The sequence below is a fragment of the Fringilla coelebs genome (genome assembly GCF_963513975.1).
Source record: "Fringilla coelebs genome assembly, chromosome: 2".
In the NCBI taxonomy this organism is placed as follows: domain Eukaryota; kingdom Metazoa; phylum Chordata; class Aves; order Passeriformes; family Fringillidae; genus Fringilla; species Fringilla coelebs.
The window spans coordinates 74,311,502-74,383,590 of record NC_140029.1 but is presented as its reverse complement, the minus strand read 5'-3'; the positions used below and the strand labels follow the sequence as shown (position 1 = coordinate 74,383,590).

Genomic DNA, 72,089 nt, shown 5'->3' with positions numbered 1-72,089 from the left:
GATCTCATCACCAACATTTTCTCCCTCTTTTGTTTTGCCCCAAATGACTTCTATTATGTTTGCTTTTGAACCTCATCTAATTTTCTGTGGAAGACCCTGGGGTTATGTCTGTGTGAGGAAATGAAACATGCCTGGAACGTGTCCCAGCAGGGAGTGGTCCATGTCCATGGCATTAAATGTCACCCATCCAGCACAGGACGGCCAGTTGCTGACTGTACTTCTTAGCCATGCTATTTCCTGGAACAGGGAATATTTGGGAAGTTTTAGATGACCTGGAGCAAAGTTGTCTCAAGGAGCACTCTAACGAATTAACAGTCCAAGTGATTCAGTTCCACTGGTTGGGAACATTTCCTGGCACTACTTAAATAGGGGTGACTGATTGCCAACAATTAGGGCAAGGCTTGCAGAAGAACTAATGATTTTGAGTTTAAGAATAAGGTGAAAAAATGATGATAATTCTGATTATTGGCTTGGAGACATGGGAGGAGAACTTAGGCACAAATAGTCAGCCTCAGTAAGAGAAGTCTGATCCAGAGCAAGAACTGTGGTCCTTGGGCATTTGGTCTGGGCGATGACAAAAGAGGTGGGAGAGGATTATTTCAGGTTAGTGATTCATCTGTGATAGCTCACAGTTTGTTTGGCTGCACCCTGTGGGGTCCAGCAAGGAATGCTGGATCACCATAAGTTCAGAAAGGCTGGGGAGTCACTGGAGCAGGAGGATCCGGGTGATTTAGAAGAACAATTTCTGAAAAAGCAGTGAGGTGGAACCAGAATGTGTCTCTGCAGCATATGGATAGTGCTCTTTCTGAGGGCTTAAGTCTGGTAAGTCCAATACCAATGCTGTCTGATCAGGACTGGATTTGACTCTAGGACTGAAAGTTCAGGAGCAACATGACAAATATAAAACATCAGAGGTCAGGAGAGATGCCATTTCAATTTATTTCAGGCATCCGTCAGGAGTTTTGTTGGTGTTGTTGTTATTCTTTCACAAAGCCTACCTGGGATTTTGTGCTCCAATCAGCTCCATTCAGGTTTAGAAGGGCAAGGCTGAGGGAACTGTGGCTGTTGAGGGAATGAGGGAAGATGATATAAAAGTGGTCATTTGGATGTGCAGGTGTTTGGCAAAAGAGAGGTTTAAGGATTAAATTCTGCTGGGAAATAAGCCAGCAGCCAGCACAACTCAATGCCTCGTGCTCCTGATAGAGGTCTGGGCCTCCAGCAGCAGATTCCCAGTAGCTTCACACACAGCCAATAGTTATATGGTAATAATTCCAAAGTTTCTTTAAAAAGAGAACTTTTCTTCTTGCCTAAGGGCAAGAACTGACTTGTCTTGGGGGTTTCGTTAGTAACTATTATATTTTGGTTCTCGTGTAACATAAAGTAAATCCCAAAAATTTAGGTTGAAGTCTGACTTTAATTAGTCCAGATGTTATAAAAAACACTGAGACCAAACAGCTTTCTCTTCCCTAGGCTTGTGGAAGGCTGGGCTGTGTTCTGTTTTAGGTAACACAGGATGTCTCTCAAGATTTCTTTAATGTTATGCTTACTTCACAAAAAATGTGATACTGTCTTGGGATCTTGCATATGGCCTTACTGATCTTTCCTGAACACCTCTGCACCCTGCATTTCAAATACATATCTGGGTCACATTCCCTAAAACCACTTCAGATTCCTAAATTGGAAAAAAGAGAGTTTAGCTGAGCATCTCTTGCTGATTAAAGGTCAGAGGGAAAATGTTATTAGGAGGAGCTCAGAAGGGTCATTTATCTTCTGTATTTTGCAGCAGGATAAAAAATACTTGCAAACCTCTGAACACAGCTTTAGGAGTTCCAGAGCATTTTGGCAGCTGGGATTATCACAATCATATGTGGAACTGATGGCAGATAAGGGAAAGTCTTGACTGGGAATTGAAGGGCCCCCACTAGTCAGGGCTCTTTTTTTGTGCCATATCTGGACCAGCCTCTGGGAGTCAATTTGGCAGCTGGTTTGTGAGTAAGGAGAGTCAAATGCAGCATTAGCTTTTTTACTCACTGGAATTGACATGTAGTTCAGTGTGATCTGGGGTTTGTTTGTTCATGGGTGGTTTTGGTTTGGCTTTTGTTTGTTTTGTATTGTAGCAGGGATTACAGACTTTTTTATTGTAGTGTCGTGAAAATGTTTGGGAAATGATTTCTTTTTCCTTTTCTTTTTTGCCTCCTTGGTTGGATCCACTAGTAAAAAAAAAAATTATGATTGAATTCCTGAGTAAAGAGAAATTCTTTATATTCAAGTGTGTTCAATAGTGTTTTAGGCCTGGAGTTCCTCATTCACCTCTGCATTTATTTCAGGCTGTGCAGATCATCAGAAGGTGCACAAGTGTTTTGCAAAGATATGGAGACAGTAGTCACACACATCCAATTCCTGAATTACAAGCTGGGGTTTTATAGCAGCCCAAACACAGTTTAAAAAGATCCAAAGGGAAAACCTTATTAGGCAGAATTCCCGTATTCCTTTTGGACTCTGAGCAGTGCAACTACCACAGAATGATACAGCATATTTAAGAAAGAGGAGACTTTAATTAGAACCTGTTTTTATCCCTCCTTTTGGAAAGAGGCGCAGCTCACGCCATGATGTTACAACTACTGTACTTTTTAAAGAAACTGGGTTTTAATTGCAGGTCTCACCCCAAATGCATCTACTGCTGCTTAGTTTATCACATGCTGCAAGTATATAGCCTGTGGGAGTGGAACAGCAGGACTTGCATTGATTTGAAAGCTTCTCTGTAATGGAGTTATAAACTTTGTAGGGTACTTTGGGTAGTTGCCTATCAAAAATCACATTTGACATTTAGTCCCTCTGCAGCACAACCAGAAGTCAAGGGATGGAGCTTAGCAGATCACTCTGTGCCAGGTTACTGCCTGCTTGGTCGTTTAGATGCTCTTCTTTTTTTGATGCAGAACATTTTATAATAGAATGAGAAATTAGGTAAATATCACATGGTATTTCAGATGTGTATGTGGAGATCTGTATTCAAACTGTAGAAATGGTAGGTCAGGGACTGCTGTTTACAGCAGCGCTTGATTAGAGGGAAAGATATTTTTCAGAAATCATCCAACAAAATGTAGCTCTGTGGTACTGTCATCGCTTGAAGCGAGGAATCAGCCCTAATCCTTTCAGACCAAACTGACAGCAATTTACAAAATGCAGCCTTGTTAGTGTGATGCTTGAAAGTTTTCTTCATCTATTCAGTAAGTTTTATATTTTCATTTTTCTGTGACTTGCATTTGATTCTGGGACTTCAGCTTACATCAGTCACAGACTTTCAAACTGTGTCTTTAGTCCCCTTTTGAAGACTTCTACTGCAGGCCAACAGCCTGGATCAGCCAGGGTGTGCCAGGTGGCCCAGGTGGGCAGTGGCATCCTGGCCTGGATCAGGCAGGGTGTGGCCAGCAGGAGCAGGGCAGTGACCGTCCCCCTGTGCCCAGCACTGCTGAGGCCACAGCTCCAAAGCTGTGCTCAGCTCTGGGCCCCTCACTGCAAGAGAGACATTGAGGGGCTGGAGCGTGTCCAGGGAAGGGCAACGGAGCTGGGCAAGGGGCTGGAGCACAAGGGCTGGGAGGGGCAGCTGAGGGAGCTGGGGGTGTTCAGCCTGGAGAGAAGGAGGATCAGGGGGACCTCATCACTCTCTGCAACTGCCTGAGAGGAGGGTTGTATGGGGGGTTGGTAGTGGTCTCTTCTTCTGGGCAACAAGATGAGAAGAAATTACTTGAAGTTGTGCCAGTAGATGTTTAAATTGGACATCAGGAAAAATTTCTCCATGGAAAACGTTGTCAAGAACAGGACTATGCTGCCCAAGGGAGCAGTGAAGTCACATTCCTGGAGGTATTTAAAAGATGTGTAGATGTTGCACCAGGCAGTATCAGACTTATGGTTGGACTCAATGCTCTTAGAGGTATTTTCCAAGCTAAATCATTCTATGATTCTATGATCACTTGAAAATGGGATGGGAACCATTTTTCCTTTTCTCAGCTGGGTGAGATTTATGAGGCAGCATTAATTAGCCATGGTCCATATTCTGCAGCACTCTGTGCGTGCTGTCTTTTCTATACACACAGAAGTGGCAGAATACAGCCCTGCCTTGAGGGCAATTTTTGAAGCCCAGTATGGAGATTTAACCACACAGCTGCAGTTCAAGCCAGTTACGGTTGCACCTCCAAGCATTCAAACCCTGCCCATTGCTCTGAAAAAAAACCATCCAGACACATCTGACTCTGAAGTGAATAACAACAGAAATGTTTGGCACTTCTGAAGCAGTTAACATCTGCTCATATATTAGTTAATTAACAGAGCAATATTAAGCTTTGAAGAAGCCTTGTCTTTCATCAGATGTAAAAAATAAAAGGAGATAGCACTCCTTTACTCCTTTATTCCGTGACACAAGACTTGCTTAGGCTGCACACCAATGCTCACTAAACTGCATTTTAAATCCTCCCATGGACTTACTCCACCTGGCTAAGGGCCCAAGTGTGACTTGTCTGCATTAGTCACACTGTCTGGTTTCAGATAAGATTCAGCTTCTCTTAACCCCTTCTAAATGACATCGAGGAAGTAGCATTCCTGCTGTTCCACCTCACACCAAAACTTGCATATATTGGCTTTGCATATGTGTATTTGATGAAGTGCTCACCCTCAATTGTTCAGAATTAGTTAGAAATGATGGGGCTTCAGCTAATAGTCATTGTAAGGTAAATGTCATGAGCTTCTTTAGCAGTGATACAGCTCTTCCAATGCGAAACATTTTTCTCTAACAACACTTCTGTCAGAAAGGGACAATGTATTGTCACCATCTCAGTGACACAGCTGAGCACACGAGTTGAATTTCAGCTCCAGATTCGAACATATACACTCAGATATTGCTGACTCAGTGCCAGGAGGGTATCTAGACTCCTGTTACTGTTGCTGGAGATCTGGTTCTTCAACCCCATAGAGCCTGGAGATGAGTTATCTTCATGCTAAAGTAGGTAATTATTGGCTACTCAATGAATCACAGAATGTTTGGGGTTGAATGGACCTCCAAAGGTCATCTAGTCACACCCCCCTGTTCTAGCAGGGACACCTAAAGCTGGTTGCCCAAGATCATGTCATCTAGCTTTTGTGTATCCTCAAGGATGGAGACTCCACCACCTCCCTGGACAGCCAGTGCTGGTACTTGGTCACTGTCACAACAAAAATGTGTTTCCTTGCTCTTGAATAAGGACCTGTGTGAGAATGGGAATCACTCAGAGAAAGCGTGCCAGGACACTTCAGCCACACCTTCAGCTGCTCAGCACAGCGTGCAGCAACAGAGGTCTGACAGTAGAGGACATTTGTTATTCTGGGCCAGCTCTGGAGGTTTGCTTTAGGAATTAGCTTGATCAAGGACCAGTGAATCAAGGACCTCTGCATCATATGCTCTTGGGCAGGACAGATTAAGCCACAGAATTGCTTTGGCAGTGCCAATAATTAACTCACTTCTCCAAAAGACCACTTTTCTTACTGCTGTAGTCAGTCAGAACTATTCCTCTCTTTATTCATCTAGAAATGAAATGCAAAAGAGAGGCAAAAATGTCTGTACATGCTCATTCTGTAATCCCAAAGTTATGTCACTTGGTGGGGGACAGAGAATAAAACATTCATAAGGCATAGAGGCCTAACTTGTGCAATTGGTATCAAATTGTTCAATAAAACACACACAGATAGAGAAGACTGCAAATATCACTGTATTGACATAACATGCCCACTGGGCCCTGTGATTGAAATGGCAACCGAGCTATAGAGAGCATACCTAACCAGAGTTCAGAGAGAGAAACGAACGGGGAGACAACTGTGAGCAGCTAATACTCAATAAAGACAAATGTTAGGGAGGCTATTTAGATAACAGAAAAGGAAAAAGTGTCTCCTTTCCTGAAAGAGAGATGTCTTTATTACATTAGATCTGGAAGGGCACTTTGCGATCCTTAAGAAGTCTCTTGTTTTCAGATAAGCAAGGAAACACAGAAATAAGAAATAGATCTCTGAATCTTCCTGCAAGAATTACCAGAGGTCTTACAGAGATTAGGTAGTTTTAAAGAAAATAAATCCAATTAGCCCAGAATTCTGAAATTAGACTGGATATAGAAATACTTGAGAAAAATAAAAGAACATACATTTGCCTCAGTGGTTTTCAGTTCTGCATCTAGGCACCAACATAATTTAGAAATATAGAGTTGTAAATGTTGGAAAACACCTTTAAGATTATCAAGTCCAGTCATCAACTGAGCACCACCACCATATTCACTATTAAACCATGGCCTCACACCATGGCTGTATCCACATATTTTTTTAACACCTCCAGGGATGGAGACTCCACCAATTCCCTGGGAAGTTTGTCACAATCCTTCACAACCCTTTCATGAAAAAAAAAATCTGATACCTAATCTAAATTTACCCTGGCATACCTTGAGGCCATTTCATCTTGTCCTGTCAAATCTGATGTGCTAAAATAGAGAGGAAAAACAGTAAAATTATCTCTGTCTCAACTGGACTCAGATAAATTTTTCAACAACAGGTGTTGCTGAAAAACTAGTAGATAAATCTGCCCTCTGTTTTGTATCTTCTTTTTGAGAGGGCACAGTAAGGAACCTGGCCATATATCTAAAAAAAAAAAAATTAAGGTTCACCTATTTTCTTACTGTTGCTTGATACACTTGGACCTAACTAGTGCTGCTACCTAAATCCAGCTAGGAAGCTGGAATTTATGTGCTAGGGTCCAGTCATAAGCAAGTCAGGTACTGTAAAGATGATTCTGTGCAGTGTTTTGGAGGATTTGCAAATAGATGGGTTTTTTCCTTTTTTCTTCTGTGCTGGGGCAATACAAGTGAGTGACCTCAGGAAAACCATGATCAGTTATTTTTATGCTTACTCTGTGATATTTCTCTGGAGCAGCAATTTACAGGGGTAACGAGCTGTGGCTCTTGCACTGGTATTTTGGCCGTTCATTTACTGATGATAATGTTTAGCTAGTTTTGCTTTCTGCAGTACTGGATCCTATAGCTGCAAGGATGCACAGAATGATTTGTACACAACCCATGGCTCTTCTTCTGGGTCATGCTACTTTATGCATGCTGCTCTTTGAACAGCCCAGCCAGTAGTGAAAATGCTACAGAAGATCTTCTGCTTATATGGAGCCATCTCTGTTTTTTCAGTACAGCTGGACTGCTGAAGTTAACGCCAAGCTTAAGTGACTCCAGATGCTTTAGGCCATCAAAAGGCCCAATTGGTTTCATTTATTAGGAAGCTGAGTAAACCTCTGGCCCATAACAGTAATATCTGTCTAGCAAAGGGCAATGGCATGACATTGCACTGCGTCTGATGGTCATGCACGACACACCTATTCCAGATCTCTCCTTTCAGGCCTCAGAACCAGGCAATTCTCCCTCAACTCATCCCAGAGCTGCAGTCATATGTGTATCAACACCTGGTTACCTCACTAGGTCAAACTTACATTCAAATGTGCAATTCTTTTTCATCACAGGCAACAGTAGTAGTTATGTGACCAAATAACATCCTTAAAGCATTGTATTTGTTGTTTAGACAAATGTATTTTCAGAAGAGAGTCTCTTCAGGAAGATAAAGGGCTCTGAATGCATATCCCTTCCCTTCCTGATCACTCCTGTTCCTTATACTGTGGGATGTCCTCAATTGCTCAGTCCTGGATGCCTGTCCAATTTCCCAAGACCTCTGTGAGCTTTTGAACTTCTGTTCTCTTTTGATGTTCAGTTCCTGCCTTGACCAGAAGGAAGGATGGAGATCTATGGGAAATGACAGAAATGTTTGGTCTGGCCAAGTCTCACAACTGTTTTAAAGCAAAGATATGAAACGATTTTTGTATGGTGTTTAAACAGAATGTATTACTGTTTTAACAGAATATTTTAATTACCATGTAAAAAGTTATTTCTCTGACACCAAAGTTGTTTCTCTTACCATGACAAGTTATTTCTCTCCATCTCCTCCCCTCTTTTGCCCTAGCCAGACTTTCAGACCCCAAGCATGTGCTGCCTCAGCTGCTGTCTCCACTTCTCTTGCCCCAGCAGGGCTGGGGAGATGCCACTGGAGTGGATACTTCTCTTGCCATCTTGGTGTGGCAGTGGGGAGGTGCCACATGTAGCACAAGAAATGGGGTGCCTCTGGTGCTGAAATGAGCTGCACTGAGAAGGCCCTTAGGTGGCCCTTGTGAAGGACATCTCTGAGTGATGGACCCTTGCAGAATACATCAGGGTGCCTGAATGCTTCCAATTTTGCCTGAAATGAAGACTTCAACCATATGTTCTGCAACACTTCACTGGCTGTTGATTAAGTTTGTTTGCCATTAGGTTTCTAATTATTTTTTCTTCCCTTTTTTGCTTTTGTCATTTGCAGCAGGTACTTGGTTTTTTATGACACTATTGCACATGTGCTTGAGTGTTCTGGCTTGTGCAGAGGCTTTTTCTGCACTTGCTTATTCTGTGATTTTTCTTTACAGAGCTGCAAGTTCACATTAACATCAATGAGCATCCTGACATATTTGCATTTTGTGATTTAAACCTGAATGAACAGATCCTTTTACTGATGTGCTCAGAGACATCAGTGAGGGGTGTGGTGTAGCAATCTGGGTGATGAAGATTTGTTATGACATTCCTCCTAAATTATTGAATCTGTCTTGCTCTATGCTAATTAGATGTCTCTGTTTGGTGATAAAACCAGACCTGGCAGAAAATGGGAATTTAATTGCTTTCATGAAGCATTTAGACAATAATAGACCTATGAACAAGTAGTTACCTGGGTTTACAACGCAGAAGTCTTTATTTTTAAAGAAGTTGTAAAATTAGTTAATGAATCAGCAACAATTGCAGCGTATTTGGATTTGAATAATTTTATGCAGTATGTTCTGGATTTTTGTAGTTAAAAAATAGTTTGGATTAACTTTACTATGAAGATAATAGCATAATATGAAAATAAAAATGTGTGCTCTAATGAATCAAAATGGATTAAATTATTGAGAAGCTTCTATGGGATTTTATTTGATCCAATTTCATTGAATATTTTCCTTAATGATCTTAAAGAGAGAGGAAGCTGTATGATAATGAAAGTAGCACTGTTATTGAGATCAGAGAATAAATGGAGATAAATGCTACAAAGGGATCTAGACCCACTAGAAATTTGAGCAGAGAATAATGAACTGAAATAAAACATTAGGCATGGAGTAGTCAATACAAAGCCCGGGGATCTGCAAGAGCAGGAACTCTGTATAAATTGAAGATAATTCAGAAAATAAGGAGAAAATATATTTGATTGCTGTAGAGATGAGTGCACAGAAAAGATTAAAAGGGCAATTCACCTGCCCTGCTTTTGGATGGGAAGGTCTGGGGCCAAGGCTGTTGTGTTCTTATGTGTTGGTTCATGTGAAATCTGTGTCACAGTTCAGAAGTCAGGGTAACGTGGGAGCTGTGAATCTTGCCTGCTGACACATTTCTGCAAACAGGTTCTGCTCAAATGCTCCAGAGGCACTAACTTTGGTACAAGCTTTGCATGCAAGGTGTCTTGGGAGGGAGAGCAGGCATTTGGCTGTGAAGGTTTGAAAGGTATAAGCTGAAAGGATCAAATGCACCACTAGCAAGACCAAATTCCAGCCTGTCAGATTCAGCTCAGTAGTTTCAAGAGCATTGTAAGGAGCAAATGAAGAAGAGGTCCAAACTAAAATGTCAAATCAAAACAGATGCTCCACATCTGTTTGAATTCATGTATAAACCATGTGTTCCCTTTCTCTGTAAGGAAAGAAGATACACACTGGATGTAAACACCTCCCAAGTAGCGGCCAAGACCTCTTGATTTTTCCCCCATCTTATAGTCCCAGGATCTCTTTAACTGAATAGTGTTGGGTTTTAGCTTCTTTTTCCTGCACTGACTTCACAAGTTCCATTCTCTTCCACCCCTGCAGCTGGCCAAGGTCATCTCAGGAGAGAGGCAAGCCTACTCCTCAGAGGAGTATGGGTGAGCACACTGGCAATGTGCCACTGCAGGGTGTTAGGTCTGGGTCCAACCTGGACCACAAAGGAGCATTAACAGAGGAGAAGCTCTTTTTCTACCCTGTATCAACAAGAATGTCATTGCGTGGTTTTTGACTTGGATTTCCAAACCAATTAAGAAGGATGTTTCTGACGTGGCTTCAATCAAGATATGGCAATAAACTGGTACTGTTTGTTTGCATCTCCTTTTACCCATCACTTTGCAGACATGGTACCACATCTGCTTAGTCTCCACGGGCTGAATTTCAGCTCCAGAAGGTACCAGGTGGGGACAGCCTCAGAGCTGTTCCAAGCTCCCACCAGTGCACTGGGGATGTCTGTTTGCTTTGCACAAAAATGCAAGGATTTAGATTAAACCCTAAAACCTTTTCTTTAAACAGAAGTTAAATTCACAATTCACAATAGCCACCTCATTCTTGTGTGAGGAAAAAGGAGTGGACATGAGGAATAGTTGTCAGATTTTCAGTGCCTGGCCTGGTGCTCAAGTGTGGCAGGCAAGGTTTGACCCCGTGTGAGACTTTTCAGTACCTGGTGCGGGCTCGAAGTACAACACCAGAGAGGAGGGAGTGCTTCAGCCTGCTGTGCAGCAAGGGCTGCCTTTAGCAGCTGCTGGCCACCTGTGGTCCAAGCATGGGCAGCAAATGTCCCCAGTGTCCCCAGGCACAGCCAGGCCTGGCTGTGCTGGCTGATGCACAGATGCAACTGCTCATCACTCTTTTGGACCCGATGCCAGTGTCTATTTTAGGTGCTATAATGATTGGGTCAAATCTTTATTTCAGACAAATCAAGGTGATACTCTTCCTTGCTTCCAAGGTAGAGGGTTGTCCTCAGCTGCTTTCCAGAGTGAAGCCCTGTACTTATTAGGAAGAGTGTATAAAATAGTAATAAAAAGTGTAATAAAGAAACTTGCCGCATGCCCTACATAAAAGACCTTTTTACATTATTTTATTTCGTCTTGGGAGAGCAGTGTCTCCCAGAAAGCAGCTCAGAGATTGACTGTGCCCTCATGCCCTGCTGTCATTGCACGTAAATCTAATTAAATCAAAGGTTCAGATTAACCAACACAAAGGTCTCGTCTGTAGGGCTCAGTCCCGCTCTTCCTGCTGTATCTCATTGCATTAATTTATTCAGTGTCATGTCTCATTACTCTGCATCACTCACTACAGCCTGAACAATGAGATGCAAGTGTTTCCTGCAGTGCCCTGGCAGTGCCACAGCCAACAGCCCTCGAGGCCGTCAGCAGCTCGCTGCCAGGGCTGTACCAGCACCTCCACAAAGAATCCACATCAGGGCTGTTTGCTGGGATTACACGACAGAATTTGCTAATACACTTCCCTAGGAAGACATTTATTACAGAACAGAACTGGAAGTGTGAGAGCATTGCCTAATGGGTTTTTTTTTTGTCTATAATAAGCTGACTGAGCTTTTTTTTACTACCCTGGAAAATGCGCTGTGCATTCACTTTTTTTTTTTTTTACCTTGTCTGAAAATTGCCATTTTAGGGAATGGACATTGGCTATGCATCCTTTTTCACTTAAAATAATTACTGGCTATTTCCATATAGCAATTTCTGCTATTTTTGAGCTGGACTGAGAGGATAATAAAAGCAGGATGGTTCCTGCTCTTTCACCAGCTTACATGATTTCACTGTCATATTATCTGTAATTTTTTTGTTCTATTTTTTACTCACTGGTGTATTGTGCTGCCAGTTCTAGGCCAGAGTGAATCTTCCATTCCCTAAGCAGACTTCCAGTACTTTCCGTGAACAGCGTTTCAGTAGCTCTTGTACATGAGGTTTGTGCATGCAGATTTCTGCAACTCACTAACCTAAATATTTCAGTTCTTCTGATTGCCTGTGCTTTAAGAGTTCCTTTAATGATGTCAGCTGAGGTATCTCTGATAAGAAAGTTTTATAATATCACTTCATGCATTGAGGGAGGGAGGCTGGGCTGTATATTCTTAGGTGTATACATCTGGATTTCTATTCAAAAACAGATTGGAATGATCCTGTGGAAAAGCAAGCTGTGAAGAGTGCAGGTAAGCTGCATTCCTGCAATCAATCAATCAATCAATCAATCTTAATTTAAACCTAAAGGAGTGGGAAAATATTGTGTTGTTGAAACGACAAGAGAACAGCTCACATCAAACAATGACATACAAACACAGTGCCATAGGCCATATGAAGAAAAACTTTGCTCAGCTCCATGGAAATGTCTGTGTCCTGTTTCAGGTACCATTCTACAAGTTCAGAGTGGAGCAGCTGCAAAGAAGGCAAGGAAAAGTAATAAAATGCCTGAAATCTAAACCCATGAATTCTGAGGGAAGGTTTGAAAAACTGTGTTGGACAAAAGGAATTAGAGAAGTCACTGAAGTGAGGCCAAATAATCTTCAAATATGTAAGTCAGAACTGCACTAATGGCAGTCAAATGTAATCCATATCCATTACAAGGATGAAATAATTACCTAAAATTCTAACAAGGGACATTTAACTGAAAGTCAGACTGCATTTGCCACCCGTGGGGCTTGCTGCACTCTGGAGAACGCTGCTGTGGGGCCTGGGATTCTTCATCACTGGAGGCTTTCAAGAGGCAGAGATAGAGCCAATCCTGCTTGGTGCATCGTGATGAGCTGGGTGACCTCTAAACCCCTTCTGGTCTGGTTTATTTCAGTCCCAAGGAAAATTCTGAAAATATCCACAGCTAATGTTCACACTGTCTAATAAGGACAGCAGCAAAAACCATTACTCAGTGATTTGCCCAGGATGCTTTTACTGCAAAAGTTAGCAACTTTTACTTGTACTTTCAGGTTTTGTACTTTTATGGGAGAGAAAGAAAGTGGTAGAGATAGAGGATGGACTGCAGTTTACTCAGTAGTGAAGCCTCTGAGTTACCTTGTCTAGCTAACACTGTAAAAATATCAATTCAGGTTTCAACTCTGTCATTTCTCTCAATCAGAAATTAAACCTGCTTCTGCCATCTGCATCCCTTCCTTTGACTGATAAAATGCCACTGAGCTGTTCATCATTTTTGTTTGCTGGCCAGCCCAGAGACGAAGCTCGTTAAAATTCTCTCTGGTGGTTATTTTGTGAAAAATGCTATAGAATTGCAAATCATTTTTGCTGGTTAATCAAATACCTTTCAGCAAGCAACAATATCTTTTGGCTACCAAATATCTCTTTGGTTGCGTCATCTTATTTCCAGTTAAAAAAAAAAAAAAGAAAAAAGATTAAAAAAGAGTTTTTTACAGTTTTTTTCCCTTTTGCTGACTTTTAGTACTCTCTTCTGTTGTTTGCCAGATGCTGAAGCTGAATAAATTATTTACTGGGAATATAAAATCTGACGAATGTGCCAGCTCCTATTTGAAAATAGTTTTGAATCAGCAGGGATTTCTGCAAATGTGGTTGGTATTTATATGTGGTTGGTAGTCTGGAGGAGCCTGCTGATGTCTGGTAAACCTCAGCAATTCATTATTCATGTGGTTTAACTGAGCTGTTATGCCACAGTGCTTCTATTGCCTGACTAGAGAACTGAAAGTTTTTAGATGGGTAAATGGTGCACAACAAGTAAAAAGTAATAGTCTTGTGTGCAGAAGAACCTTTTGTCATAATGGGAAACAAAACAGCTTTCATCCTATGAGCAAAATCCCACTTGTGTGCACACTTCCATATGCAGGCATCCATATCCTTTCATCCTATAGCAGCTGGTTTGCATTCATGTGCCAGCTGCCCTGATTCTGAGCCAGAGGCTGCGGAGCAGCGCCATCCACCCCCTCCAGATTCCCTCCTACTCCCTCTTGGCCTTGGAGGGGCTGATGAAGCTGAGATGCATCTGGCAGGCTTTAGAGCGTGTTAGAACCTCTCCTACCATGGGTGAATGTGTCAGGGTATGTGTCAAGGCTGCTTCAGAGCCTACCAAAATTGCGTGTTGGCTCGCAGCCATTCAGAGCAATTTCCCTCAATTTGCTCAAAACATCTGCACAGGCTCAGCAGATGTCATGGATGCCCATTCCTGGGAGCGTTCAAGGCCAGATTGGAGGGAGGTAGTGGGAAGTGTCCCCTGTACATGGCAGGAAGTTGTAAATAGATGATCTTTAAGGCCCCTCCCAACCTCAGTGCTCATAGTTATGGGATATGCTATGACTGGACCACGGAAGCATGGTTTGGGTGTCTGGGGGACTGTAGGGTGTGTGTCCTACAGCGTATCTTGGCAATTCACAAGCTCAGAGCTTGCTTGAGGGATCCTTGCCAGCTCCTGCAACAAAGCAAAATTTTGATCAGCACTTGCTAGTCAGATTCCATTTACCCACCACAAGGAAGCACCAGTGCTATCTTGGCTCAGCTTTTCAAAATCTCCCTGTCTCATTGGTAACTCTGCATACTGGTGCTGCTCCACTCAGCATCTGTTACATCCTTCTGGCAACTTTGCTTCCTCAGCACCTTCTGGTTTCCTCGTGTTGAGATTTTGTCTTTGATTGATATAACCAGGATTCTTTGTCTGCCACAGTGCAGAAACTTCAATTTTCTAACTGTCTGCACCATTGATTTCCCACAATTCATATCCTCTAGTTTTTATAAAAAAAATGAGGCTTTCAGTATTTTTGCATATTTTGTGATACTGCAAGGTTTTCCAGACTTTCATGAAGGAGGACAGGGTTCCCTCATCTTTTCCCAGTTTCTCTGGGTTAGCTTAATTTCTGAAAGAGATAAAACTGCTGTTACTGAATTATCGACTAAAACTGTAGCCTTTACCCTTTGTCTATTACTGTATTTGCTTGCATCTTGTTTTTAATTACTGAGTTATTTAGTTTGCTACATTTGGAAATAGCTTATATTTATCAGTAAATTTTTGTACTGATTATAACATTGCACTCTTTGAAGAAGCAACCAGAGCCAAGAATGACCTGCCATTAGTGAACTGAAGGTCACTTAGGATGTTCTGCCACAGAAGATCAAATCCTCCCCTGGCAAGCTTTACAAGGTTATGAAAACACCGGGAGATGTTTCGGTCTTTTTTTGTCCTAGGATTGGTGAAATGAAGGGTTGGCCGTGGGGCCATCAGGAAATGCAAGCATCAGCATTGCTGGCCTCAGTTTTTAATCGTGGCTATGTAGAAAGTCCTTGATTTTTATTTTTGCAAACCTGCATTTTTTCCCACGTGACCAGAGATGTACCATCACGTGTGGAACAACAGTTCCTGGGCACTGTGTGGACTTTTAGGCCATTGTACTCAAAATGGGCTCTCCCAGAACAATGTCTGGAGCTGTCCCTGTGACGGGATCCGAGGGTTGGCCAAAGAGGACATCGCCCCTGGTCTCCAGTGCCCCAGCTGCTGAGCTGTTTTCCCATAGGGAATGTCATTGCCACAGTTTGGTTTGGGTCTGTAGGTTGTGAAACCTGGTCTCCCATACATCACTCAGGGTGCAAAGATGGAGTCTCATCTCTGAAGAGAAACACCATAACTTGTGCTCTGCAATGCTCCCCTTTGGTGCATTTATCCATAAGGAATGTCAGGTGCTGACTCGTGCCAGTCCCTTGGAGTCTCCTCCACCTCCTCTGCTGGTGCTTGAGAGCTCAGGGCTGTGTTTGCCCCTCCTGACTGCAGATTGCTCCTACTCAGATGTGGCAAACAGGAATGTGGCAGTGACAGAGACCTTCTGTGGAAATAGCCCTTAGCACTTATGTCAGTCTGGTTAATTACTGAGGGTTTGCTTGTTTGTTTTTTGGGTTTTTTTTTAATGCAGATTAATTAAAATATAGTTTTTATGTTTGTGACCATGTTAATCTATGCATGTTCAGTTTTTATTTTGCACCCAATTCCCACAAACCTAGTAGCAAGTGGAGGCAGCTTTCCCCCAGCCATACTGAATTTCAAATGTTTCCATATAATTTGTCACTGCTGATCAGCATGATTCAGATTTTTTAAAATCTTATGGCTGTTTTCTGCAAGTGGCCTAGGTGAACTTGAATGGAAGGAAGCTCTTAGATCTTGTACTTGACTCTCAGAAATAAAATTGTAATTATCACATTGGGAAAGAAATGGCAAATTGCTCTCACTGGTGATGCACTCTCAGCATAAAATAACCAGCTCCAAGGGAACCTTCAGCCTTGCTGGAAGAGAGCTCGCTCCTCTGATGACCTGGGCCACCAGCACTCAACACAGGTGGAAGTGTGTGGAAGCAAATGGAAGTAAGTGAATGGCAGATGGCTTTGGTTTCAGACTTAGGTGCTGTTATACCATTTGATTTCATAATGAAACAAACAGCCTTGTAATCAGATGCCTCACTCAACACTTACCACTGACTTCCATCCCTAACCTTGCCATTTGAGTACTTTGTTAGATTAAAACACTATTTCTTTTAGGAAAAAGAAGGAGAAAAGCTCATGTTATGGCAAGAGTGTAAGTAAAAAGCGAAAGGTGAGGTGACATCTGCAGCAGGAATGCTGTGTTTATTAACACTGCCTCTCTGAGTGTAACCTGTAAATACTAAATTGGGGCTCTGGTGGCTTTACTGTGCTCTTGTTTTCCTTTATCTTTTGATAGAAAAAAATGCAAGCAAACAGCTTAAATCATAGGAGCAGGCAGCTGAATATGAATAAACTGGTTCCTGTGGGTGAATTTGATGGGCTCTAACCAATTCCTTCAGCTTGTCACTATTCCCTGTCTGTAGATATAAGACACAGAGCTGACATTCCAGGATGATTTCTGTCATTAGCAGGGAATTTGATATATTTTGCTTCTGCCAATTAGGATTTTGACTTCCATGTGCTGGGCAATCCTGTCTCCATGTATTTCCTAGAAATGATTCCCTGCTTTGGGTTGTAACATAATTCTTTAACACCTGGGGGAATTGTAGCACTCTGTAAGCTGCTAGACTTACATCTCCTCTCTAATGTGCTAAACAATAGCCAAAAAACCAGAATTGCTGTTTTTTCTTTCATGCTTTTCGTTTCCTAGCTATCCAGGCTTTGCCCAGCTCAGTGCACACAGCTGTATTTAATTTAAATACAATGCAAATGCAGATGCACATAAAAGATCAGCAGAATTAATTCTGTTCAGAGTGCTGGAAGAGCCACTGGGAAGCTTCTTGTCAGCATCTCCTACCCACTCTGCTCGGTCTGTGAGCTCTGGATGACATCTGACTCAAGCACTCCTTTAATTTATAACCCTGGCAATTAAATGGCAGTTCTCCAGCCTCTGCCCTAGGGAACAGAGCTATAATAGACTTTAGAGGTAAAGCTACTATATTGCAGGACGAATTTTGTGTAAACCACTAATGTTATCATGTTGATGCCCTTCAGCAAATACAGTTATTCAATAAATTAAACATTTTTTTATATCCTCCTTGACATTTAATGGCATACTTTAATAAGTTAATGTATCTCTGCAATTTTTTTTTTTTTTGCTGGCACCTAGCAATCCAGAGTAGCTCTAATTTGCAGGTGTTATTTGCCGTGCTTGTGATGAACTAATAAAATAATTCAATCAAACTCTGCCAACACATTGGAGCTTTGAATACTTCTTTAATTTCTCTAATAATTTATTTTAATTGCTGATAAACCAGAGCTGAAATAACGTTTGGTTTTAGCGCAGAAAGTAGTGATTATACACTTGTTTTGTTGGTGCTTTGCTCACTGCTGTTCTTTATGCATCTGCAGTTTAGCTAGGTCACTGGGGCCAAATCACCCATTACTCTCAAAGTCCTTTAAAATTTATTGAACTGGAACATGTAGCAGAGCTGCTACATGATTCTGTATCTGATAATGGAAGGAGAAGAATATAAAACAGGGATATTCCTAAGAGAGAATTTTAAGTTCTGCCAAGGTGTTTAACAGAAAGGGAACCTTGATTCAAGCGTGTATATACTAATTTGGAAGGAGGGTTGGAGGTGTGAAAGGCAAGTAGCAGCTGGGACCTTGTTCTTAATTTCTTTATTAAGATAAGAGTATGAGCAAATTGTGGTTTTTGGTGGCAAATGGCAAGGTGGAAGGGGGAAAAGCTGCTTCAGCTGCCACAGGGTTCTGTGCAGGAGAGAAGAGGTTTAGGTTCTCCATGTGAAGCCCACTGCTGGTGTTTGCATCAGGCAAGCTCTGCATATTACTCCAGTGCTTTATTTGCAGCTGTTTCTGCCTTGCAGTCAGAGTGTAACTTGTTTTGGATTGCACTGCAGTGGTGGGGTTTATGCTGATTTCTTTTGAAAGACACCAGCTCTAAAATGGGTATTTGTCACTTACCTCATGCAGCTCAGAGACACCTGTCACTGTGTGGCTTCTGGGTGTCAACAGGGTGGGTGAGCTGTGCCAGGGTGCTCTGTCCCCCAGCCCCAGTGGGATCTGCAATGGGGAATGCCAATGAGATTGAATCACTCTTTATAAGGGCTGAAGGCAAGAACCAGAAGGAAGGGGGTAAAGGATTTTACCTTTGTGCTTTTCCTGTCCTTTGATCTGGCACATCACTGAGAGAAGGTTCTTGGCACAGTCAGAGGGGCTGCTATAGGACACTGAGCTCCTGCAGTCTGGAATTGAGGGGTGTGTGGGCTGACATTTCTTTGGCACCTTTCTGTTTAATTCCCACACACTTTGATCAGACCACACGTTTCCTGTTCAAATTATAATGCACTGAGCATCTCCTGTGCCAGCCCTGAGCCACACCTGCATAAAACTACTGCTCTGTTAGGGGGCCTTTCATAAAGATTTCCTGTCATGGGGGTCTGAAGAGAAGTGTGCTTCATCCTGAGCTCCAGCCTTGCCTGCTAGATTGAAGCAGCAGATCTTTGAGCTGTGCAAAATGGGCCAAATGATCTTTCTGAGGATTTATCAATTCTGTTTTATTTTTAACTATTGATTTTTGCAATCAGATATCATATATTGCCTTTTGCTCAGTCAGCACTGCCCCACAATTAAGCCTTTCAAAAAAATTCATTGTTGCAATGCCAAAAAATTAATTACGTGGCTTTTTAATCTAAAGTCAAGCATTTTTGTAATATAACCATCCTGATCAAATTAATTCTTACTACTGGGGACAGCAGGAATGGGTGCCAACATTTTGAGTCTATTTCAATTTCCTTTAATTGGGTGTATAATTATTTTTCTACAACTAATCAATCCCCATACTATAATTGCAATTATCAAATAATGGAAAGACTCTTTAGAAATTTTGTAAAGCAAGATCTTGTTAAGATTCTGTTAAAGAAAAATCTGTAAACTATTTCAATTTATTTTTATTTCATCCCAGAGGATTTTTTCCCCCACCATCCTAAGTCAAAGGGCAAAACACACAAAGGTAATTGGTAAAGATAAATATTTTCAGCATGATCATAACATCCAGGGAAAGGCATATTTGTGTCTAATTCAAAATATTCCACCGTGTCTTTTTGTTCTGGAGTAAATGCAGGCTTGTAAACTGTGACTGCATCTGGCACAGCATAAGGAGGGGAAATTGCTGACTTTATCAGCAGTGGATAGAGGAGAAGGTGCACAAGGGAAACAGGCTCCTGAGACCAGTTTCAGATAATGTGAGGAGATGCAAATGTAAGTCATCTCCATGGGGATGTTAAATCTGATGGACAGTGTGAAACTCTCATTCCTTGGACCATTGCTTTCACTTCCAGACAGACCCGAGCACAGACCTCAGGCTTTAATGTCCTGACAAAGAAAACATGGACAGGAGACCCAAAAGAGGTGGTGCTCAGCATCCTCCTTGATGCAACGAGATCCCACACAGACAAACAGGCACGCTGACCCTCTCAGGCCAGCTGTGCCAGAAGGGCTCAGACTGAAGGCTTTGCATCCTTCACACTGCCTTTGTGACCAAGAATTGTCACACGTACACCAACATGACAGCGGAGCTGCTGGGAGGTCATGTCACACCAGGAACTGCTGGGAGGTCATGTCACACCAGGAACTGCTGGGAGGTCATGGCACACCAGGAACTTCTGGGAGGTCATGTCACACCAGGAACTTCCCAGAGATGGGTGTGCCCGAGAGGGAGTGGGACAGGTACAGATGAGATAAGGGGTAAGAAAGCAGAAGATCAGCTGGGAATTTCCACGCACCCACAGAAGTGCTGCATAAAAGAGCTGACAATTTATTTCTGGCCTCAGGCTGGGCATCATGTGGCTAGAGCTTCTACCCATCTCTGGTGTGAAGTTGTAGAGTGTATCGAACAATCTTCTTGTAAAATGAACCCAGCTGACTGAATAGGAGGATGTTAAAATGTTTGGTCTGCTGCTGTCAGAATATGAGAGGCACAGTAAAAAAAAAAATCAGGTGATATGAAGTGTGATAATACTGGTGTTTTCTGTGTGATAATGCTAACAGTCTAGATCATAATCCTGCCAGCACCATCTCTATTTGAATTGGAATATTTAGGATATAAATAGAGGAAAATCCTGTCCATACAATTTGTGTCACAACTCAGCTCACAACTTCTGCCTCCATGGCTCGATCACCCTGCAATATATTTGTTAAAAACTAGATCCCAGTCTGCATTTTTTGCTGCTATGAAAGGACATTATTTTCCTTATTTCCCCATAGATGCTGTACTTCCAAACATATCCCAACAAAACAGCGATTAACATAAGCAAAGATTTACTAACATGTGCCAAAAATTGCCAGGATAACCTGAATCCAAATGGGTTAGTAAAAAAGCTGTCACCATGGTAATCCTAAACTCAAACTAGAGTTTTCTTATTCACAGTCATAAAGTCTAGAAGGACAGTCTTAAAAACCACCTCATCTGCATGGCAGAACAAAAGGAGAAAAGAGCAGTTAAATGAAGTTCTGCCTGTGGAGCAGCAAAGCCAGTTATCCATAACAATCTTATTGCCTGCAAGATGCAAGTGCAGGATTTGGGATGGTGTGAAATAATAAAGAACAAGATGGGAATGAAGGCAGAGTCTGGAAAAGACAAGTCCTTCCAGACTGTGACTATGAAGTGGAACTAGGAAAAAAGATGAATGGGAGAAAAAAAAAATCATCTGTGAAGCCAGCAGCAAACAATGGCCACAAGAAGCTGCAAATGCTGGAAATGAACATCAATACAATTACTGAAGTAAATTTAGTGGCAGCTGTCAATGGACTGAGAGCTTTTCCAGAGAGGCAAAGGGAGGAAAGCTTAGAAAGATTAATGTTTTCAAGGTCTGGGTGTTCAGAGCTTTGCATCTGGCTTTGAATTTGTCTGAATTCAGCCCCTTCCCTGGGCACTGGCCAGCCCTGCTGCTCAGTGAAGCGGCGATGCTGTTGGGCTAGGGAGTGTACAGATGTTTCACATCTCTATCAATCCTCTTTGCAGTGGGATTAAACGCAAATGTGAAAATGCAAGAGATGCTCCTAAACAGCATGGCCTTGTGGCAGTGTGGTGCCCCAGTGGCTACCTTCAAGTGATGGTGATGATGGAGATTCCAGGGATTTTGCCTGGCTAGCAGAAACCCCAGAAACCCCTGCTAGTCATTGTCCATATCTAAGCACACTCACACAATGCCAGTTCCTTCCAGTTTCGGCACCAATTGAAACATCACGAAAATAAATTACCAAAAAATGTTTCATACTTTGGGTGGATGTCTACTATACCAAGGGACTTTGTTTTCTTGCTTTAAACTGTTTACCCCTGCAATGTGTACATTAGACCTCCCTAGCCCAGGCCATGGCTCAGCCTGCTGTGTCCCCTGGGAGGTGTGATGGGGATGTCTGCCAGCTCTGCGGTGGGGAGAAGGATCCTGCTGGTTGTCAGCAGTGCTCCAGCTCTGGGACACTGTCCCTTGCCTGATTATATAGAATGAGGAAGGCTGCAGCCTCTATATCTGCACTCTGCTTACACCTTGTGACCACCTCTTTTGCTTTGGGATGCATGCCTTTTCCCTCTGTTCAAAACTTTATCTTCAGGTTTCCACCTTAGGAAAAAAATTGGTTGAAAACAGCAGGAATTAATCTTAGGAATTAATCTAATCAGCACCAAGACACCAGTGCTGCACAGACCCAAGCTGTCTCCTTGTTAGTCTCCTGGCGTTTACAGTTTGGTCTGACCTATGCAATAAATCCCAAGTGGCCTGCGGGCTGCCTACCAGCAGTGCCTCTTTCCATGTGTCGCCTCTAGCAGAAGCGCTGCCCAGAAGGTCCTGACACTATTAATCTCTCCCCAAGAGAAATTAAAAAGTCCTAAAACCTTTCCTTAACTCTAATCCTTTTGTTGTTTTTCTGTCATTCAGTTCATTTTCTGTGTGATTTTCAAGCTAGAGCTGACCAGAGTTGAAAGTAGTTTATAATGAAAACATGCTCCAGTGCTCTATTTAATGGCATTAGGTTACAGAGACCATAGAGCGTACATCTTATTTTCACTGATGATCAGAACTACAAAACCAAATTAAAAAAAAGTCTACCTGAAGGAATCATAACATTTTTCCCCTTTGTGCTGCAGCTAGGCTATTAACAACCCAGAAATCCACCCTGCCCTGTATCTCAATTGATTTGAAATATGGTGGAAAACAAGCTTCCAGTATTACTAATTGTGCATAACATTTTAACAGCTGCTGCGTTTCATCATAAATCTGTTTATTTGGGGGAAGAAGATAAGGGTTGGTGTGTGCAGTGAAATCGCAAAAACTCTGGGTTTTAAAAATATTGTCAGGTTACAGAGGTGAAATGTAAGAACTTAAAAAAAAAAAAAAAGAAAGAAAGAAGGAAAGAAAAAAAAAGTTATTGTGTGTAATTTGCAAAGCAGTTCTGATTTGCTTTCAAGAAGTTGCTCTGCAAACTCTAAAGAGGAAGGTCTGCTTCTGCCAGACCTGCTCATCCAAAGCAAGCAGCCATCAATCTGTTGGAGCCAAGGTGGAAATGTGCAACCCCACTGCAGTGGCCCGGTCAGGGAAAGGGCTGGGACAGCCTGGCTGCACTGGGAGGGAGCACCTGTCCCCAGCACCAGGCAGCAGTCCCCAGCTTGGCCTGGCTCGAGAGGGCTTCTGCTTTCCTTCTCCAGCCTTGCTGACAACAGTGGGACTATGCCAGCCTTCACACTGCACATCTGCTGCACGTGGACAGTGATATTTACTCGCCATGGATATTTTATGGAGACAAAACACTGATTCCTGAGTTAGTCAACAGACCTTCCACTATGAGTCCTGAGCAGCCAGTGTGTGTGGTGCATGCTAAAAAGGAAAACCAGAATTCTTCAAGTTTATTTGCTCTTGTTGTTTTACCCCAAGGCAGTACAGCAGAGAATCAGTCCCTTTCCAAACCATGCTGGAGGTAAGAATGTAATTATCATTGCCTTCAGTGCTGAAAGACTTCTAAAAGCTCTTCCATTTCTGGGAACAATGGTCTGTGAATCTCTCTGGACTGAAGATTAATGCATCTCCTTCTGCATCCCTGTCACTTGATTCAGTCATCTCCCTCTCCTGGAATGTGTGTGTTTGCCACTGTAAGCACACCAGAACTCTAGGAGCAGGCAGCTCTTGCACAGACCTGGCTCAGGCTGCAGAGGCACCTCCAGTGTGTGTAAACTCCTGGGGAGGACTTGCTCAAAACTGCTCACTTTGGGGATAAAGCTAAGATTTTTTCCCTAAGAAATTTGACTGAGTGACATATATTATCCTCGTCTGAGGAAATCTCAGAGTTAAGTGGGGTTTGAACTTTGTGGTGGCGGCAAAAATGCAGGTTTTAATGCATAAGAAAACTGATTTTCTTGCTGACTGATTTTCTCAGAAAAAGTCAAGGCAAAACCCATAAAATCCTCAGTATTTTGTGCATCTGATCGCATTATCACACTGCTTATCTGCAAATCTCATTTTGATCAGCTTATATTGTCTTTTTCAGTATCTTGCTGATGACATTTGCTTCACATGGATTTGTCTGATGTCTAGTAGCCTTCTTGTGCTGTCCTCCAGAGTTTTGATTTCATAGAATCGTAGCACAGCTTGCATTGGAAGGGACCTTAAAGATCCCCTAGTTCCAACCCTGCTGCCGTGGAGAGCAACACCTTCCCCTAGCTGACATCGTTCAGAGCTCCATCCAGATTGGCCTTGGACACTTCCAGGGATTGGGCATCCACAGCTTCTCTGGACAACCTGTTCCAGTGCCTCCCAGCCCTCACCCTCACAGTAAAGAATTTCTTCCTAACATCTAATCTAAACCTACCCTCCTTGTCCTGTCACTACATGCCCCTGCACATAGTCTCTCTCCATCTTTCTTCTCTTCAGGCACAGAAGAGCCTCTTCAGCCTCTCTTCAGGCACTGGAAGGGCAAATCAAGTCACCCCAAAGCCTTCTCTTCTCCAGGCTGAACGATACCAATTCTCTCAATTCTCTTACCCTTTCCCCACAGAAGAGGTGCCAAAATGTTTATTGACATCATCTCCTTCTGTTTGAGCAGGTATGCTTTATGAACAGAGAGAATAAAATTAATAATTTTTTTCTTGAGGCATTATATATTACATTTTGGTGAAGGCTGTGACCCTGTGGGAGGTGTGCTATTCCTGAACAAAATGGCTGCAGCTCTGTGCTTGGGTCAAAAAGCTTGGGAACAGACAGGCACTGAAAGCTTCACAGCATTCCTGGGCACCCCACAGGTGTCTGACATGTAAATGACAGTATAATTCTGTCAATGAGAGACAGAGGAAATCGTTCTATTGCTAATTTTCTCTACATGGAGCCAGGTAATTGACTGGATTTAAAAAAAGTTGTGCACAGCATAGTAAAGGCAATTTGCTGTGTAACTGATATTTTACAGGGCACCTCATCTATACAAGAGAAACTAGGGGAATTTGTTATATGTATAAAATTATCTCTTAGGAAAAGACCCACAAAGTGAAATCTACCTCAGAATTATATGAAATATCTCACATGGAAAACCTGACCCTCTCACATAATGTTTTTTTCTGCCCATCACACTCTGTGATCTGCAGTGTCTTCTCTCAGGCACTGCTCCCAGGGATGGAAACCTGCACAGCAGAGTGGTAAATAAGTGAGTTTTTGAATTTTCAAACATGACAACCTACTTTCAGCTGCTTGACCTAGCACAGAGAAAGGAAAATGCAGAGTGCAAAATTCAGCACCCCAGAACTGCTTCTTACCTACATTTTCACACTCTTCCTCTGTGTGCAAATAAAACACAGTAGTCCTGCAATCAGCAGAAGTCTGCAGATACCAGCTGGAGTGCTCCTGCTCAAGGCAGTGGACCTTAATCATGAGCTGTATGTTCATTAGGTGGAATTCCCTCTCTCAGCTGAATTAAGCATTCCACATAAGCACAGGCACAGTACAGCATCATCACCCAACTCTTGTGCTGGTGGGTGGTGTCCTGCCGGTTCTGATGGCCCCTGGGAGCAAAGGGATTGCTTTGCAGGCTGTCCCAGCACCCAAACTGAGAGAGAGGCCCAAACTGCTCCTAAACCCATGTGGCTCCTGGACTCCTAGATAGCACCTAAACTAATCTCCAAATTCTTTTCCTTTCACTTTGCTCACAGTCAACTGCTTTTCCAAGCAAGCTGGAAAAGCTGTTGGGTTTGTGCACGATGTCTTGATCTGAACATTTTTCTTAGAAATGTCACTCTGTTGTCACTCTCATAATTTCTGAAGGTTTTTTCTTTTGGCAGACATTAGCAATTTTTTTCTCTCATGCTCCTGTTCCTCCATGTCTTCCTTGAGAAAGGATCTGTTACAGGAATTTTCTCACCCCAAAGAATTGTACTCTTGTAAGAACAAGCAGTGAAGTTTTCATGGTGCAGAATTTTGCTGAGGATATTCCCAGGAGATTTGAAGCCTGCTTTGCTTATTGCCATGAGATTGCATACGTGCTGATTAGACTCATCTTTTTCATTTTCCAAAGGAAAATATTTCATTTTCACTCTGAGCATGATTTTCCAGTGTATTGGTTTGTTCCACAGCAGATCTGCTTCTTCCATCAAGTTTGCTCTAAATGCAGTGGAAGAAGCTTGTGGAAGCATCTTTAGCTCTACTATTTCTCTGATTTCAGTGTAACCTTTTACTCCCCTTTTGTGAGTCTTTGTGTCCTTCACATTTTCAAAGCACTGATTCAGATCAAAACTTTAGAATTATCCATAATGCTTTTGCTCAGTCCTTGGAGAAATTCTGTGACCTTTTTTTTGGTAATATGAACATCTTACCAGGTAGGCCACCAACCAATTTTTCAGAGGTTTATACTTCTATTTTATTAAGTACACTTACAGTCACAGTTTGCTCTTACAATTTTTTTTTTCTGAGATGGGATTAAACCCAGTTGGTTCTTCAGTTGAATTTTGCATTTTATGTTTGCTTGCATTTTATGTTGCCCAGTTGTACCTTTTACTCCCGTCTCTTCTGAGAACTGACCTGACTTAAAAATAGCTTATGGATGGTCATAAATTGCAATTCTTAGCAAATTTTCTATTTGACACAAAACTGTTGCCTCGCTCTTCTGAAAATCACTTCTTTGCCTCAGGCCTTGTAAACTACCAACTCTATTAATTCCTTGCACTTGCCTGTGCCTCTGCCTGTCTCGCGTTCCGAGACACTGTATATCACTTACTCCAAAACTCAGTATGTTTACAGTGCCCACGGGAATGGAAAAGCAGAAGACCTCATAAACTAAATAGTTTCCTAATTAACACATTTAATCTAAAACACCCCAGCAACTTAGCTTGAGGGGGAGAAAGAAGGAGGAGAAATGCGCTATCCTTGAGAACGCTCTTCCTCTGCTTATCTTGAAGGCACAGCTATACACCTCTGGAAGGTTGCTCTAACCTACACCTCCAGCCCTCTGCAGCAGTGGGAAGAGTGTCTTGCTGTACTCATATCCCTTCCAGCCACAGGTCCTTCCCTTTTACACTGTGCTCTGTTGCTTCCTTTTCAGCCATTTAAGACCAAGTGCTATTGTCCTCTGCTGCTGCTGCTGCTGGAGCACGGCAAGACTTTGAAACAGTCTCCATGACAATCAGAGAGATGCAGCCTGGATCCTGATGGGGGTGATACATGGCTGTGATTGTATCCTGCAGAGCAAGGTACGTGGATGCAGCTGCTGGAAGATGTGGGTTAAGAACTGCTGGTTCCTCCCTCCTTTTACGACCATGCATGGTGCTGCGGGGAAACCTCTTTGCTCTGTGCTGCCACAGCATCTCCTTTTCTGGAGATGTTCCCCAGGGGCTGTTTCTATCTGGTGTGAGGGTTAGAAAGGGATGAGAAATATTAATGGATGAATGATTATAATGCCTTAGAAAATGGAGCTGAAAGTGCAGTGTATAGAGATCAAAATGAAACACAGTATCTGGCTGTGAGATTTTGAATTATATCAAAAGTGAATTTATTCCTGCTTTTTAACTTCTTGTTACCTGCAGAGCTGAATTCTTAAAACATCAGTTCCTGCCAATTATGGCAGTATGCTGTGTTCTGTCCAGTGTCTTCATGTAAAATGAAGTTTTAAAATACAAAAAGATGTGCTAGTTTTCGGTACATCAGCCATTCATACAGAACAAAATATTCAAATGCTATGATTTATAAAGTACTGGATGGCACTAGACTGGTTTTTTCCTTGGCCTTATGATGTAAAAATGAGGACAAATGCTGTGGAATGAAAATGAACATGAATTCTCTTTGATGAGCAGGATGTAACCTGTTTTCTGATTGTCTATGCTGATATCTTTGCCCATTGTTTAAATGCGATAAAAGAGCTTTATGCTGATGCTGCTTTAGTTATCATAAAATTCCCTCTTCGGGGCAAATGTCAGTCACATTAGTCTGATATTCTTTTATTACCAGGTTTTTTGTATCACATTTGAGCCAAGACACATAATCAAAAGGTATCCTGGATACTGAAATACTAGATATTTGTGTGCGTTTTTAATGGACCATGTGCAAAGAGCCAGATAAAGTTAGTGAAGGTGAGAACTACATGGCATGACATATGGTGAATAAAATTGATAATATTGGAACAGTAATGAGAGCTATGTAATGCTTATGTATCTATTAATATCTGTATCCACATACACCCCCATGTATTCTAAAAATATGTACAGTAGCTCTAACTTTCAGCAAGTAAAATGAGAATTCATAATGCAGTAGAGGGAAAGAGCATGAAAATGAAAACAGAGGCAAAGCCACAATAAAACTGAAGCAGTCAGGAGGAACAAAAGAAAAAAGATACCTATTAAAATTCATTCTATAAAAGGAGGATTGTGGATATAGGGAGCTATTTCCAGTGAAAAAATGTTTAAGAGAAGCTTCTTGTGGTGTTGCAGCAGCAATCTTTAACCTTTCATGTGTACTGTGGCCACAAAGGCTGTGTCTTGAGACAGAGGGAGACAATGATAAGACAATGTTTGGGTATTTTAGGATGAACAGAAAGCATTTTCTTCATCTTTCTTTACATGACCTACCAATGATAGACCTAACCCTTTAGAAAATTCTCTATGTCTGCTTTAACCTTGGCTCCATCTAGATGCTTTGGTCCCCTTCTCTAGTGTGTCAGCCTTTATGTTTAGTGACTCGTGCCAAGCACTCCATAGGTGGCCTCCTTATGGACGATTTCTCTTTTACCCCAGCATACTGTCTGAGAGATTTTAATATAATTTTGCTTTTTCACCCTTTTCTTTTCACTCCAAACTCTCACTCCCTATTTCATTAGGAACACAATTTTACCCGCAATTCTGCATCTTCTCTCGTGCCGGGAATAGGCTTGGAGAGAATCTCAATTAAGACTACATGAGAAATATCCAGACAAATCTCTTGAGATCTCAAAATAACACCAATGCAGAAACCATTCTAACTACTATGTTGCTAGGAAGGAACCAAGTCCTGTGGAAATATGTCCTGATGGGAGTGAGGTCTGATCTCCATGTTATAGGATAGTATCTCAAACAAAGAATATGCAGATCTGGCTCAATGCCAAGAGAGACCTGATTGGGAACAAGGCCAGGGCAATCAGAGCAAGAGGCAGGACACTGAGAGCTGAGCCCAAGGTACAACCAAAAGAGTAAGGGAAATAAGAAGACTCAGCACATTGAGTCTGGCACGGATCTCTAGCCAAGCCCAGGCTGTGTAGCTGTAAAATCTGTTATACCTATCATAAAATCAGTAAAGAGAGAAAAGTCCTCTGGGTCTCTCTTGCAAACCTGGTCTTGCTGACTTTTTGTTCCTGTTGCTGCCTCTATTTCTATTATTTTCTGGCTTGCTAATTGCACCTTTCGATGTGAATGTCACATACTTGGTCACTGCTCAATCTATGCATTTCTAATTTAATCACTCCTCAGGCACCAGCTCCTCTCAGTGCTCTTATTTGTGCTGTGGTTCCTTAAACAGCCCTGTAGCCTGGGAAAACCTCCCTAGAAATGAAGCAATATTCCCCACACATTTCATCTCAGTCTTGCAGAGAATGACTCTTGCTTCTCTCAGCTGCTGCATCTTTGCCTACACACGCACAAGCCACACTGACCTTTCCTACCACCGCATTTCTTTGACACTTGAAAGTGACTTGCCCGGTTTTATCCTCTTAGTCCTTATGACGTTTCTCTCATCAAAGAACCTTCCTCTAATAGAATTCATCTTCCAAGCTAATTTTCCGTTCTCTAGTGCCTGTCCTTTATGGTATTTTTCCAAGGTGATTCTTGTTCTGTTAATTTTGGCCTGTGTTACTAAGTAATCCCTCTGTCCCATGTTGTTGGCCTCTCTGTTTTTCTTGTCTTTTCTCAATTTAGCACAACACCTATGAATATTATTAATATGTTATTTATGTCTCTTTCTAGCTCATTCCAACTCAGATTGTCCTGTAATTCTGTGATTACTGGAAGTATTACATCAGGCAAAACCAAACACTGATCCTTAAATATTTACCTGTCCTCCCTATAAACTGGTGCTATTTTCTTTGTCTGTTAGCCTTGTTTTGGTCCTTCATTCCAGAACTCAGACCAAATGAGATATTTTTTTTCACAAGCAAGTTCAGTCAAGCTTTTTAAGAATGATTTTGGGAAGATTTGGAGGCAATCTTTCATTCTCATACTCTCCAGTTTTATGTCAGTGTAGCTACCTGGCTTTGAGGCAGAGGATGATCAGACCAATTGTTTAAAAAAATGGCTTAAATCCAAGAGTATTACATTTATTCTGTTCCACTCATCCATTGATTTTGTAATTCCATAAAAAAAGTATTGTCTTTGTCAGGCAAGATCTATTCTTTATAAATCCTGCCTCTTATTGCTCATCATTGCATTATTCTGTGCAAATGAAGTGACTATTTCTTAAGAAGACTTTTTCTATTGTTTTTGTCTTTTTCCGGCGCTAGAAGCTAAACGTATATCATGGTAATTAGTAAGAATTTTCTTCATTCTTTTATGAATGCTGAGACAGTGCCACATTTGCTTTTCTGTTCAGCATTGGCAGAAGGAGGACAGATAAAGGCATAGCTGTCTCCTTCTCCTCTTAGCACCTCCACACACCTGTGGTGTGTGATTCCAACCACTTGATGGTGCAGGAGATGTGGTGGAATGTGGCCATCACTGCTGCTTCTAAATCTCAAGATTTTGCAAGATAACTTATGAGGAATGTTATAGTAGCTTTAAGAGAATCCAGGAAGAATGAGTTGTATCATATGTTTGTTTTCTTAGGTTTTTTTTGGTTCCCGTTTCTCATGGCCAATAGATTTTTGTCAGGAAGTATTAAAGGTCCCCAAGGGATGTGCTACCAGAGTCTGACTATTTTATGCCTGTGTGCCTGTATCAGAAGATGATCAGCACATACATGGTTTAAACACTGCTAGAATTGTCCCATAGTTTCTTCCTGACTAATTCTGCAGCTGTGTCTAAGTTTGAAATGTACATTATGCTTCTGAAAATACTTTGAGTTTTATTTCCACAAGGGCAATACTACTGACCACTCCATTCCTCTGCTGTCCTGTGCATTTGGCAACTACCAAACACCAGCAAACACAATCTCATTTCTGGTGTAAGATATTGGCCAGACATTTAGGAAAGTAAAGTTAGGTTGCCTTGAGGTAGGGAGGTAAAGTTATCTAAGGGGCACAGTTGACTCCCTCGACTGGTTTGAACTTTAGTGCATGAAGAAGTACACCTTTCTCCTTTCCTAAGAGAAATAAACATTCGAATATTGCCTGGAGAGCAAGTTCATCCAGAGCTACATGTCCTAGAATCCTAGTGTGAGATGTTATGGACTCATCTGTGTATTCACCTGAAAAATCAAGGTTTACTTTTAAAAACTAGGTTTTTAACTAATTCACTGACTTGCAGCATAAGTAATTTAGGCATCTATTTTGTTGCTGTTCTTGCTCCACAGTGCTGAGCAGAGCTTTGCACTGGTGTCCACAGCCGTGCAAGCTGCAGCTGGGAAAGGACAAGGGCTTTGCTGGGGTTCTATGCCTGTGAGTATGTTGTGTTTGGTTTGGGTTCTAGACATGGCAGATGTTCTCTGAAGCATGGCTTCTCATTTACCTCACCATTTAACCAGGAAGACACTGTTGTATTCCTAAATTATTTTTTCTTTCTAGTGTTCCATAAAATAAGAACTATAACAGCAAAAAATGCAGTTGGCCACTACTGAGCTCACTGACAACTCCAGGCTGAGAAGCCACATTCATCTTGGATGAAGAAGGGGATGGCTTTACTTCATATTATAATGTTTCATCATCCACAAGTGAATTTACATCTTGCTCAGTTGTACCCTCATGTGGGAAAGATGAGGCATACAAGTAAAGAAAGAAATCACTGCAGCAATGTTCTCTAAATATACCACTGACTGTAAACCAAAGCACAGTAGAACACTGGATTTCAAAAATATTAGAAAATATCCCTTTTTGTGTCCATGGTCTTTCAAATTATATATGTTTATTTCCACTTTCACATATATGTGTGTGTATACATATACACATGTATATATACACACATTTATACATACATATCTATATTTATCTGAACTGAACTACTTACTAATTAGAATCAATACAATGTGTTGTCTGCCTCCTGTTCATTGTGTCTGCTCCCTTGTTCTGCAGTCAAACTCTAAATGCAAGCAAGTTCCTTTTTTCTGGGAAGTGTATGATCAAAGGAAGATCAAAGCAGAATCTGAGCTCAAGGTGTGTAATTTTTGGCTGATCAAACACTGATATGTTCCCCTGTGTTGAAACGAAGGTTGGAGGAAGTTAACTAACTGGCTATAACATTTCCTTTGCATTATCAATTGGCAGTTCTAAGGGCTCCTTCCAAATCAGAAATAAACTCTCTTTGCTACCATAGCGCATACTAACCACAGACATCCTTGCAAAACAATTTTACAGGTGAAAGACAGAGTCATACCCAGACCCTACCTCAGTCTGAAAGTCTGCTTGGGAGTTTTCCCTGGCCCCTATTTGTCCACTTGCAGCTAAGGGGATTGTGCTGCAGAGTAGAGGGCCAAATGCAGCAAGAGCAGAAGTTGCTCACACTGTTTCTGTGGTTTTGCATGCATTGTTTTCTCCAGAGAGAAAACTAGATGGATCCTCACAAAAGCTGGGAAGATGTGATTCAGACATCAGGGCTATCAGTGGGCAGATTACATGGCCCACACTTTTGATATCATTCTAATCTCTGGAAGCTAGATTGGTTTAAGACATGACATTTAAGATACCCCTGCTAATGTTGTTAGCATTAACTGCTATAGTCCTGGCTATACTTATGGTGCAAATAAGAATCTGATTCTTCCTTTGATCTTGCCAAGTTGCTTAGAGCCCAACAGATGTCAGTAATCCTAGCACCATAAAACAATATGTATTTTACCATCAGAAAGAAATACATACAGCAAATAAATTGAAGTTTCAGCTTCCAAAAAGGTTATAAACAACAGTACAGAAAACAGGGTATGTTTTAAGATGAGTGTATACCAGCAGCTTATAAAACAAACATTTGGAAATAACTTCCAAATTATATTCAGAAGTGAAAACAAAAGTGGTAAAAACATGTCAGGCTCCACAAATATGGACACTGATTCAAACAATTAAGAAAACAGCTAGAGGACTGTGAGTTAATACAGAGCCTCCAGAAATTGCTTTAAATGTAGATAACTGAGATCACATGTGTACATGTGTAGGGGAAGATCCCAAAAATTCTTTAGGGAAAGAAAGGTAGCATGGTCTCCTGACGTGATTATATTTCCAATAAATCCCATCAAACCTCTGAAATCTAACAGAGATTTTTTTTTTCTAGCTGGTGACTAGAACAAGGATGAAAGGTTTCTGGTAAAATTACTATCAGAACATTGACAAGAGTTAATCAGGTCAGTTAACATTACTACCGGAACAAGGAAGGTGAAAATCCTGTTGCAGGGTGTACAGTTGCTCCACAGCTTAAGCTTGCTGGAAATGCAGATCTGAGCAGAGCTGGTGCTTGTTCAACCATTTGTCCCTCTGCTGTATCTGGAGGTGGTGCTCAGGCTCTGCTCTGAGTGGACAGGTCTCGCACTGAGAGGCATCAAACCAAGTTTGTCTCCAGCAAGGTCAGACTTTGAGTGGCCAAAATAAGTGTCCCCCTGCCTCACTCTGCCGTGAGGTATGGTCTGATTTGCCTCTCCATCATTAAGAGTACCCTGTTTCCAGTACATTCTCTGGGCATCCAAAATGTTCACTCAAAATGTTTCCCAAGCAGTTTCCTCTAGACTTGCTGGGGGAGCGGGTGCAGAGAAGGAGGGCTCCTGTGCTCTCCTGTTCTCCCTTACTGGGACAGAGTAAGTGCTCACCTACAATAAGCAGAACCAGGTAATCTAAGTAGATGAGTTTATTGGCACACAGTGGGTGTGTTCTGCAGTCCCACTGTAGACAATTGCCTGCAGAATCTCTGACATTTGCAGACAGAAAAGGAAACAAACCTGTCCTGCTCCTGTCACCTCGGCAACACAGTCAAGCAGAGGCATTGACACTTCAGAGAGAGGTGTTCATTTGTATCTTCCAGTACCCAAAGGTACAAGGTTTTACTAAGAAAGCACTAGGAGAGGAGCATATTTAAACCAAAGCAGAAGAGCAGATTTATGCTGTCTGCTATGTGTGCTTCAAGAAGCCTGCGGTAGTAAAAGTCTGAAGGATTAGAAACACAGCCAGACTCAAAGAAACCTCCAAGAGGGCACTTTGGTACAGACCTTAAACTTCCCAATAGAAATAGAAGAGACTGAATAGTTTGCTTCTAAAATATAGGCACTAACTGAAAGTGATTGGGTCCTGCCACTTAATAAATAACCATTCATATTCTGAGGCTTCATAAGTGTGTGGGTGCACGCTCTTAGCCCTTCCTGGCTGTAAGAGAAAAAATGTGTTAACTTAAACCACCTTCACAGAGCTGAAGCTGGTGCCTGTTGGATTTCAGCTCAGCCGTGAGCATGTGTGTGCTCAGTAACAAGTGGTACCTGCTAAAGTGACATGAACTGCTCACAGATCTGAGATTATGCAGTGATAGGTGTACTAGAAGCTGAAGACACAGAGAACTTCTACTGGGCTAAAATCTCTGTAGGCCTATTGATCTGATGCCAGCTGAAGATTGAGCCTATTGCACTTAGGGAACAGATATCTACTTTGGCTTCTAAAAAAAGAAAAAGATCAAAAGAAATGGTAACTACACAGCCTTTTTTTGGCGTTTGTTCTAAGACTCAGCAAAGCTGGTGAGGGGCAAATATCGAACATTTGGACAGGCACAGTTTAGTTAGAGACTTTCAGCATAGGCAGAAAAAAAGAAGTTCAAACTTGGCCGTGTTGTCTCGTCTTGCCCAAATGAAGAAAATGGGAATGAAACAGGGGGAATGTGCGGGCATCCTTCCCAAGGACTTCTGGATAGCTTTCAGTGCCCACTGAGAAAGTAATCTGTAAGGTTAACAAAGGAACACTGGTGGTGATGGAATGCTCAGTTGGTTTGCTAACAGAAACCAGAGATGGCAAATGGGACAGAGGGGTAGGGAGAGACAGTGGGATAAGAGTGACAAGTGGCAATATGTTGAGCTGTTCTGTTTCTGCTATATTTAGGAGGTAGCGGTTATCCTGCAGAAGGAAATGTAGAACAAGATGTGCAGATTTGGAGACGATGTGGAACTGACAACCTGAGAAATGCCATCCATAAAGGAAGTAAGTCAAAGATGCTGAGAAATCTGCCTTATGTGTAGGATATGAGGGATGAGCAGGCAGTGCAAACCAAAGATGGAGAAACCAGAATATGGTGGTGCGAACTGCGCTCATTTGCTCATTTGAAATCTTGATATTGTTGCAGGGCAATGACTCAGAAGCCAGAGGGGGTCACTGAGGGAAGAAAGCCCAGGCCAGAATAGATCCCCAGGACACATTTGCAAAGAGCTAAAAATAGGAGAAATGCTTTAGTTTTCACACAATGAAGAAAGTTGCTAGATTTGAGGAATAAATGTGTGAACATTCTTGGAGTCCTTAGTCGCTTATGCAGTAGTATGCCAAACAGTTTTGCCGTGGTGGCAATGGTAATTAAAAGTGCAAGAGCAGCACTGGAGGCTCAGCAGCCCCCCAGGCAGCTGGCACTGATACCCGACAAGAAGCCCAGAATGTCTTTCAGCCAGCCACCATGGGAATATGAAATTATGTAGCTAATGCTTTCAGTGCTTCCTCTTGAACTTTAGGACATTTTTCACCTACACCAAACCATATGTAAAATACCAATGTAAGCATTGTTCAGCTGTGGAAATTCTCTTGAGTGCATATATGCCACTTAGAGATTGCCACTGAAGTGTGTGTGAGATCCAGTGATGGACACATGACACATCCAGCCTACAAAGCTCTCCCATCCACATTTCAGGGACTTGGGATCACACAGGGCCTGAAAAATCCTGGGGATACTGACACTGAAAAGAGGATGAAAGCAGGCCAGCTGCTTGCTGAGGGCACTAGGAAGAATGTGAATGAAGCTTGAAGCAAAACAAATAGGAAGAAAGTGAAGGAAGCTTAAAGCAAAATGAGTATTAATGACTGAGCTGTGGTAAGGCAAAAGAAGAGCACCAGTCTGGATAGAAAGAAGAGGCAAAGAATCTTCTGTAAGGCTTTTTAAAATAAAATATTGACTATTTTTAATTAAAATATTATAAAATATTTAAAGTCAAATATGTAAAATATCATAAAATATTGCTCATTTGGATGCTGCCCAGCCACCCTCACAAATGAACCCTCTCCACTGACACACACTTCTGTGCCTCCTACTCAGCTTTCCTCAGGAGGGTCATGGCAAAATGAGGCTGAAAAATAGGAAATCTACCATTTTCTGAGCTGAGAAGAGCAGTGCCAGGATCAATACAGCATGAAACAAGCATTGGACACAGCCTAACCACAGTCTCTAAAGCCTTCATTGCAGCTTTTCTTTGAGGTTTTGGAACAACTCTGAAAGAGAATAAACAATTTCCTTCTTATTGCAAGCAATGCCCATCAAAGTTATTTTAATGTAGAAAAACAAAAATGTTTCAAAAGTGTTCAAAGGGGTTCTGAGGGGCAAATGATGTGAACCCTCATTGCAAATAAGGGTACAAATAAGGGAATTGTTGCTCTTATCACTGTGGATTTGGGGTCCTTGCGTGTTCCCATAGTTCTGAGTGTTCCATGGACAAAAATCCTGGCAAACATTGTGTTTAGTACAACAGCACAAATGGCTCTTTTCCATCCACAGACGTTTTGTGGTTTACATTTCATGTTTTATGTCAGTTCTGTCTGGGTTTATCCCACTTGCTGTCCTCAGAAATCTCTCCCAGGATCCTGCTCTCCAGTAATGTGACTAACAAATCAGAGATGCACCATACTTTCTGCTCAATTAAGGACAGAAAAACAGCCCTCACACAAGCAGTATCTAGGCTATTGCTGAGAATGGTGCTGAGCATTTCAGATAGATGTTCAGAAAAGACTAAAAGCCAGCTACAGAAGAGAATCTTCATGAAATGCATTTCCTTCCAGTCTTTCTTACCCAGTGGCACACGATCTTTTATTCAATTTTTTTAGGAGAAAAACTGTAACATTCTATGTTTTTTTTTGCTTCCACAGAAATGTGAACATTTTTTGGACTCTTTTTCACAAAATGAACTCTTTCGGCAGTAAGAAATCTTGCAACACTAAATGACATGCTTTGTTCCCTTCCTGTTCTTTCTTCCCCATAACTTTTCTTGGGACCCTGTGGTTCTTCCTGTCACCAGCTAACTGTTCTTCAACTCTGAAATGGTAAATAACAAAATGGAGATATGAAATAATGAGGATGCAGCTCCAGAGACCTGGCTAAACAGAGATAAGTGGGGCAATGAAAGCTAACATGGCAGGGCAGCTAGATTGGGTGAAAGACACTTACAGCTTTTTAAGTTCTTCAAGATATTTACAGCTTTTTAAGTTTTTCAAGTTTGCAGTGTCCTACCAATTTATGCTGGAAGCATTGTTTTTATGGTCCATATGTACATTGCAAATGTTGCAATCCAGGGGTCTGCTCTTCTTCTGCCACTGACCCTTTCTGTGGCCTTAGCTAAATCACTTTACCTTGTTGTTACCTTTAAACAAATTGTGCTCTTGTAAAGTATGATCCTTCTTTAATGCCTCTGTATCATGACATTGACTTGATGGGGACTTCTAATGCTGTAACCTATTTAATTGTTGATAATAAAGCATAACTAGCTGAGAAGAATCAAACCATTTTCTTATAGCCTTTACTCAGAAGATTTTTTATTTCATGAAGGTTTGAGAGATTTCCATGTTTTGGGGGGAAATAGAAATGGATTGGTAATGTTATACACTGGAATATCTTTCAGCAAAATGTATACCTATAATACTTCTTTATTATCTCTTCATGTTCCTGCAGTCTTCCACCCTTACACAAATCTAGTCCTGGACAATTTTTTTCCTACAAAAAAAGCTATTAAAAGATGTTTTTGCTGTTCCTCTGCACTAATAATTTGTTTTCACACAAAGATTACTTACAGACTGTTCTTTTTTAGCTGATTTAGTTTGTTAAAAACATCTAATTGATTATATAAGAAAAAGAGACCAATGTACCTTTGCAGATGCCTTTGACTTGTTTTACAGAGTGATATTGTGCTGTGCTCTACAAAGTTCTATAATCTATACATCTTCTTATTATTATTATAACTTTTGTTGAGTATATTATCTTTCCAAAGCTATTGTTTGATTTGCCTTTCAGCAAGGGAGACTCCACCTTTCCAAAGTATCTTATTCATATTTTTACTAGGTTTCTGTTAAATAATGCAACCCATTATTTTCAAAAGCTTTCAACAACAGAAAAATATTACCGTGCTCAGAGCAGATGTCTGAACTGATCAGGAAAATGATTGTTGGGGTTGTGTTTGACCATTTTCAGAGACTTTGGTGGCATGGATTTATAGTATAAGAAAATCTCCAAGCTCACCTATGCCTCAGGCACTCAGCATTCACTAAGGCACTGAACCTCTTCTCCAGGTTCATGTGCTCACGTTCTCCTGTCTTTCATACAAATGCAATGTTACACATCTCTACTAAGAAGAGAACACAATAAGACAAGCTGGAGCCAGTAGTCACAGCGATGAGATTATTCTGAACTGCCTTTAAAGTTTCTTGTGTTAATGACTGGCAAATAGTTAGGACTTTTTAAAAGCCTGGCTCCAATACAGTGTAATGGCAGCTGTGAAACATAATTTCCCAAAAAAGCTCTTACAACAGAGGACTCGTGGTATCTCAGATATACAGAGTTCACCTATCTTTGCTTCTGAAAGCCCAAAGAACATACCAATTGTGCAAGCTTGCAGTCCCTTGTTAATTATAATCTCTGTTTATATAGCAGCCCTATCTCAAAACTCCTTTCAAACATTAACACTCCTAGCACTTCTTTTATGTAGGCATTATTATCCCTGTCATTATCATTATCTCATCTTCCATTTTATAGGTGGTAAATGAGCAAAATCACACTGTGAGTCAGTAGCTGAATTGGGAATAGAATATTGTAGTCCTGACTTTGTCCCTTGCTTTAATTACTCACTAACATGATTGTTATTTGTGGGTTGAAGTGATTTTGTTCAGTGTAAGATCTCAGCAAATAAGCATGATTCTTTGGTTTGCAAGATTTTTGTTTGTATAGCTTTCATGCTGATATTTTTCAGCTGTGGGTCTCGGTTTAAGTAGCTAATAAGAGATGCTGTCATCTTCCAATTAAATACCTATCAGTAAATTTTAATATTAGACCATTTGAATAATAGACTGGAACAGCTCAAATGAAGCTTAGTCGATCGAGCAATGAAGTATTTAGGTATTGATGTTGTGTCCTCATCTAGTCATAGTAAAAACCATGATGCAAACTATGGAGAAATGTGCTTTTGTAAAGTAGCTGGGTTTTAAGCAACAGTTGTCATTAATTAGTCTTTTCTTTTATTGTGAAAATACCATATGCAATTTCTAAATTAAGTTAAAGCCACTTGTCTATTTTTTTTTTTAGCCAGAACATTTTAGTTGGTATGAAATGCACAAATGTGTTCAGTTGAAACTAGACAGTTAACCTCATTTATTCCTTTTCTAGGACTGTTTTAATCTGGAAAGGCAATCTAATCATTGCATTGGCTCAAGCAATAGCTTAGCTTCAAAACATCCCAGTGACAGCACCCTTTGTTTCTCTGTCTTCAAATGTCATAAGAAATAGAATTAAAAAATAAAGATTTTCATGAGTGGTCACTCAGAAGACCACAAGGTGCAGTCCTGTGAGAAACTGAAGATGCCCTGAGAAGTGAAAGCATGGTCCTCTCATAAGAGAAGTGTAAGATGCTCAATATTACAATATGATTATTTAGAAATAGTGGATTGCCCTTTTTCTTCCTTGTTCATTGTTCTTCTCCTTTTTCTCTTCCTTCTTATTTTAAATAACAGGATATCTTTGTCATTCCTTTAACTACACTGTAAAAGTCTTATCCTCTGTCTGCTTGCCTACAGGTGCAAAACCTGGTTCTTGGTGAATTATCATAGAAATACATACTGCCTTAAAGGTCTATCTTTCCAAGGGAATAGATCCCTCAGATAAAAGTACAAAGCTCACTTTGCTCCCTTCTACTTGCCCCAATTAAAGAACAAAAAATGCTTGGTTTCAACAAACAAGATTTCTTTCAAGGTGATTTGAATGCTGTATTTTGTGGATGCAGCAGTCATGTACACAGTCTTTATACACCTGACAACCATGGAGAAGAGAACCTAGTTGTGCAATTTGTTTCATAGCTTTCTGTACTAACAAGGTTACAATTCCCTGCATTTGTTCTGCGCTATGTCGGCACTTTACACTCTGATCTTTAATTCATTCTTCTTTAATGAACCATTCATTTGCTCATAAACCAGATCTCCATGTCTCCCAATCACTTTATCAGACAAGTTACAGCCTCTCCTTTCCCTTCCCTTCCCTTCCCTTCCCTTCCCTTCCCTTCCCTTCCCTTCCCTTCCCTTCCCTTCCCTTCCCTTCCCTTCCCTTCCCTTCCCTTCCCTTCCCTTCCCTTCCCTTCCCTTCCCTTCCCTTCCCTTCCCTTCCCTTCCCTTCCCTTCCCTTCCCTTCCCTTCCCTTCCCTTCCCTTCCCTTCCCTTCCCTTCCCTTCCCTTCCCTTCCCTTCCCTTCCCTTCCCTTCCCTTCCCTTCCCTTCCCTTCCCTTCCCTTCCCTTCCCTTCCCTTCCCTTCCCTTCCCCTATTATTCTTTTCCTATAAGACATAATACAGCTTTTTATCCCATCTCAGCTGTGTCTCTACATGTCCCCTCATTAGGAAGACATCCCATTCTCCTGGTACCTGTTCCTGAGAGTTTATGCCCTACTTTAACACACACTTTGTGGTAAATGTCCTACTCTTCCTCAAACTTGTGGAGTAAATATGACAGACATTGGATTGAAACTGACAGATGATACCTGGTTACCTGAGAAATACTCTAACATTTCTCTGGTTTTTCATGCTGTCACAGTTTATGGAATTTTTAAATGTGTATTCTTATAAGAATTATTACATATTTCTCTAACTGGAGCAGCTGAAACCACATATAGCACTATGTCTGCATAGGCCTGTGACTGAAATGACAAATTATATTTTTATGTTGTATAATTTTCAGTTATGCAATTTCAATTTCTTGAAATCTCTCTTCTCACTTATATGTTGCTCCTCAAACAATAGCTATTTATGATTGTCACTTCTACACTGTGCCTCCTATGTTCCACCTGCACTTCATAGTCCTACAAAATGCATTCTTCTATAAAAATGTTAATTTTTGCCAGATTTCCCCCCTCCTGTAAATTCAGCCCTCCCTGTTCTGTCAACTCAGTTTTCCATTTGCTTTCCAAGCTTTTCCTTTTTACTCTGCTGCTTCTACAGTGTGACCCACAGAGGTGGTGAGAGGTAGATTAGCTAATCTTTATTCCTGGGCTCCTGAAGGCAAGGAAAAATATTTGTATCATAGCAATTGTTTAGAGACCTAATTTTAACTGCTGAAGTGTGAATGTCAGAAGAAGTAGCAAACAGGATTCCTTGGTGTAGTTATACCTAAGCACACAAAGAAAAGTTATGGTATCAATACTTTCTTGGAGTACAAAACAGCTAATCAGCCTCCTGCTATCATGCAAGGACATTGCTACATCCAAACATGTTCCTGTAGAGCTTTAAAAAAACCGGCCAACTTTGTTGAGTGTTTATTGCATTGATATTTTCTCCTTATTTCCAGATGCTCCAGTTGGTTTTATTTTATTTTGAAGAGAGTTTTATGTTCTCTCAGAGCACCTCTTGATTAAAATCAGATCATTCCGTTGCTTTCCCAATGTGTTTTCAGTCTAATTTCAGACTTGACATGGCAAAGAGTATAATAAAACTTAGCAGAAAGATACAGAGAGAAAACCGAAGAGCCCAGTAATAAAAGATTACATGGTTCTCCAGCAGAGTCTAATAAACACAGTGGTGAAGCAAGTTTAAAATGAAATCACAGTAAACAACAGCTTTCTTGCTGATTACCACTGGTAAAATAAGCACTTCTGAAACAATGCCATTTTTGCACAAAAGGATTATTCACCAGCACATCGTGCATGATGGCAGGTAAATGCCAGGAACAATGGAAGGAAAACCTTGAGCTCATCTGTCTGTCAGAGCCTTCTCTGTTTTACAAGGTGATCATGCAGCTCAGAGGATGGAGGGCTCTTGCCATGGGAGAGGCCGTTGGCTTTGCAGCCTGGGCAGCTCCATTTGCCATGTGGGTTTTTGGGAAGGAGGGAAAGAAGCACCTGTGAGGGGCTGCTGCTGCAAGGGGCTCAATCCCGTCCAACAGGCATATATTTTACCTTCCTGGGTAAAATAGATATCCTGAGTTGGATTTGACTTCAGGGCACAACACCCTCATAGAATAGGAACTTCACATTTCTGGTCCTGGTTTAGAAGGTATGGGCGTGAAGAAATTTTGTGCTTATGAAGTTTTGAGGTGATACTCTAATTAAAAATTAATATTCTCGCTCCCCACCTCAAACTACAGCCTCAGAAGAAAAAAGCTGAAGTGGTAGAAAGCTAGTGAAAATTAGGGTTTTTTTAAAATAAAATTTCTAAACTTAATTCAAAACTCTGTAAGAGAAGTGGTTAAAATCCTGGCTACAAGCAGGTTGACAGACAAACTGAAAGAACAAGGCTGTCTACTAAGACTTTCAGCTATGCAACAATGCAAGAAAAACGCATTTCCAGCAGCTGGTATCAGGATTTCTTTTAGTATTGCAATAATGGAAAAGTGGGGATAAAAGCAAGGTCCCTTGAATGTTCAGCGCCCAGGAGATAAGAGCAGAGAAGAATAATAATGAGTGCTGCTATGCTAACTTCCTTCATCACACAGTAGTTGATTAAAAAAAATTTATATATATATATATATATATATATATATATATATATATATATATATATATATAAGGCCCTGGGCAAAATTTGAGCTATGTACATTGCTGATGAACAGCACAGTGAGTTGGACTTGACTGAGCATGGATTTTTTTCTAGTAGAGCTAGAGGTAAATGGCTTTGTCATCCATTACACTTTCCCAGCTTTCTTAGATTTCCTCCCTGGAACAAAGCCAGGATATTATGGGGAGAGGGAGGCTTGTTATGTGCATGGAATGAACAAGAAAATCTCCTGTCACAGGCTGAGATGTGCTGCCTGGAGCTGAAAGGCCCAAATTCAAGTCCCTTCGCTCCCTGGCAGACAGCAGCTGCCAGGCTGTGACCCCAAGTGTCCCTTTCATAGTGCTGCTGTTCTCCACTCTGTACACATGCAGATGGATCACAGGAACACATGTGAGGACTGTTCTGCCTTTGGCCCACGGGATGACCTAGGGAAAGGGAGGTTGTTTCTGTCTCTCACTTGGAGGCTCCCCCTTAGCACGCCCTGGTGGGATTGCAGGGTGCCCTGGCTCACACAACAGGGATGCAGGCTTGAGGATGCACGAGCCCACCGTCCTCCAGGGCCGGGTCTGACCCAGCACAGGGTTTGGCTGAACAAGCATTGCAAAAGATGGAGTGACTGTTGTGTGGAATTGGCTCTGAAATGCATTCCAGCTGTGTTGGGGAAGCATGTGAGGGTTTTTATTTTATTATTTATTATTTATTTTAGCGAATTTTTAGGGCATAGTTGCAGTTAAAATATTGTCCTTCTTTCCTCCCTTTGCAATAATTTTACTCAGCTCCACTTTGCATTAGTAGATGTACGCATGTGCAGCTTTGGAATTCTAGTGTTATAATTAGATCTGTGTATTTGGTCAGGCAAGCACAAGGTTGTCTACTTATTTCTTCATTGTCTGGATCTACGTTCTACTCCTAGTACCATTTAACACCTTGTTGGATTCAGCAAAAGCCTAGTAACCTTCCTTGGTCGGCATCACATGCATGCTTTTCTTTCTTTTTTTAAATTCTCACCATCACATGTGGGAGGTTTCTTCTTTACCAGAACAAGAAAAGAATATTTTTCAAAAGTAAGAATAGAAAATGAATATGTGAAATATTCCCTAAACTTCATGAAGAATCATCTCCTGAAACTGAAATAATTGTGAGTCCATATGACCCAGACTACCTTCTTCTAAAAGGTGTGGGGGAAAGAAAGAAAAAGAATATTTGCTTCGGAGCTGGGTAGCCTAGGAAGCAGAATTGTCAGCCATCATAAAACTATTCCAGCTCAGAATCCCTGAAGGACACCTCTAGTATCTTTTCAGGATCTTAACTGCCCTTAACAGTGCATATGAAACAAAAATTTATTTTATTTCGGTGGTAAAATCCATTCTATCTACAGTCCTAGGTTTTCAAACCATGTTTAAATCACTGGGTTTCACCTGTTGTAGTGGGAGTATGTTAAATCCTGGAAGACTTCCACACAGATGGCCTTAATCCCATGGGGAGATAGCAGATTATTACCAGGGTTATTGGCATTCATGGAGTGCTTGGTCTGGCTGGCAAATGATGACATCAATCTTGGTGAAAAAGGGATCATGCATTATTCTACATGCAATCAAGTGCTAAATTTAAACACTGGTGGGACAATAAATTTTTTTGCAAGAAGGGTCATTAATAGGCAAGGGCCTGAACCATCAAACTTTTACTTACATGAACAGAGGTTACCTCATTAGGCAGCTGCCTTACTGAAAAAAAGGGCCTTGTAATACAGGGATTGAGGAATTAGTATCTGCAAGAACAACTTTTCTAATTATAGACTAAAAAAATTCTTGTATGAACGTCCATTCATGGGATTTAGAAGCATGTATGCTGTCTGCTTCTTAACAATTGGAATCGAGAGAATACTGGGAGTTATCGAGGTTCTAATGAGCACAAACCTTGTTGTAAAATTCAAAATCTATCCCCTTAATCCAATGTCCCCTATCACACAATGGCCAATCCTGTTTGAGCCAGAAACCTAATCCCCATAAATGTCATACTGTTTATATGGTATGCTTGAATTCACTATAACTAATGACCAATTTATTCTTGAAAGAGGGCACTCTTGAAGATATTGTATCCTTTATTTTCATGCCAGACAAAGTAAGGGTTTTTCATGACTGCATCATCTATACTTTTAATTTATATATTCAAATGTAATTATAATAGTTAATCAGAGCAAAGGACTAATGCACAATAACAACACAGATTTTTCCCCCTGATTTCTGAAACTTTCTGTATTCAGCTCATGGGTATTGCATTTGGTTGGCTCACAGCCAATGTGAACTGGAATACCAAGGTATGTTTCCTTTATTTTACAATGCTTCTCTTCTGACTCTCTTGTTAAACAGTGTAAAATTAGTTGCCAGAAAGAGCAAGAACAATCTCTGCTTTTCATTCATTTTAGCTAAAGCAGAAATATTGCAAAATTGTACATGAACTCACAGAGAAGGGGCTGGGACAGCAGGGAAGGAGTTAAACATTTGCTGAGGTCTGTACTACTGTCCACTCCCTGAATCCATTTTTCACTCTCTACTGTTTAGGAAAAACCTTGGAATAATAATCATACTAATACACAAGACACATTTTCACTATTTTCTAATCCTAAAAGCAAGGTATAATGTGAATAATTGAAGGCAATGGACAACAGGTAAAATTAATACACAAAGGATTTTTAATTTATTTAAGGTAATTTAACTTGCAGTGGCTTTGTGTTGCCTCTCCCAACACGTAAAACCTGAAGACACAGTCATATATTCTAGTTCAAAAAATAAGTAGTCCTAGCTGTTCACTTTTGCAATAAACACATCTCAAGTTAGTAAATTCTTTGGTTTTGAACTTTATCCAATCCCCAATTTGGTTATTTCTGCCATAAACAGGGCTAACATTCTAAGGTATCTTCATACCTTTATTATATCTCCTAATACTGTTTTCTGTGCAAAATGCCATTCTTATGGTGTTGTTTGGGTTTTTTAAAATGAATTATTTCTAATCATCTGGCAACTTCCGACCAGCAGTCTCAGATCAACCACTGCACCTTCAAAACTCACACATGGTTTTGGGATTAAACGCTATCCTTTTCCCACTTTCAGTTTAGGCTAAAGGAATCAGTGGGGCCTGGTCAGGGAGCACAGCACTACTGGTTGCTTCCTTGGCTGCTTCTGTGTGGGATCAGAAGCATTCTCCAGTGGCACAGGCCATGAAGAGTGGTCCCCATGCCCCTCACCCTGTTTTGCAGCCCCCCTATTCAGCTGCAGCTTTGCAAAGAATAGTGGGAGGAAAGAGGGAATGGCCTGAGGATGGATGTGCTGTTTCAGCCTGTGGTGGTTGTTTTCTCTGCTAAGGCAGCGAGTATAGAGCACTGATTAATGCAGACCTCAGACATGCACGTTGGGGGAAGGCAAGGAGGAAGGAAAAAAGTGCAGGCAGAATGCCAGTGAGGCTGTGGATGTGTGAGAAGGGGTTGGACATGTGTGCAAGGAATGCTGGGCTGAGAATCACAGAACCGTATCATAATTTGGGTTGGAATGGACTTTTAACACTCGCTGAGTCCAACCCCCCTGCACAGGGAGGGTTTTAGCAATGGCACCAGCTATGCACCTGAGGGAGCTGAGGGAGACGAGCAGTGGGCAAATGAGTGGGCAAGGGCTCGTCTCTCAGTACTGGACTGAACGTCTTTCCTCTCTGTGCAGCACCCCTCCAGCATCAAGCTGTATTATTCTGGGGAGGGGAAGGAGTAATGGAAACCCCTATTCCTCTGGTTTTAGGGGAAGCATTAAGTTGGAGTCCCTTTACAAATCATTGGGACTATCCCAGCAATCTTGAATGTAGTTCATTCTATGCAGTGTAAATCTTTCTCCAGAACAATCACAGAGTTAATAGTGCCTGGCCAAATTTCACAAGCAGTGGTGCATTTACTTATCAGAGACAAAAGACAGTACAGAAGAAATCTGCCTTGAAGCAGCAAAGGGCTTAAATGCTCAGCTAGTCCGCTTCTGTCCACCCCTGTGAAAGGTTCTCGGCTGTCAGGGTCAGCAGATCTAAGGGATCTTTGTTCTTGACTGAAGATTTTTCCAACTCATGTCACAGCTTACCCCGTACAGATTTTCCTCCAGGCTTTTTAGTCACTAGAAAGGATGGATATTTTCGGTTTCTTCTTATAGTCCTGTAACTTACACCAGAGCTTTATAGCAGCTCTCCCTCCAGCACATGGGGTTAGTCTAGAGCACACAACATGGAACCAATGGAACCTCCCACCCATCAGATCTTGTCCCATGTTGCCAGACACTACCACATCAGTTTGTTACTTTTGGAAATGTGAAGAGCTCCATCCTAATGGTAATTATTTTTTCTGCCCTTCTGAAAGTTAGCACTTCTGAAAGAACTTTTCAAATAATAGATTTCTTACATTTAGAAATCATCCGATTTTTGGCATAATTGCCTTAATGGGGAGCTCATACCTGTTTGTTCTTGACTAAAACGCCTGCGATGCACTTAGCCTTGGTAAGGCAAGTTTTCACACATATTCCCACCAGGAGTCCCTGGCACTGTTTCGCTCCCACAGATTGACACCAGCCTCCCCGAGCAAGGACGGGCGCCCTGGCTGTGCGGAGGGACGGGGTTTTGGGGCCGGCGGGGGCTCGGCACCCGGGCGCGGTACGGTGCGAGCGCGTCTGGCGGGCAGCCGGCAGCCGCGGGGTGAAGGCGCCGGCGGTGCCTCGGTGCGGCCGCTCTGGCCGCGGCGCGTCTGCGTGGCCGGGGCCAGGGGCGGCGGGGCTGGCCGCAGTCGGTGCCTCTGGCGGAACGTCCGGCTGGTTTGGGGAAGGGGCTGCGGGCCGCGCTCGGCGTGGCGGCGGAGGCGGGCAGCGAGGGCGGGGGTTGCGCGGCCCCGGGCGCTGCGGGCGGCGGGGGCGCGGGGTGCGGCGGCGGCGGGCCGGGGGCGCGGGCGGTGCCGCCGCCGCGGGGCCGTGCGGGGCGGCGGCCGGCGGGCCGGGCCCTGACGTCAGCGGCCGGGGCGGCTGCGGCTGCGGGCGGCGCTCCCCGAAGCGGCGGTGCCTCCGCTCCTGCGCTCACTCCGCGCTGCCGCAGCCCCCAGCGCCCGCGGCGCCCGGGCGCTCCCTCGCCGCGCAGGTAAGGGGGGCTCCGGGGCGGGCGGCGGCTCCGGCACGGCGGGGCAGGACCCGCTCGGCTCCGGCAGCCTGGAGCCGCCGCGGCGCGGGGCTCCGGCACCCGGCCGCCGCTCCCTCGCTTCCTTTCCCGCGGCAACTAGTTGGGGGAGCGGCCGGGCGGTGCTGGCCGGGGTGCCGAGGAATTGGCGAAGTCGGAGCGGGGGCGCGGTGCCCCGTCCCGGCACCCCCCGGCAGGGAGCCGGGGCCGCGCGGAGCGGGGCGCAGGGCGGAGGCTGCCGCAGCCGGGTTTGGGGCGGGGGGAGCTGTGCAGGGTGGGTGCCTCGGGGCGCTGATGTGTCCGGCTCCCTTTGCAGGCTGCTCGGGTACTTCAGAGCGAGCGAGAGGCTGAGCCGGCAGCATCCCGGGCGTTTCCAGCAAGCGCCCGGCGGCAGCCCGACACCGACTGAAATTTAGACGTCTTCAGAGAGGGGAGGAAGATCCTCATCTTCCGTAGCCTCCTCAATGAGTGCCAAGCTCTCCAAAGAGTTGAGGCTGTCCCTGCCGCCTTGTCTTCTGAACAGGACATCCGCCACCTTAAATACCAGCAGCACCTGCATCACGCAAGTGGGTCAACTCTTTCAGTCCTTCTCATCCACCCTGGTTTTAATTGTCCTGGTCACCCTCATCTTCTGCCTGATCCTCCTCTCCCTCACCACCTTCCACATCCACAAGAGGAAGATGAAGAAGCGGAAAATGCAAAAGGCTCAGGAGGAGTATGAACGGGACCACTGCGCCCGCAGCAGCAATAGCAGCAGCCAGCACCCTGGGACAGTGGTGCAGGGAGAGGCACCTCAAGGAAGAGACAGCCGACTGGGAAGACCCCCCCAGGACTCGGAGATCCAGCGTTCCTCTCCCTCGGCAGCTCCCGGCTCTCAGCAAGCTTGTTTGGACACAGCTGGCGTGGGGCTCCTGCAGACGGTGATTTTGTCATGATGGTTTGGAGGAGACCTCGCAAAGGCACTGACTGATGTTTGTAAATATCTGAGTGATTACTCTAGTCCCCGAAGAAGAAGAAAACATTGCTAATTCAGATGAACGAACAAGCCCATGATCCAAGCGCATGACAGATCACATTGCGTTTTTCATTGACTGTTGTGAGGAAAGGATGCATCTTTTTACTGGAGAAGGAGCTGCACACAGCTACTCAATATCAAGTCATCCACCTGCACGAGAGGGTCAGGGGTAGGGGGTCCCTTTTCTCTGGACTTTATTACCCCAAGTACAGGGGGTTTCCCACTGCCCTTTGAATTCCCACTGCGCCCTGTGTCATTGTTACATGGTGTGGGTTGGGGTGTGGGGGGAGAGGCAGGTCTGATGTGTGCCTTGGGACCCTTCTGTCGGAGCAGACTGGTGGTACACTGTGGTCTCTCCTTTTGTGCTGGGATCTATGCCCCTGTCCCACCTCTCTCACTCCTTTCCAGAACTGGTGTTCCGGAGCTTGGTGTAGAAATGGCCATCCCTAGCTGGGCTTAACTGCAAGCACCCTCCGACCCCACAGCCCTATGCCCCCAGCTGCAGCACTGAGTGACCCACTCACTATCTGGAGGATGGAGTCAGCTGTCTCCATAGAGTGGTGCCTGAGCTTTCCTCTCCCATCAGCTCCCTTCATCTTGAAAAGCACCCTTTTCCCCATGCCATGACCCGTGAAACCCAAACCCAGCACTGTTCTGTGTGGGAGGGAGGGGTAATGTGCAGTAACTTGCCTGTGCCCTCCCGGGGGACGTTGTCGTTGTACCTCCTGTTGGTCCTGAAACAATCCAGTTCTGCACCAGGCACCCTGCACTGAATGCCTGCGTTTACAGCTTTGTCTCCCAGCAAGGAATCCTGCAGCAGTACAGATCTTGCTTCTACTTTTTTAGGATGAGGTGTATTTTCAACCCTCCTAATCTCGTAGACAATTAGGGACAGACAACACTTAATTTTATCGTATGTCCTCTCTTGGGAAACAAATAATGCAGTTGAAAATGTCCACTCCCAACCCCTGGCAGATATTTATTTTTGAAGTGGCTGCTGTGAAGTGGTGTAGTTTATCCCTAGCAAGCACAGAGAGTTTTGTTATCTCTGGATGGCGGGTGTGAGTGGCTGCTGGTACTGTGTGTGTTGGAGGATGCAGTGTGGTTTACACAAAATGCGTCTTTGCTTAGTGATCAAATCAATGACCATTACTTGAAGGTGCCTTAACAGCATGCCGTATCCAAACTTTGAAACATACAGTGTGATATGGTAGCAGAGGCAGCCCTCTACTGTGCATACTAACATTTAAAAATTGCAGCAAGGAAAAAGTGATCCCGAGGGATTTATTCTTTTCTTTTTCTTTCTGTTCCATCATTTAAAGTGATTTGGGGATACAGTAATAGCCCACAGCTTTTAATATTCTGTATCCTTTGTACTTCTTCTCATCATACATGCTCTGTCTGCCAGGGTGTCTGACTGAAAAAATCCCAGACACATAGACCAGGAGGTCTGGAGCTGTAATCCGTGGGTGAATGCCGTTAACCAGTTTAAAACTGGGAAAGAGAATGGCAAAAGTCCTCCATACTCCTATAATACCCCCGAAATGCAGACATTTCAGGGCAGTATTTCTGTTACCGAGTTTTCTCACTTCCTGATCTTTCCTGGTGTGATGGGAAATTGCTGTTAAGTTTGGATCCATGCCTCCCTCGTTTTAGGGAAGAGCTGTACCAGGGAGCCCAAGGAGCCGCTCCACCCGCTGAGGTTAGTGTGGAGAGCTGCTGTGTGTGTGGCTGAGCGAGGGGTGGTTAGGAGCCACGGCTGGCTCTTGCTGATAATGGCTACTTCGTTGTTGCTGGGCAAGGAAATTGGCTTTGTTTTGTTTCCCCCTAATAAAGGATGCATGAACTTTTGTGTTTAACCTCCTTATGCAACTGCGGCACGGTATTGCACCACAGGGAATAGATTTAGGACAATGAGGAGTGTTCAGTGAGCACTAATGGAGCTTCCTGACCGTTGATCTCCACTAAATAGAGAGGTATTACTTTCCCCTTTATTTTGTGCCTTTAAATCACCCCCCGCCCTATCCCAAACCGACAGTGTATAATTTCGAGTTTTATAAAAGCAATAAGATGTTCCAAGTCACTCCAGTGCGTTTCTGGTTGATGATTCCACTTCTTTAGTGTCTGAAGTCAGATACTCTTCCTTCTGCCTTATGCACTCAAGGCATGCAATAATTCCCCAGAAGTGTACTGCTTGTCACATCTCATTGCAGTTATAAAATTGCCCTATTTTTGAAGAAAAAAAGAAGGATGGAGAGATAGATATATATATCTTTATATATATATATATAATGGATATACAGGTATATGTATTATTTATATAATCTCATGCCACTGAAAGTAGTTGCGAAAGTGTGACTAGAGTTCAAATATTATCATGTAAAACTCTATCCTTTGTTAATTAGCTTTGATTTAATATTTTAATATCTCTGTATTTATGTAAATCTGTGTAAATTATATGGTCTATTAGTAAAATTTCATACTGACTTTAATTTTTGCAGAACTGTGAGCTTCTTGTGGTGTCATCTAAGGTTTTTTATTTCTAAAGTTAAATTAGACAAGATATGAGAAGTTGTAAATTCCTATTATCACACAGAATTACTGCAATAAGGTTCATGCATATTCCCAGTACACAGCCCTATCTTGAGGTATAGCAAGCTTACGAGGTTTAATTGAACGGTCTCAGGAGATCTAGCTGATACAAGCAGGACACGTAGGTTTTCATTTTCATGAAACAATAAGCAATCTAGGGAATAGATGTGGATTTTTAAAACAGAGTTTATGCTTGGAGGTTCTGTCAAATCAATTGCTTCAAAACCCTACAGCTACAGCTAAACTTCTGCACTTAGCATTCAGTATTAATAAGGCTGATGCTTCTTTCCCCTCCTACTTCAACTAGAAAAGAGTAGAAAATTGTTCATATTTCTAAAGCATACATTTTCAGCTAAATGTGAAAGTGCCCAAAGGGTTTTGAATATACATATTTTATGCAAGTGTAATATCTATGTATCTGTATCCATATATTTAAATATTTTTGTGTAACCTTTTCTACGATATTTGATAGAGATGCTGGGTAAATGCTTGTACCTTTCTTGAACACTAGGAAGGATTTTTGCCCTCTCGATGCGGACGTTCTTTTTCCTGTGAATTTGCACTGGTTTCGACGAGTGGCAGTGACGACTGGGCAGCTGTGTGCTGACTGATGGAAGCACAGACTGTCTTCGCTCTGTTAGGGGGCAAATCCTCCAGCTGGATTTTCCTGGTTCTGAATTGGAGCTGGTTGGCCACTAGCATCCCGCACGTGTAAGAAAATGAAGCGCTGTGGGGCTCGATGGTTCCTGTCCGGTTCCGCCGTTGTTCCTTGGAAGAAGCACGACAGCAGTGACTCCTTTTGTAGAGCCTAGTGAGAACAGAGCTGATGGGCACTGTGATGGCCCTGCTGGGACTGCATTGGAGCATCAGCGATGCCTCGTGCTGCACTCCTGTCCTCAGAGCCTGCTGCTGCCCTGGGGATTCATCCTGGCATCAGCAGGAGTGGCTTGCGCTGACTGCCGAGGGACTGGGAGCCATCTGTAGCCCGCACGGGGGGTGACAGCTCTCCACATCACCACCGCTGAGCCCGCTCTGCTCCTGTCCTAGCAGTCTTCACAGGGATGGAAACACTGCCTCCCGCGAGGTGCTTCAGCCTGGTGGCACTGGGGAACCTGCGCTGCTCCTGCTAGCTCTGCTGCTGTGGACTGAGGCACTTAGGTTCCTACGTGGATCACGGACAGGGAATGTCGTTTCATTCTAATATATCATTTCCGGCATTTTTTTCTTTGGGGGTTTGTCTGCTGCGAATGTAGCTTCAGATAAAATTTGCCGGGCTCTCCATCCAGACATGTTTTAACTTTTGATACATCTCTCTCAGATGTGTATCTGTAAGTTTATAGATATATATCTCAAAGGAAATGCTGGACAAAAAGCAAAGAACAGAGACTTCACATTACTGACAAAACTGTCCTATGACGAAAAAAAGCTTTTTTTTTTTTTAAATTTAAAATTAATTTTAGAGGCTGCATCTTTAATGTAAATAGCAAGTTACTCTGTGATTAATGTTTTCCATAGCATTTCTGAGTAATTGCTATCTTGTTTCTGGAAAGCCGTGTCCAGTGTTATGAAGCAACTGTGCTTTTTTTCTTCTGTTGTTATGAATATGAGTGCAACTTTAATGTAGGGAGGAAAAAAGAACAGGATTTGACTCTTTATATAGGACTGAATTATTTTAAATCCAGTTATAGAATTTGGTTGCTTTTTTTTCCTTTCTTGTGGTTATTCTCTCTGCACGCTCATATTTTTTCTATGGGTACTTGAAACCCTACATTTTAATAAGTATGCAAGAAATGAAGGGAAACATGACAAATTATGTAGGAAATATTCTTTTTCCTCCTTTGTGTAAATAGCAGAATTTATAATGACTAAGATACTGTTTCATTACATTTCTCATCTCTGTAGAATTTGGCATGACACATATACAAACCTTTAATAGCACTTTCATTTATGTTAAAAGTTAGTACTACTTTTATCCAGGATTGACTTACTCATCTCTTTCAGGTATCCAACATTTTTTCCCCTAAGCCAAGTTTTCCATCTGATTGCAAAATAAATTTCTAGTAGAACAGAGCCTCCTTCTGTTTTTAGTCTTTTACATGTAGGTCTCTGGTCTGAATCCAGCCAAACTCATTAGTGTAGAAAATGTGTTACGATCTTGCAAGAACTGGATGGTGTTTGAGCCTTGAGGAGAGAGGTGACTGGCAAGCAAACAGGTGAAATGCCTGGCAATGGAAATAGTTGGCTTTCCTGTGTGGAGTTGTGGAAGGGAAGCCTCCCCTTCCACTGGATGGACCTGGGTGAAGGGCAACCCGTTCCAGCCACAGCAGAGACAAGTATCGATGTCCTTGCTGATCCTGTTGCTCTAAAATGTCATTTTCTATATGACACTAGATCTTTTTTCTGTAAATTATGTGTAATGTATTTCTTATTCAAGTCAAAGAGGTTTTCATTGCTTCATCAGTACTATATGTTCTCTGTGGATAATTAGAAGAATTAATTTTCCAACCCTTTTAACCTAATACCTCTACAAGCATCAATTTTGTATGAGTTAGGAAATAAATAAATATTTGGATCAGAACCCTGTCAGTAAAGGTTGCCTTTATTTATATAATCTGGTGTTCCAGTTGGGTTTTCTTTGTTGTTTCCTTCTTTGAAATGGAGCAATATAATCTGTTCATTACCTTACTTTTCTAAGAGGACAAAGACTTTAAAGCAAATACTGCAAAATATGGACATATAAACAGGAAAAATGTTGTCATTTTATAGCAGAATGAAATCATGTAGACTTTTGTTGTTGTTGTTTCCCAGTAATTCTTTGACCTCTGTTTCTCCTACCACCTCCAATCAAGGAAAATTTTAATCTAAAATCTTAGAAAGAACTTACATAAAATACATGCTTTGCTTTTATGGTTTTACCTTTCCTTACTACACAGTCAGTGACCAAGTACAGGTTAAAACTTTTCAAATGGTATCCCAGGGCATTATGAGTGCTGTAAACAAGGGGCCAGTATAGTAGATTCTAGGGTGAAAATATTAGCTCTATAATACAGTAAAAGCAGGAGGAGCTGTGGGGTGAATTTGGGATTCTAAAGGAGTGCCTTAATTCTGTTCCTGGCTCTGTCACTCACATTGTGAGGCTCTCTGCTTCCAAGCTCTTTATATAATAATGTAACTAATCTATTAAACAGAGCTGGAGCCTGCAAATATACAGCCCTGAAAGGAATAAATTGAGCATCATATACAGAAAAGAATACTCAGAGCATAATACAAATTAGAAGAGTCTTTATGCTGTAATCACCTGGCTTGGATTGTTCAAGTGCTTACACTTGGCAGCGAGATCCAAGTGGCACACTGCACAGCTGGGAGACGGATGGCTGGGCAAGATGCTTGAGCAGTCACACCGAGAGGCTCAATTTAATTTTTAATTTGAAGTGGAATACGTATTATGGAGGAGAGCCAAGAAAACGAATGTTTATTTTACCATTTCATCACACATGGCACTTCTTTTCTCAGCGCAGAAAACAGCCTTGCATGGTTTTAAACAGAGTGCTGACTAAGGTAATAGGAATATAGGAAAAGATAATTCTTGGGAGTAAACCCATCGCTAATGAAATTCATGGCACAACCTCCTTCAATTCAGTGGGGCCTCGACTATGCCCAAGAAATACCAGATCTCAGTCTCTGCTGGCTGTCTATCCCTTGCCAGTGTCATCAGACTCTTGACTTCTAAGTATTTCTAGGTCACGTGGATTTCTCCTGTTTTTTCACTCACCATCCATACAGTGAAGGATCACTTGGGATTACCTACATGTGACGCGCTTTTGCTCACTTTTCTTTTGCTTTTGTTGCATCCTTTCCACTAGAGAGCCTGTCTGTCTGCCCTTTCCACTAGGGATAGGCTGTGTTGGCCAGCTTGTCTCTTCCTCCTAATGGGCAATCTCAGCCTATGTCTGACATTAGGAAATTCCTCACTGTAAGCCATCAGTTGGTTTGATTTCTGCAAAGGTTCTGTAGGACTTTGCTGTCACCTTGGTCCAGCTTGTCACACATTTACCCACAGCCCAACCACTCTGCAGCAAGACACAAGTTTTTGAGAAACTGCTAGACTTCAAAATAGCCTGAGAAATACCAGCACAATTCCCAGCATAGTCTACTGGCATTGGAACAGCATCACATTTCCTGATTAAGCTGCCAACCCAATACCACAGGCTGCTGAGAAATCATCATTCTTTTATATCTGTAATTTCTATCTTTCTCTCATTTACAGGAACACTACTGTAAGGAAAAGCATCAGTTAATGTAGAAAGGAGACAAAATAAGGAAGAGGATATGCTGATGAGTATTAATATACAAATATATGTAAAACCTGTGAGACACACAAGATCAACTGAATGTCTAGTAATGGCTAGCCACTCAGTCTACATTTTCTTCTTTTAAATCAGATTATCACAATCCATCCTATTACATGTGGTCTTGAATGCTTTTAGACACATCCTTTTACTTTGCTGCTGTCAGTGAGCCTGTACTTGTTTATGAACTCCGGTTAAACTCTTTAAAGTCTATTTGTTTTCATCACAGAAATAGAGTTGCTATTAAATCATCCTTTGAACAGGCCTCAGCAGTAGCACAGGGGAGCCTTCACTTCCAGCACACTTCTTAGAGCTTGTTCAATCTGGTAAACATGATGTATAAAGGAGGACAACAGTCCAGATGATCATATGGGGTCGCTGCAAAAATCTGTAAACAATGATTGCATCCAAACTGAAGGCAAGGTACCTATTAAATCCTCAGATGGCCCCGACTTTTTACCTGTCTACAATGAAGCAAGTTCAAGACATCTCTGCTCACTGCTTGAATTATTTTGGATTTATGTACTCAGCTGGAGCTGAGCTGACTATGAGCCATTACCTATCTGACAGAGCTTCTCCGAGGTCAGTTCTCCCTGAGATAAAGGGATGGGGATGAGCCTGGTGTAGGAGTGGAAAAGGTGGGTGATGTGTGACAGACGGGTGTTAGTAGGACTGTTTGCACAGCACTGTAGCCATACTGCAGGTCTAAGGGCAGATTCCTCAGCCCCTGTACTTGCAAGTGAGAAAACATAACAGCATTACACAACTCTTGGTATCAGATCTGAACATAATGCCTTTTATAAGTGAAAACTTTTTACAGCTTCCAGAGAAGCTCTTGAGATTTCTGTGCTCCAATTAGGCCTCTTTTGTTTCTTTTAAAAAAATTTTTTTTGAATGTTCTGGAAAACAGAAACTCAAAACATGTCAAAATAAAGTAAGCAACAGGATGCTGTAATCCATGTGAGAAAGGTGTGCTGCTGAAAGACACCAGGCTGACAAACCTTTATGTGCTCATAGCCTGGGGACTTCCCTGCCAGAGAACCGTGTTTCTTCTCTGCTGATGTGCACTGGTTGTTGCAGTGGGGGGCCAGGAGGAGGAATTCAGATTTCCTCAGGGCGATGGAGCTGGTGAACTTGTGATGGCATGAACAGTCAGCAGGAAAATGAAGAGAAAACACTCACCTCCCATCATGGAAGGCATGGGGAAAACACAAGTTTCAGAAACAAAGGTTTTGCTGGGTTAGAACTGGTGATTTGTTGAGGAATAGCTCCAGGATTTACTTCATGGTACCTTGGTTTAAGTAACATCTTGGCATGAGGAAGTTTCCATTTGCCTCCCTGTCTCCTGCCCTCTTCTGCAGCTCTTGAAGTCCACTTTACCTTCACTGACTTATTTTACTCTGAAGCAAGTTTTGGTACAGCTGCAGGAACGTGTGGCAAATGAACTGGGGAATCACAAGGCAGCCACAGCCCCTGGGTGTGCTCTGGAGGAGGATCCTACAGCCTGGGAAAGGGTGCAGGGGCACTGAACCCTTCAGAACAGTGGTGTGAAGAAGGGCTATTGAGACCATGTGCTTTGATCCCTGTCATGGCTGTCTGGGATTAAAATATTGATAGCCTTCTGTGGCTGTGGAGCTCCAGCTGGCTCTTGGGCTCTGGCACACCTCACTGCCACAATGCCCACAGCTTTCTTCATACCCTGTGGTACAAAACTGCATTGCCTTGCATCCTTCCTCTGCCTTTTGAATGAGACCCTTCATATTTCCCCAAATATCCCCTTGCTCCTCTGTATGTCCAGCTCCACACAAGGTCTACAGCTCCCATCCTGACCTGCCTGGCTTGCAGGTGGGATGCACAGAGCTGCACAGGTGAGTGCAAACACAGCCCCAGTTATCCTTGCCTTCCTCTCCTTGTACCCCAGCCCAGACACCCACCTATATTTTAAGGAGCCAACAGCATTCAGCTCTCTGCTCTTCCCTCAAACATAGCTGGTATTAGCCAATGGACCCAAAAACTGCTGGGGGAGGACAACTGACAGGTACTTGGGCAGGGAATGTGCCTGCACTATAATACAGGCGTTATTTTTCACATCTCGTGAATTGTAAGTAAATTTCAAGACTTTTTTGGTGCCTGACTCAGAGTTTTGAAATGTTTGGATTTGGCAGTGCTGCTCAACAATATCTCTGAAGCCCATCTGTGCTGTTTACACGCTCTTTCTTCAGCCCCCCAGGCATTGTCTGTTTCCTTTGGTTTTCCAGACTGTAATCTTTTGGAGCAATAAATTAAGGGTTTGTTTGATAATTGTGATGTTTGTGTGAAAGTTGTTCAGAAGGTGAATCATAGATTTCTAAGACTAAAATGGGATCTGGAGGCATATAGCTGCAAAATTATCTACAGTCTGTCATAAACAGGATTTTAATCCAGTAATTCACATCTCCTGCCTGCCTCCTCCACTGCTTCAGGTCCAGTGGCTCAGAAGCATTCATTTTTTAGGAGTGGTAGCTGATTTCCAGATTTCAAGTGCTGGTTTCAATTCGTGCTTTTGTAAGTTTTTTCAGTAATTACAAAAACGGCCGAAAAATGCAAGATTTATCCCTTAAAGGCAATATTTTATAATATACAGAATGAAGTTAGCATATGCAGCAGTTATTAGGACGCAGTAAAAAACAGACATCTGGCAAGGAAGGTGAGCCATCTGTGAGAATACAGTTCCTATGACATGCAATAACCCAAATGATGCCTCAGTTATAAATTCACAGCGTTGGGAGTGCAAACAAAACTGTGTCCTGGGGGAAATCTATGAGGAAGTGTTACATATGCGACCATGTACCTACTCAGAAGGTGTCAGCTGAAATAAATGAGATGTTGGTAGTCACTATGGAATTATGCCTCACAAAAAGTGCCCCCCTCTATTTTTACTGTATTATCCTTGCCTTTGCTGTTTCTCCCTTACTCCAATATCTCTTTAACAAAAAAAACCAAAAAAAACTTATGCTTTGCCTCCAAATATTTCTCTGCTCAAATGTCTCCATCAGAGAGCTCCTTAGTGAGCTGCATACAAAGACAGAGGGCAAGTATGGTCTCCATTTTTTTGTGTTTATATAAAGATAGAGATAGCTATAGATGTATGTGTATGTATGTTTTTAATCCACATATAAATTCTTTCACACAGATTTTGGTCTGATGACTCTTCTTGAAGCCCAACATTTAACTTTCAAGTTAAGGAGGCTTTCATAAAAGTTTGGGGTTATTTGTTCTTTTCTAACTGCTTCATTTGTGTTTGTAAAAAAAAAAAAAAAGTATCATCGGTTATTGAAACTTGTGGATATTTATAAGAGTATAAGGAAGTGGCACCAAAACAATTATCTTCCAGCCTCATCTCAGAAGGAATTTTCATTTTTATTTGCCCTAAGAGAAAGAGAATAGCATTCATGCTTATCAATGAGTGTTTCCTAGGCTATGCAGATAGTAACAAGGCAAAGTACTGAAGCAAGTTGGCATATTTTTTTCAGTTGATAAATAATTCACAAAACAGCCACAGGATAGTGCACAGAATATGCCTTCTAGTGAGAACCTAAAAACTCAATCTGTTCTGTTTACTCAAGAAAAACCTGAAAGGTGATTTGTGCACAATCCTACATGGGAAAGATGTTTTTGATGGGAACTGATTGGTCAGGATTGGATAGAATATCCTGATGTGACAGTGCAGTAGCTGATGCTGTATAATATGGATAGTAGCGATAATTGAGCTGTGGCAGATTCTTATCATTCAAACTGTTACTCTGAAATGTCATTACTTTTAAAGAAGTTATAAGGTTGATGCAAAGATTTTTTGTTAATGACATTCCTGAGATGGATTTCGACAGGAGATTGGACAAGATGATTTTACCACTTTCCTTTAGGCTTCAATCTATTGATCTGCAAAATAAATTTTTCACCATGAAAAATATATTGTTTTGTAAAGGAAAATATTTATTTTGCAGAAATATTGCACAGAAACTGACAACTGAAAGAAAACCATTTCCATACTTTTGTTACAAGGCTAGCATTTCCCAGAGGTGAGGGTTTATCTTTGCTTTCTCATAGCACACCTTCACTACTGAATGACACATTTGACTGACAGAAGTCTTGCAATACACTTGACAAGAGCTGCTCGCTGCATAATGGTACAGGCTGCCTCAAGAAGTACTTCAGTCTCCTCACCTGCAAACTTCATTTCAAGAAATCAACTGAAAGGTTAGAGAAGTGTGCAAAGAAGGCAGTTTCAGGAAAGAGAATATCGGTGGATTAACTCATTTTTTTAACTACAATTAAGGTTGGGGATAAGCTAAAAATATTGTGAGACTCACAAACATCATTTCTATAGGTCAGAGGCCAAACTTTACACATTACTGGGTAGAAACAGGATGCTAGTGTTCTAAAAAGTCCTCTAGTGGCACGCTGTGTGCTTTTGGAAATGTCACAGAGCAGCAGGATGTGTATGTGGAGAGCCTGAAGTTTAAATGCAATTGTCCCAACAATTGTACGAGCCCAAGGAATCTGCATTCTTCATTTACGTGTTTGTTGTACAGAGAGAAAAAGATATTACCCAGCATGATACTGGAGGAAAATGGTCACCTGTTCCAGAAAAGTGACTTGTTAGTATGTATAGGTTAATGGGAATGAAATCTATATATATTTGTTAGTATATATAGATTCATGGGAATGAAATCTATATATACTTGTTAGTATATATAGATTCATGGGAATGCCTGAAGAAAGGCATTAAGTACTCTTGCAATATCTGCTCCATCAGGTAACCTCATGGATGGAAACAGAAATTGCTTCCTAACTCCTGAGAGGTGCAGGTCAGGTTCAAACAGCTAAAGCACTTGCATTTTGGAGGGAAGGTAGGAGTTACTGAAAGAGTCAAAGCCTTTGTGCAGTGGGGGTGTAGTGATAAGTAGAAAGGAAGCTGTGAAATGAACAATAAAAGCAAAAATGGTGGGGAAACTTCTTCCAGGCTTTGCTTTGCTTTCCTGATGAACTCTGAGCTGCTGATAGTGTCCCATGGCAATGGGAAGAAAGAAGGAGCAGCAAACTCTGGGTACTTAGGAAACATAAGGCATCATCTTGATTCCTCAATTTGTCCAGTGTTAAGCAGCAACTAGGTGTGGGAATTTGAGTCTGCCTTTGGGAACGTTTCCTGCTTTAGCCACGTGAATCCTTTGTTGGATGAAGCCTAACTAATGCACTAGGGGGCAAGACTCAAAAGTTGCAGTGTCCAGATCTTTCACTGGAAGTAGCTTTATATATATCTCCTCAGCATTTGATCTAGTGAAAACCCTTTCCACCCCCACCCAATTCTGTATTACAGCTGATACAGTTATTAAAAGAGCAGTTCTAGCCTTGCATAGCCTCATATCCCATCCCAGTTTCCATTGCAAAACAGATGCATTTACTCCCCATGGTTTTGTCTTGCTCTGACTTTTTTTTCCTATTAATATCTATAATTATTTCATGAATATGTGGTCTGCTATCTGCACAATTTAAGCTATCAGTTCCATGGAGTAGTGATTATGTTCACATATACCAGGCACAAAAATGATGCTGTATAAACACAGAGGATGTGCCTCTAATTACTAAAAATTCTTTTCAATTCTAAGGGTGACTGAAACAAGGGAGAGAGTACTCATAGAATAAATTGGTTTGGAAGGGACCTCTAACCTTAATTTAAAGCCTTCTTCACCAACTTGGTAAGTCTATGCCTGAAGAGGCTCTTCCCCTCCTCCAGCAGATGGACCCCAGCAGCCCCCAGGACCAGGTTTCTCCAAGTGAATCCCATGGTCTAAGTGGCCAAGCCCCTGGCTGTTGTGACACTGACCATTGGCTCTGAGAACTGTCTTCTATGTAATGCCAAGTGAGAAGATCATTCTAAGTGTATGAAATTGTCTGTGACATTAATTCAGTCCCAGATGTGTTGAATTGTTCTAATATGCGAGGCAGAGAAGCTGAAGCCAACTGAAAATGAATATGGTGTGTTGTTAATGTGCTTGATTATGAGAGAATTAGAACAGTTGTTGAAATACTGTCAGCTGTGTTTAATTTCCAGTGGATTTATTGGCCATGAAACTCATGTGTGATGATGTATTGCTGTTAGCCTCATGGGAGAGGTTGCATTGTCTTGCATTTTGCTTTCCCAACAGCAGTGTATTTCCACTACTATATTACCAGTATATGTGATATTTTTTGCTCACTGGAAACAGCAAAACACTTGTAAATGTCACCATCCATGGGACAGTGATATGCTCTTTTAAAGATTCCTTTCTATAATGAGAGTGACCTCAGTTTTGTCACTGCTCACCAATGACACAGCTTACAAGCTGTACGTCTGCTGCAGAGTTACCAGCAGTGGCAAAACTAATCTGTACTTGGGTGTACAAACACATGATGTGTCGTTCTCCAAGACACACAGTAATGGTGACACTGGCCTGTAAATCACTAATAAATGTAAAAAACCTAGTTCACATTTTAGTGTGAACTAAATGCAGATGATTCACAACTCAGGAGACTGAAGTCTCTGGTCAGTTCACTTTGGCTACTGCACATTTTAGCTGGAAACCAGCTGCCAGCACATCTGGTACCATACCAGGAGACTCATTTGTGTGGGTGAAGAAAAAGTACAGATATTCTGCTTAAGGCCAGTTTGGGCTTCCAGATTTCTCATTTATGCCTGAGATTCACCTCCCAACAAATCCTCTGTACACACTGTTGCCCTGGTCTTGAATCAGCTGTGGAGGTCTAGCACCACTGAGTCCTTAAGCTCTGGCACTACTCTATTTGGCCTCTTAGCATTGGTCACCTGGCAGAATGGTGACAGGCACGGGAATGGGTGCTGTAAGAGCTGTTGGGCTGGGTGAGATTTCCCAGGCTATTTAGTTGCAGTTAATAAGAAGAGTTTAAAGCTAGGTAAAATCAATTATTTAACCTAAGCAGAAATCCTCAGGGACCTGATGACTTTTTTGTGCGTGGGACTCGCAAGTATGGGCTTCTCCTCAGATGTTGGAAGAGATTCATCAGCCTTGGATAGTGGAAAAGAATCCTCAGATTTTGGACAGCTGAGTTAAAATTCTTCCCCAGTCTATTGTAATATTAACCCTCCAGCCAGAAAAATAACTGTTGTGTCTAATGCTGTGTTGGGATGGTTTGTTATCAGCTTTTTTTGACCGATAGTTCCTTATCTTGCATGGATTAATTTCATATTTTCTGACCTGGAATGGAAATCCAAGCAGAGTATTTTATTGTTTGCATGAGTCCTGCTCTCTTTTCAGTGCAAATTCTTCTGAGAGATAATGGGTTATTCTAGGTAGGTAGAATGTGGGGGGCTTTATTTACCTGGGCTGAAGTGAAGCATTGAGTGTCCCTTACAAAATGTCTGTGGGTTACCATAGTCAGAGACATTAATTATTAACACAGTTCCCATAAGGCAGGTATGAAGTAAAACAGGAGGGACACTATCAGGTTTGTGAGAGGTTGCTGGAGATATTCTACTGATCTGGTGGTTCTGGAGACATCTGAGGGATCTGAAACTGGCCTTGTGGGCTCTGTGTTTGTGATACATTACTGCTGTGTCAATCCATGTTAGAACTTCTACCGCTTATCTGCACTCCATAAGAACCACCAAATTTCTCCTTTGATGAATATTTGGGCTTTAAAGAATCTTTTTGTCTCTCTCTAATGCACTTGACATTGATCACAGCTATAAGCAGGATTTATGTCCAAGGGGAACTGATCCCCTGTGGCATTCTTTTGGCATACCGTGTCCTGCACTTGTGAATAAAATGATTACCAGATTGGGGTCAGAGAGGATTTTTTTTTTCTAGGTGAGACCATCACATTGTCAGAGTTCTTTGTCCTGGTTCTACTCAGCATAGCTGTTAAACCTGACTAGCAGTTCTATTAGCCACTAGCAAGTCTCTCCCCTTCCCCCCCACCCCCAATTATTCTATGTCACTGGTGACAGACATACTTGCTCCTCTGTGTAACTGCAGCTTAAGGCTGACTATGTGGTAGAGAGTGCTCTGGGATCTGTGCCATGGAGAGGAGTTTGGTACTTGCTTTTGACCTGGATAATTACTGTGTGGTTATAAGGGGTTGAACAGATGGGACCCAATGTGTCAATGCCATATTTTTTTTACCATGATCCTGTTTCCTTTGTCCCTTGCTACTTCATTTGGTCTTCCACAGCAATTAGTGATTGAAGCAATGTTAGGAAAAATAATGTAATTACCGTTTAAGAGAAAACCTTGCTCTTTTCATAGGTTAAAGTTCAGTTTCACTCCTTGACTTGCATTACCATTGCATGCTGTAATGCTTGGGCAAGATTTAGCCATGTGGCATCTGTGCCACCATGAAATCATGTGCCTGAAAGAAGAGGGAGAGGGATGAAGGTAGTCACAGTAGAGACAGAGATGGGAAGAAATGCAGGTAGGATGAGCAAATGGCCAACAAGCTTCTTCTGGCAAAGGCATTGTAATTAAAACCAGAAGCTGATGCAATAATAATGGTTTCTTATGTAATGCTAAATACTACTGTTTTACTCTAATTTTGATGACAATTTTTCTGTTTCACTGAGCACTGTGCCGAAAGCTTCTTACAAACAAGCTTTTAAGTGCATCATGTAAAATTTGAGCATGTCAGAATAATCTGCTCATTTCAAAGGATACAGTGTACCAAGGCTTCTTCTTCCTAACTGCCCCTGCAGTGCTTTGGATTGCTTATTAGAGAAGGTAGGCATGTAGAATATTAATAGGAAATAGCATGCTTTTCTATTAAATTAACTGAACAGTTTAAAATTCAAGTACTTTTTGTATTGTCTTTTTTGAATTGTGGGCAGTTAATGGAGGAAACATATTCAAGGAGACTTTTAGATCATTTTTACAGGAAAACTAATCTAAAAGACAAGAACTTGAGTTGCTGAATTTCAGTACAATGTTAATGCAGCTACTGTTCTGGATGATCATGAAATTAACTTATTCATGTAGACAAGCGGTAAAATTATGACACTAACTGCCAAATTTAAAATCTGAGTGATAAACAAGTTAACTTGTTTCAGGCACTTAAAAAAATGTTTTAAAAGGACAACTGTTATGAGGGTGAGTGCTCATGGAGTTTTTCTGTATGCATGAGTTTTCCATATATGATAGAGGATTATAACCATGCAATAACAGAAAACAGATCTGGAAGAAATATCTTAACTCATCAAGTCTGTGCCCCTGACTCCTGCTGTACTAGAATGAAGAACCTGTCTTTCATTGGTGAGCAGTTCATTAATCACTGATCACATGTCATCACATTTGGTCATTCTTATGCCATGCATAAATTTTTCAAAAATTAATGTGAGCAAACTATAGTGCTTCATAAAGTTTTGAGGTGTATTTCCATGTGCCTTTTTCAAGGACAATGCAACAGTCCACGTTTGCAAATGTCACTCAGCTTTTACAGAATTGTCCCTGGGGAACTGAAACCGATTTCAGAGTAAAGTGTTACAGGCTCTTGTCAGAGCTGGTCAACACAGCTGTAAGACTTTCCTATTGTAATCTGGGATCAGTACAGCTCCTGATAGCCTGGAAGGGTTTAAACATTATTTCTCATTTCAGTCATTTCCAAAGTCTGGATCAGCAGAAAGTGATAGATTTTGCATAGCTTTGGAAGGGAAGGGGAAGGAAAACTGGTGGCATCATCTCACTTTTGTAGATTATAAAGTGTGGGGGGCTGACATTTAGGTCTCCAAACCATTGACATTAAACTATTCAGATTTCAGGGGACTGAACTGAAAGTTAGATTTGTGTTGCTTTAATGGGTAATGCTAGAGGTGTAGAGACTCTTAATGCCAATGGAATTTCTCTGATCAGGTGTGATGCCTCAGTCTGTGCATGACACACACAGAGTGCATGTGAGGTTTCTTAATGTGTCCCATGGTAGGCTCTAAAAACATTAACTGAATCTGAAGGCTTCACAGAGCCACTCTTCCCAAGTCCTCTTTTCTTGACTTTTTCTCTGCAAATCAGTGGGTGTTCATGGCTTCCCAATCCTGTAGCACAGCCTTGGGAAGCAATGAACACCCACTGAGAGGTTGTGTAATACATGCCCCTAATCCTCTGCAGTACCTTTACCCAAAGCTTGCCTTGCCTCCAAGTCACCTTCGGGCTACAGAGAGTTTTCACTCTTGAATTCCTTCTAACTCTTGCTCTCTTACTGCTGAGAACATTCCCAACCAACCCTCTCTGTCTACATTCTCTAGAGGAAGAGCCTTGGCAAAGGGCAATTCCTCTGAAGAACCCTGGTTTTCGTGACACAGATTTGTCTTGTCACATTTCATTATCATATAACACTGCAGTCCTTGTAGCAGAAAGTTCCTAATCTAAACAGCCAGAAGAGTTCAAAGGTGAGCAGGGGCACAGGACATGGAATTGGGAAGTTGTCTGTCCAAGGTCACACAAATGATCAGTGCTAGAACTGAGAATAAAAGAGTAAGATCCTTTCCCAGTGTGTAAGTGACACTGAATGCCTTCCAAAGCTTCTGAAAATAAATAAACATCAAGTACATTTTTAAAGAGGTTTTTCTGCTGGAAAATAATTTCCCAGACCCCTTAGGTTCTCATGATTCCCCCAACTGTGACTTTGCCATTTTACCATCAAATTCCAAGGTCCAGCCTACCTAACACAAGCGCACAAAAACAAGAGCACAAAGCCTGAAGAGAGTACCCACAGACATTGGTGCCTCCTACCTAAGGAAGTGCTGCAGTGAGATGTCTGTTTTGATTGCTTTTGACCTGTGTTTTCTTTGTAGTTAATGGAAGGAGATAACCATCAGAAGGATGATTCAGGCTCAGATGAGAGGCAACTTAAGTAAATGTTACAATTTAGGAAAGGCGAATCTGGCCTCTGTCCTAAGAAGGATGTTTTGCATCTCTGCACTGTGAAGAGAGAGATGACCACTTCCAAAAACTAATAGATGCTTATCACAATGGAGTGTAAAAGACTGGTGGAAGTGAAATATTTTCATTGTCATTCTATACAAGTAGAAGGAAAAAATTTGAAGATTGATGCCGTCTTTTTTTTCCCCCTCAATTTGTTGTCCTTACTTACTAGTATAAGAATAGAGGAAAAAACCAACTAGTTCAGATCCATTTGGGCATAAAAAATTTTGTGAACTGGTCAGAGGACTCATCTCCTTAAAGGGTCCTACATAGTTCCCCTTTGTTTTCTTAAAATGTTCAGCATAGTCATTTGATTTAAATGATGATAAAACTGTTTCTGAAGCCTTCAGCATATTGGCTGCAAACCAGGGCAAGTGCTGTCTTTTTATTTCATAAAATGGCTGTGTTTCAATGATAAACATAGCCAAAGGGGAACATTTTGGTTAAGCTATTTTAAAAACCCCACAGTGTATTGTTTCCAATTAGTTGAAATCTGCTTTAATAGGACAAAGCAATTTTTTTCACAGAAGTTTTATTGAAGTTGTCATCTTTCTTTGTGACTTATAGTGGGGCTGAAGAACCCATTTCATTCTTGGGTGGCCATTTAGAGTTTGAGTCAAAATGTTAGCAAGCATTTTGAGCACATTCAAGTCAACACAGATAGAAGCATTTGGAGGGTGCTCTGGATTTGCCCTGAGTTTGGCCAGTCAAAAATACAGTCTGGAGCTGGAGAACGCTGAGCATCCCCAGGCACAGAAGCTTGTGGGGCCTCAGTAAGAAGGGGTGAAGAGGTGGAAGCTTAGGGGACATCTGTGGCAAAGGAGAACACCTGTATTACTTGTACCAGAGAAAGGAAGGTAGGGAGTGATGGGAAGCATGGATTATTCGAGAAGGGATGACAGTGTCACCTCTGCTGATGGACTGAAGCAGCAGTGAGAGAACTTCACCATCTCACAGAGCAGGAGGAAGAGCAGAGCAGGCAAAAGGATCTCTTTGCCATTCCAGCCAAGATGCAGGGCTACTTACCCCCAAGCTTCTCTCCCACTTCAACATGCAACCAGTGCCTCCTTTACTGCTGCTGTTAGCCAGGTTTGAGCCTGTGCTCCTGCGGAGAGTGCACCAGGGAACTCCCCAGTGTGGGCTGTGCATGAGCTCTGGGCCACTCTGGCAGGGACAGCCCACGCCCTCTCTGCACAGCAAGGGGTTTGCAAATCCAACCTGTGTTGAACAGGCACAGCTAAGAGCCCTTTCATTTTTTTTTCTTGACCAGCTACCTGAAGTGCAGCTCTTCCAAAGCAGAGTGCAGGGGCACTGAACCTGAGGGTCCAGTTCCATGGTCCATCTGATGTAACTAAACCATCTGCCCGGTTGTTTCTTTTCTGTATTTTCAGTTAGGTAAATTCCCTGCTCCAACCTTCTGTGCATCCACACAAGATCTTGTGTTGGCACAGGTGAGAAAATGTGGCTGGGCCCAGAGAGCAAAGGTAGAGCTATCCCTTTAAATAACAGCCCAGATTTAGGTCAGCTCAAACCAGTTATGAAGCCAGAGCTTGATCTTCAAGGACTCACGGTCAGCTTCATGAATGTTGACCTCCAGGCAGTAAAGTATTTTTTTCAACCTCTGCCTTTTTCAGTTTTGTCCCACACATTGTGGGGTTACTAACACATCCCTGTATAAGGGAAATGTTAGGCATAGTTGATCAATCTTTGTAAAATGCCAGATGCTACAGAGAACTGGAGTAAGAGGCATCATCTCAGCTTAGCTTTGAATAAGATGCCTAGCAAAGCATCCAACTCCTGTGTATTGTAGCGCTCAAGCCTTTCAAGCAACCCACGTATTGTTCAGTGGGTTATGCTTTACAGTGACACTAATGACAGAAACATTCAAAAGAACCTCTGGGAGGTAGGTACAGGCTCTCTAAGTTCTTTGCAATGACTCAACCCCACAAGTTGACAATGTGGTATTCTGTGTTCCTGCAGTGCTGAACACGCTGGGTTTGCAGACAGGATAGCTTATGTGTAGAAGCTAGTGCAGTAACAGTCATAAATAACAGGAGAAATAAACTCACGATACTGAGGACCTGCAGACAGCGACACATAGCAGAGTGGTAATACACAGTATTTGAAGTAGGGAAGTTAGAGCCTTTCCTTGTTCCTGTCTTCCATTCTCCTCAAGAGGAAAAATTATATGGATTTTCATGTCTTTCATCTGAAACACTGGGCTCACATTCTGTGTGGCAGCGGTTTCATGCGGTTCCTCTTAGAGATGAGATCACACTGCTGGATATAGAAACCTCGTCAGGTGAGGAGCTGCAGTTGTTGACTGTGCTGTGAGACAGATATTGTGATGATGATTATACACTAAAAGCACAAGAGCGATTAGATTGCATGAAACACCATTTTTTGAAATCATGAAAGTGCTAAAATAGAAGGAAAACTCCATTTGTTCCTATTTAATTTTTTCTTCTGTATGTTGAGCTCAGACTCTGGATGACTTAGGAGTATGAAGTGTGGTTTTTGGCGTGTAAAAGACAGTTTGACAAATTAGTGCTACTATAGAACAATAATAGAGGAAAGTACATCTTGATCCTCAAGTTGAGTTCTCTCCTCCTCCAGGCAAACATGCAATTTTTCCTCTTTTGTAAGCATATCAAACTCAGTTGTTTGTTGGTGAAAGCAAGGGGGAGAATTAGAAAAAAACTGTAGCATAGCTGAATGTTTCATTGTGTGTTAAACCATCATTCATGTTTTAATGTTAATTATTAGAAAGGTAGATAGCAGCAGTTTGGGAAACCTGTCAAAACAGAAATGACAGGTAAAAGAAAATCCAAACAAAAAGCAAAATTGCAGGCTTATATTTTTGGCAACATCACAGAATGGCTCTGCGATTTTTCTTCACTTCTTTCTTTCAGGTAGAATTTCTTAGCTCTAAGCACATGAAAATGGAAAGAGCAATTTTATATTATACTTACAAAGGAATAGATTTATTGAGTACTTAGACCTGCTAAAGAAAATCACTTATCTAATCTAACCAATGTACTGCATGATCTTTTTTCAATGGCTAAGACCTCTGATAGAAAAATAGTTGAAATATAAATCCAGCAGCTCAGATTCAGGAAAGAAAATTAAGGAGTTGTTCGTGGCCTTCTGTTAGTCCCAACTGTTGCCTGGTAACTGTCTAAAAATTAACTGTGCATCACCTGGCTTCTAAGGACCATGGCATCACTAGAATCCTGGCATCTGCTATGCCTTACATTGAAAAGCTGAACTTCATTTCTTGGTTGTGATTTTTTTTGTCATAATTGGGGAAGTTACTTAACTACACAGCTAGATAATCATGGTAAAGTCATTTAAAATATTGTAAAAAATAATATAGAACACATATAGTAAACTACAAAATTAACTTATCTTAAAATATGGAAATTTCACACACTCTTGTTCTGATTTTACTATGTAGAACTCCATTCTTCCTCTGAGTGGTGTGATATTTTATTTCTTTCTTATGTCTGCACCTACTGAGCTTCACCCAAACCTTGCATGAGACAAGAACTGGGAACAAAGTGCATTGACAGAAGCTGTGGCAGAGATACTCCTGAAATGGAAATCTAATAGGTATATTAGATAGGTATATCAGATATACCTTGACCAGATTTGTAAAAGAAACCAGTTTTAAAAAACTTTCCAGGTTGTTTGATTCTCTGTTTTGCTCAGATTTTAGGGTCAATTTGCACCTGCTATTCCAATGGTAGTGCTGAGAAGAATGTGAAGATTTAGATTAATATTAGGTGAGAATACATAACCTAAGCATTAAACGGAGTGGAACTTGTCATAGACTCATTTAGAATGGAAAACAGCCTCAAGGTCACCAAGTCTAACTATAAGCTATTCCATTTAATTGAACAGTTAACCTGGGACTGCAAGCTACTCCCCTATTTTATGCTTTTGGTCACTTAACACTGAAGGCCCTGCAGCAGAACTTATTTCAATGCATAAGAAAATCTGATGTGATTTTTTAAAAATTGATCACTTACAGATGCTGTGTCAGGTTATTATGCAACACTCATCCTAACATTAATTTTCTATGCTTACGGTGCTCTCCTTTGCAGAACCTCAGAGTGTCCTGCACACATCAGTTAATTAAGTTTCACAATACCCATGTGGGTGCATTGTTTTATTGTCTTAATTGAACAAAAGGGAGAAGAGAAACACAGAGAGATGAAGTGACCTAGACAAGGTCACTCTGCTAATTAAAAGTTTATTTCAGAAAAGAAGATAAGCACATCATAAGGTAAGCGAAGCAAAGTGAAGGTGGACTTACTGTTGCTAAGGTTTATTTGCTATCACAGAACTAACTGAAAACTCTTAAAATTTAATTTAGGTAAGCTTCTAAAGGGGGTGCAGAATCAGAGAATGCTGACTTCTCTCACTACAAATTGTGTTTAGTTCTCCTGATACTAGGAAGATCTTGACTGCTCTTCCTGTACTGCACATGATCTGAGTGGCAGCAGCAGCCTAGAGGGAAAGCAGGTAAATCTATAGATGTGCACTGTGTTAGAGTGTCCTTGAGCAAAATGGCAGAGGAGGGAGTCCCAATAGACCAGTGAGAGATATGAGTCCTCCCAGGCTGTCACAGGGAATTCTCAGCCCCAGGGGCTGATAAACAGCCAAAGGAAGAGGCTCTCCAAAGCACTGTTCAGACTGACAGGCTCACTGCCGGAGGGGCGGTATGAGGCTGTGTGATGCTGAGGAAGTACATTAGGAGATGGTACAGGACTTTTATAAGCTGTTCAGGGAGGTGGGAAATGGTGAGGATCAAGGTGGTCTGGGCAGGAACGAGTGTGCAAAGGTGAAGGCAAAAGGAGCTGCTCCTGTGTGAACAGTGGCTGGTCAGCACACTTGTCTGGCTGTGCCCTGTGCCTGGTCAGCGCTGCCTGGCCTGACTTCTCATTAAACTCCATTCCTTAACTATTTTCTTGATACAGAGACTGTCTGTTTTGGGGATATGGATCTGCAGCAGCTTCACCTCTACTGAGCTCCTTGATTCACCAACCCCTGGCAATAAATATGTATATGTTTAT

The 72,089-nt window shown here is 42.0% G+C and overlaps 1 protein-coding gene across 1 annotated transcript; it reads left to right on the top strand.

Annotated features, from left to right (window-relative positions):
• Positions 1-48,558: 48,558 nt before the first annotated feature.
• LOC311166847 (uncharacterized protein C11orf87 homolog) lies at positions 48,559-49,029 on the top strand (the record flags this gene model as incomplete). The annotated part of the gene is made up of 1 exon (XM_084227042.1): positions 48,559-49,029. The coding sequence occupies one exon, from the start codon at positions 48,559-48,561 to the stop codon at positions 49,027-49,029; it is 471 nt and encodes a 156-aa protein (XP_084083168.1).
• Between the last annotated feature and the right edge of the window lie 23,060 nt (positions 49,030-72,089).